General features: G+C 43.6%; 2 protein-coding genes across 9 annotated transcripts; both read left to right on the forward strand.

Moving 5' to 3' along the window:
- Positions 1-3,802: 3,802 nt before the first annotated feature.
- On the forward strand, positions 3,803-18,659 carry pgam1 (Phosphoglycerate mutase 1). Its single transcript, NM_001139777.1, is given in 4 exon segments — positions 3,803-3,992; positions 5,384-5,658; positions 15,781-15,961; positions 16,361-18,659. Coding segments are annotated over 4 exon segments (765 nt in total). The 5' UTR covers positions 3,803-3,853; the 3' UTR covers positions 16,531-18,659.
- Positions 18,660-22,096: 3,437 nt separating this feature from the next.
- Positions 22,097-40,234, forward strand: LOC106612941 (SMC5-SMC6 complex localization factor protein 2). 8 transcript variants are annotated; one of them, XM_045722613.1, is made up of 16 exons: positions 22,097-22,619; positions 23,886-23,923; positions 26,289-26,842; positions 27,987-28,044; positions 28,542-28,704; positions 30,666-32,256; positions 32,623-32,702; positions 32,957-33,079; positions 33,244-33,411; positions 33,539-33,641; positions 33,851-34,080; positions 34,163-34,427; positions 35,843-36,166; positions 36,486-36,650; positions 36,806-36,874; positions 38,500-40,234. In XM_045722613.1, exons 1-16 carry the CDS (start codon positions 22,567-22,569, stop codon positions 39,115-39,117), a joined length of 4,602 nt encoding a protein of 1,533 aa, XP_045578569.1. In that variant the 5' UTR covers positions 22,097-22,566; the 3' UTR covers positions 39,118-40,234. The 8 variants fall into 8 exon arrangements, with proteins under 8 accessions (XP_045578569.1, XP_014070117.1, XP_045578576.1 ...); XM_014214642.2 differs by having other exon boundaries at positions 22,172-22,246; XM_045722620.1 differs by having other exon boundaries at positions 22,286-22,337.
- The last annotated feature ends 21,422 nt before the right edge of the window (positions 40,235-61,656 follow it).

The following is a 61,656-nucleotide window of genomic DNA, read 5'->3' on the forward strand; positions in this document are numbered from 1 at the left end:
ACATGCTCAGGTTATTTATGTTAGTGCGGGGTGAACTGTACACAGTGGCCTTCCTGCTAGGGCACAACACCTCAGTGCTAACAGTATAACTCTGGTTCATAGGCATATGATTACTGCATGCAATAGCTGTAGGATCCACAGAGGCATTCAGGGCTGTAAGAGGGATATAAATTAGGTTACTTACATTGTGTCTTCCAACACCCCTGGGATAATGTACATTTGCTGAAGCATTATGACAACTCAGTACACTCTGGGGAGGGTCACAGACTGATGTAAATGGATAAGTGTTGGAGGAACTCCTGGATGAGAAAGGGCTTGTGTGCCTTAATGACGGCCGAGGAAACGAGGATTGACCCAGTAAATGGGAATGAATCTGCTCTGGCTCTTTCTCTGATCTCAAGTTCATTGGCAGGCAGATGTAATTGGGAGGTTTAGGAGGAATCTACAGGGGTTAGTGATCCCTACCCAATCATGTGTTCTGTAGGAATGAGGGTGGAAGATACAGCAGATTGCGTCGTCTGTGGATCTGTTGGGGTGGTATGCAAATTGGAGTGGGTCTAGGGTGTCTGGGATGGTGGAGTTGATGTGTGCCATTACCAACCTTTCAAAGCACTTCATGATTACAGATCAAATCAAATTTTATTGGTCACATACACATATTTAGCAGATGTTATTGCGGGTGTAGCGAAATGCTTGTGTTCTTAGTTCCAACAGTGCAGTAGTATCTAACAATTCATAACAATACACACAAATCTAAAAGTAAAAAAATTGAATTAAGAAATATATAAATATTAGATTGACCAATGTTAGAGTGTTAGAGTGACTAAAATACAGTAGAATAGAATACAGTATATACATATGAGATGAGTAAAGTAGTATGTGAGTGCTACAGGGCGGAATTAATTGTGACATGAAGCCTTAGCGTTCTTGTGAACAGGAATGATGGTAGTCATTTTAAGACGTGGGGATTATAGGCTGGGACAAGGAGAGGCTGGAAATTAAATTGAATATGCCTGCCAGTTGACCTGTGCATGCTCTGAGAATCCGTCCTGGAATATCGTCCGGTCCTACGGCCTTGCGAATGTTGACTTGATTAAAGACCTTACTCATGTCGGCCTCGGAGAGCGCGATCACCCAGTCCTCTGGGTGGGTGGTGGCCCTCACGCACGTTGTTATTGCCAAAGCGTACATAAAATGCATTGAGTTCATCTGGAAGAGAGGCATCGTGGGGCAGATCACGGCTGGGTATTCCTTTATAATCTGTGATGGACTATAGCCCGTGCCACAAGCGGCGGCGTCAAAGCCCACCTTTTTCCTATATTGTCCTTTTGCTCATTTGATGACTCTGCGGAGGTCGTAACAGGACATCTTGTGCTTTTTCCTTTCCTCAGCCGTAGCCTCAGGGTTGTCTGTGATAGCCCTGCATGTGGTAGCACTGTCCTTTATTTTAGCACCAACGTCTGTGTTAATCCAGGGCTTTTGATTGGGAAGCAACTAACCTTTACTGTGGGGACAACATTGCAGATGCATTTCCTTATGAAGCCAATGATGGAGGATGTTAGCTCGTCGATGTTATCAGCGGAGTCTCTGAACACTTTTTAACCAGTGTTAGCAAAGCAGATCTGTTGCATAATCTCTGATTCTGATTATCATTTCTCAATGGAGTTAGAAACCCGTACAGTGCATTCAAAAAGTATTTAGACCCCTTGACTTTTTTCACATTTTGTTACGTTACAGCCTTATTTTAAAATGGATTACATTGTTTTTCCCCCTCATTAATCTACACACAATACCCCATAATGACAAAGCAAAAACCGAGTTTTTGAAATTTTTGCATAAAAGATCCCCAAAATGTTCCATATACACAAAAAGCTTATTTCTCGCAAATTTGTGAACAAATTTGTTTACATCCCTGTTAGTGAACATTTCTCCTTTGCCAAGATAAAACATCCACCTGACAGGTGTGGCATATCAAGAAGCTGATTAAACAGCATGATCATTACACAGGTGCACCTTGGGCTGGGGCAATAAAAGGCCACTCTAAAATGTGCAGTTTTGTCACACAACCAAATGCTACAGATGTCTCAAGTTTTGATGGAGTGTGCAATTGTCATTCTGATTGCAGGAATGTCTACCAGAGCTGTTTCCAGATAATTTAATGTTCCTTTCTTTACCATAAGGTCCCTCCAACGTTGTTTTAGAATTTGGCAGTACGTCCAACTGGCCTCACAACCGCAGACCACATGTAACCACGCCAGGACCTCCACATCCGGCTTCTTCATCTGCTGGATCATTTGAGACCAGCTACCCGTACAGCTGATGAAACTGTTGGTTTGCACAACCCAAGAATTTCTGCACAAACTGTCAGAAACCGTCTCAGGGAAACTAATCTTGGTGCTAGTAGTCCTCGCCAGGGTCTTGACCTGACTCCAGTTCGGCATCATAACCGACTTCAGTGGGCAATTGCTCACCTTCAATGGCCAGGCCACTGGCATGCTGGAGAAGTGGGCTCTTCATGGATGAATTCCGGTTTCAACTGTACAGGGCAGATGGCAGACAGCGTGTATGGCGATGTGTGAGTGCGCGGTTTGCTGATGTAAACGTTGTGAACAGTGTGCCCCAAGGTGGAGGTGGGGTTATGGTATGGGCAGGCATAAGCAACAGACAATGAACACAATTGCATTTTATCAATGGCAATTTGAATGCACAGAGATACCGTGACGAGATCCTGAGGCCCATTGTTGTCCCATTCATCCACCACCATCATCTTATGTTTCAGCATGATAATGCATGGCCCCATCTTGCAAGGACCTGTACACAATTCCTGGAAGCTGAAAATGTACCAGTTCTTCCATGGCTTACATACTCACCAGACATGTCACCCATTAAGCATGTTTGGGATGCTCTGGATTGACGTCTACGACCACATGTTCCAGTTCCCGCCAATATCCAGCAACTTCACACAGCCTTTGAAAATGAGTGGGACAAACATTCTACAGGCCACAATCAACAGCCTGATCAAATCTATGCGAAGGAGATATGTGTCGCGCTGCATGAGGCAAATGGTGGTCACACCAGTTACGGACTGGTTTTCTGATCCACATCCCTACCTTTTTCCTTTTTTTAAAGGTATCTGTGATCAACAGATGCATATCGGTATTACCAGTCATGTGAAATCCATAGATTCAGGCCTAATTTGTTTATTTCAATTGACTGTTTTCCTTGTATGAACTCAGTAAAGTCTTAGAAATTCCTGCATGTTGCGTTTATAATTTTGTTCAGTGTAAAACGGAATTATAAATGAAAAAAATTGATCGACCTATTTGACATCAAAGATGGTTGAGAATGCAGTGATGATTACTAAAACTGTCGCGATGACTCTGAATGATCCACCCAACTGATCAAAGGAATGTGATAAATCAGGTGAGATTGGGGCGCTGGTAGTTAAGTATTCTATCATAACATTTACAATCCTTCATCATTTTCAGTCCAAATTCAGTGGTTGCTTTTGATGCCACTGAAATGTGGTAGTAGTCACATTGTAGGTATCAAACTACAAAACATTATAATACAGCTATAAAATACCTGTTCACTGTGAAGGTCATGGGCCCATGTGCCCGCCTACCTTTATTTCATTGGTCGAGAAATATTCAGGAAGTAGGCCTACAGCAGCGGGATCCCATTGGATTGGTGTGAAACACAGAGTGAGAAAATAACCAATCGCATCACTCATTTTCTCTAGCTTCAAAAGTAGCTGGCTGGGTCCAGCCATTCTGTTGCTTCTTTTCAACTTGAGCAGCGGCGTTTCCTCCTTATATACGGAGCTTGTTCCAATTAAGATACTTCTATCACTATGGCCGCCTACAAGCTGGTGTTGATCCGCCACGGAGAGAGCAACTGGAACCAGGAGAACAGATTTTGTGGCTGGTTCGACGCCGATCTGAGCGAGACTGGAGAACGGGAGGCGAGGAGAGGAGGACAGGCCCTGAAAGGTGGATTCTAGTTCTATTTTATTTGACCAGCTAGTTACTTGCATTGTAGGATACTATAGCAGACACAACACATCAAATGTCCTCACTAATGCAACTGACTGATTGTACATTTCCATTCTCTGTTTATCGAAAGACCTGTGCCTGCACATTTGGCATTTTTTGCCGCTTGTAGGGATCTCAACTATTATTGATGATTTACAATAAAACATGTAGATGTGAAACCACTTGTTACACGATAATTCCATCGATTTGACATAGAATGGTGGTGTCTCCCCGTTGTCAATCACGCCCTTATTTCCACTTTGTTCATGCCCCGTTCTAATGAGTTCGATTAAGTGCACCGGGCTATGGTTTATTACGTGAACGGTCAAAAGCGGTGAGGAAGGAGCGTCTTTCTCAAATCGAACAGTAATCTTCGGCTCTCGTTCATGTTGTCAACAAGGCAGCATGATTCACTGGGAAGGTAGATAAGCTTTTGTATCAAATGCAATCACTTCTGCATGTGAAAACACAGAATCCTACTCATTTCTCAACGTGTTGGTGGCCAAAACGGGGTCACCTGGCTCACGCCCGGGACGCAGCCGGTTCCAAATCGAATGCAATCAACGCTAACCCGGTTCGCTCGGGACATTAATAGAATGCCCTCTGGTTGCCTATTAGTTCAGCCCCCTTTCACTGTGGACAAATGAGCAACGGAGATCCCGACTCCACCACTTTTGACGTCACAGCTTTTCCGAAGGATGAGAACCTGCAGTTCTAGACGTGCTGCTTCGTTATAGTAATTAAGTAATAAAATCAAGCCTTATTGTATTGGTTAGGCAAATATCTGGTGTTTCTGACTAAATAGTCATATTTGGCCCAAAACGAAGACTTTTAGTAACCCGTGCAATGTCAGATTTTTTTTCTTCTCACCTTTATTTAACCAGGTAAGCTAGTTGAGAACAAGTTCTCATTTACAACTTCGACCTAGCCAAGATAAAGCAAAGCATTGCGATACAAACAGCACAGCGTTACACATGGAATAAACAAGCGTACGTCAATAACACAATAGGGGGAAAGTCTATATGCAGTGTGTGCAAACGGCGTGAGGAGATACGGCAATAAATAGGCCATAGAAGCGAAGTAATTACAATTTAGCAAATTAACACTGGAGTGATGGATGAGTAGATGATGACGTTGCTTGCTTGAATTATGTAAAAATAGTCTACAGTAGTGTCCAGGTGTTGTACTCTCCATCGAATCCACTCCTGGTCCTGTCGACCTAGCATAAGCTTTTGTCCCAACCCAGAACTTGACCATTTGTTGATTTTCCTAGTCTTACTCTGTTGGTCCATCCACCCACCCACAAATCATCATGAGTCAAACCTGATCACAACCTTTCTCTTCCTCAGATGCTGGCTATGAGTTTGACGTATGCTACACCTCAGTTCTGAAGAGGGCCATCCGCACTCTTTGGCTGTGTCTGGACAGCATTGACCAGATGTGGCTTCCCGTCCACCGGACCTGGCGCCTCAACGAACGCCACTACGGTGGCCTGACGGGGTTAAACAAGTCAGAGACTGCTGCCAAGCATGGAGAGGCTCAGGTGAAGATCTGGAGGCGGAGCTTCGATATCCCTCCTCCCACCATGGACCCAGACCATGACTTCTACACTATCATCAGCGAGGTGAGGGACACGCATTCACACACACTCACTATTATTAATACGATTTTGCCTGATATATGACATCAGACAACAACAGAATATAAGTCTTTCTTTAGGCTAGCTCACTCGCATTGGGAAGAGCCTATAGTGGAAGTCTTGACAGATTTAAATGTTGACGATTGAGTTTTTCCCTGTGCTAGTATGTTTCTGAGGGCTACAGTAAAGCATGTCTCAAAGTATCAACATGTGTTTTCCCCAGTTCATTGATGCACCGGCCCCTTAACAGGAGACATGATCAGAGTATGGGCTGTCTGATTACATAGATGCCAAGGCCTCCGTCATGGCAACCCAGTGTTCTGTCAGAGGGGTAGTACCAGAGACTATTATGGATTGTGTGTTCTGCTGAGGAGAGCGCTTTAGGTGCTTTTTGGCAAACTCCAAGCGCGCTGTCGTGCTTTTACTGGCGCAGACAGAGATGGCCGCCTCGCTTCGCGTTCTTAGGAAACTATGTAGTACTTCTTTTTTTTGTTGTGTGTTATTTCTTACACTGTTACCCCAGGAAATCTTAAGTCTTATTACATACAGCCGGGAGGAACTATTGGAAATAAGCGCAACGTCAACTTACCAACATTACGACCAGGGATACGACTTTCCCGAAGCGGATCCTCTGTTTGGTCCACCACCCAGGACAATGGATCGGATCCCAGCAGGCGACCCAAAACAACGGCGCCGCAGAAGGTGCAGACTAGAGGTCGACCGATTATGATTTTTAACGCCGATACAGATTTATTGGAGGACCAAAAAAAGCTGATAGCAATTAATTGTCTGTTTGTAAAAGTGTTTGATTTATTTGTAATAATGACAATTACAACAATACTGAATAACTAATTAACTTAATATAATACATCAATAAAATCTATTTAGTTCAAATGAATAATGAAACATGTTCAATTTGGCTTAGATAATGCAAAAACAAAGTGTTGGAGAAGAAAGTAAAAGTGCAATATGTGCCATGTAAGAAAGCTAACGTTTAAGTGCCTTGCTCAGAACATGAGCTGGTGGTTCCTTTTAACATGAGTTTTCAATATTCCCAGGTAAGAAGTTTTGGGTTGTAGTTATTATAGGAGTATTTCTCTCTGTACGATTTGTATTTCATATACCTTTGACTATTGGATGTTCTTATAGGCACTTTAGTATTGCCAGTGAAACAGTATACCTTCCGTCCCCCTCCTCGCTCGAGCCAGGAACACATCGACAACAGCCACCCTCGAAGCAGCGTTACCCATGCAGAGCAAGGGGAACAACTACTCCAAGTCTCAGAGCGAGTGACGTTTGAAACGCTATTAGCGCGCACCCCGCTAACTAGCTAGCCATTTCACATTGGTTACACCAACCTAATCTTGGAGTTGATGGGCTTGAAGTCATAAACAGCGCAATGCTTGAAGCATTGTGAAGACCTGCTGGCAAAACGCACGAAAGTGCTGTTTGAATTAATGCTTACGAGCCTGCTGGTGCCTACCACCGCTCAGACTGCTCTATCAAATCATAGACTTAATTATAATATAATAAACACACAGAAATACAAGCCTTAGGTCATTAATATGGTCGAATTCGGAAACTATCATCTCAAACAAAACGTTCCGTATTTTATCTAATGGGTGGCATCCCTACGTCTAAATATTCCTGTTACATTGCACAACCTTCAATGTTATGTCATAATTACGTAAAATTCTGGCAAATTAGTTCGCAACGAGCCCGGCGGCCCAAACCCTGACTCTGCATGCAATGAACGCAAGAGAAGTGACACAATTTCAACTGGTTAATATTGCCTGCTAACCTGGATTTCTTTTAGCTAAATATGCAGGTTTAAAAATATATACTTGTGTATTGATTTTAAGAAAGACATTGATGTTTATGGTTAGGTACACGTTGGAGCAATGACGGTCCTTTTTCGCGAATGGGCACCACATCGATTATATGCAACGCAGGACAGGCTAGATAATCTAGTAATATCATCAACCATGTGTAGTTAACTAGTGATTATGATTGTTTTAAAAGATAAGTTTAATGCTAGCTTGCAACTTACCTTGACTTCTTACTACATTCGTGTAACTGGCAGGCTCCTCGTGGAGTGCAATGTAAAGCAGGTGGTTAGAGCGTTGGACTAGTTAACCGTAAGGTTGCAAGACTGAATCCCCGAGCTGACAAAGTAAAAATCTGTCGTTCTGCCCCTGAACAAGGCAGTTAACCCACCATTCCTAGGCCGTCATTGAAAATAAGAATGTGTTCTTAACTGACTCGCCTAGTTAAGTAAAGGTATAAAAAAAAATAGGCAAATCGGTGTCCAGAAATACCGATTGTTATGAACTTGAAATCGGCCCTAATTAATCGGCCATTCCGATTAATCAGTCGACCTCTAGTGCAGACGGAGCGGTCTTCTGGCCAGGCTCCGTAGATCGGCAGTTCGCCACCGGTACCGAGTATACTACTTGCCAATGTCCAGTCTCTTGACAACAAGGTAGACGAAATCCGAGCAAGGGTTGCCTTCCAGAGAGACAGAGATTGTAACATTCTTTGTTTCACGGAAATATGGCTCACTCGCGATACGTTATCCGAGTCGGTACAGCCACCTGGTCTCTTCACGCATTGCGCCGACAAAAACAAACATCTCTCTAGTAAGAAGGGCGGGGGTGTATGCCTTATGATTAACGAGTCATGGTGTGATCATAACAACATACAGGAACTCAAGTCTTTCTGTTCACCTGTCCTAGAATTCCTTACAATTAAATGCTGATGGCATTATCTACCAAGAGAATTCTCTTCGATTATAATCAGTCGTGTATATTCACCCACAACCCCCCCCCCCCCCCAAGCAGACACCCCGATGGCCCTGAAAGAACTTCATTGGACTCTATGTAAACTGGAAACCACATCCTGAGGCTGCATTTATTGTAGCTGGGGATTTTAACAAGGCTAATCTGAACAAGGCTCCCTAAATTTTATCAGCATATCGAATGCACGACCCGGGCCGGCAAAATCCTGGATCATTGTTACTCTTCCTTCCGTGATGCATACAAAGCCCTCCCTCGCCTTCCTTTCGGCAAATCTGACCACGACTCCATTTTGTTGCTCCCAGCCTACAGACAGACAGACAGACAGACAAACTAAAACAGGAAATGCCAGTGCTCAGGTCTGTTCAACGCTGATCCGACCAATCTGATTCCACGCTTCAAGATTGCTTCGATCACGTGGACTGCGATATGTTCCGGATAGCGTCGACAACAACATTGATGTATACGCTGATTCGGTGAGCGAGTTTATTTGCAAGTGCATCGGTGATGTACCCAGGGCAAGGTGACCGGAAACATGACTGAATACAAACAGTGTAGCTATTCCCTCCGCAAGGCAATCAAACAAGCTAAGCGTCAGTATAGAGACAAAGTAGAGTCGCAATTCAACGTTTCAGACACGAGAGGTATGTGGCAGGGTCTACAGTCAATCAGACTACAAAATGAAAACCAGCCCCGTCGGGGACCCCGATGTCTTGCTCCCAGACAAACTAAACAACTTCTTTGCTCACTTTGAGGACAATACATTGCCACTTACACGGGCCGCTACCAAAACCTGTGGGCTCTCCTTCACCGCAGCCAACGTGAGTAAAACATTTAAACGTGTTAACCCATGCAAGGCTGCCGGCCCAGACGGCATCCCTAGCCGTGTTCTCCAAGCATGCGCAGACCAGCCGGCTGGTGTGTTTACGGACATATTCAGTCAATCCCTATCCCATCCCTGTTCCCACATGATTCAAGAGGGCCACCGTTGTTCCTGTTCCCAAGAAAGCTAAGGTAACTGAGCTAAACGACTATCACCCCGTAGCACTCACTTCCGTCATCATGAAGTGCTTTGAGAGACTAGTCACCTCCACCCTACCTGACACCCTAGACGCTCTGCAATTTGCTTACAGCCTCAACAGACGACACAATCGTAATCACACTGCACACTGCCCTAACCCAACTGGACAAGAGGAATACCTATGTAAGAATGCAGTTCGTTGACTACAGCTCGACATTTAACACCCAATACCCTCCAAACTCGTCATTAAGACCCTGGGACTCGACCCCGCCCTGTGCAACTGGGTCCTGGACTTTCTGACGGGCCGCTCCTAGGTGGTGAGGGTAGGAAATATCTCCAGCCCGCAGATCCTCAACACTGGGGCTCCACAAGGGCGCGTTCTCAGCCCTCTCCTGTACTCCCTGTTCACCCAAGACTGCGAGGCCATGCACGCCTCCAACTCAATCATCAAGTTTGCAGACGACACTACAGTGGTAGGCTTGATTACCAACAAAGACGAGACGGCCTACAGGGAGGAGGTGAGGGCCCTCGGAGTGTGGTGTCAGGAAAATGACCTCGCACTCAACAAAACAAAGGAGATGATTGTGGACTTCAGGAAACAGCAGAGGGAGCACCCCCCATATCCACATCGACGGGACAGTAGTGGAGAAGTTCCTCAGCGTACACATCACGGACAAACTCAAACGGTCCACCCACACAGACAGCGTGGTGAAGGCGCAACAGCGCCTCTTCAACCTCAGGAGGCTGAAGAAATTTGGCTTATCAAAAACTCAACTTTTACAGATGCACAATCGAGAGCATCCTGTCGGGCTATATCACCGCCTGGTATTGCAACTGCTCTGCCCACAACCGTAAGGCTCTCCAGAGGGTAGTGAGGTCCGCACAACGAATCACCGGGGGCAAACTACCTGCCCTCCAGGACACCTACACCACCCGATGTCACAGGAAGGCCAAAAAGATCATCAAGGATAACAACCACCCGAGCCACTGCCTGTTCACCGCGCTGCTATCATCCAGAAGGCGAGGTCAGTACAGGTGCATCAAATCTGGGACCGAGAGACTGAAAAACAGCTTCTATCTCAAGGCCATCAGACTGTTAAGCAGCCATCACTGTCATTGAGTGGCTGCTGTCAACATAATGACTCAAATCTCTAGTCACTTTAATAATTAAAAATTGGATGTAATAAATGTATCACTAGTCACTTTAAACAATGCCACTTTATATAATGTTTACATACCCTACATTACTCATCTCATATGTATATTCTGTACTCTATAACATCTACTGCATCTTGCCTATGCCGTTCAGCCATCGCTCATCCATATATTTATATGTACATATTCTTATTCATTCCTTTGTTGTGAAATTGTTAGATTACTTGTTAGATATTACTGCATGGTCAGAACTAGAAGTACAAGCATTTCGCTACACTCACATTAACATCTGCTAACCATGTGTATGTGACCATTTGAAATGAGGAGTGGCTTCCGTCTGGTCACTCTACCATAAAGGCCTGATTAGTGGAGTGTTGCAGAGATGTTTGTCGTTCTGGAAGATTCTCCCATCTCCACAGTGGAGCTCTGTCAGAGTGACCATCGGGTTCTTGGTCACCTCCCTGACCAAGGCCCTTCTCCCCCGATTGCTCAGTTTGTCAGGGCGGTTAGCTTTAGAAAGAGTCTCGGTGGTTCCAACCTTCTTACATTTCAGAATAATTGAGGACTTTGTTCTTCGGGACCTTCAATGCCGTAGACATTTTTTGGTACTCTTCACAAGATCTGTGCCTCGACACAATCCTGTCTCAGAGCTCTACAGACAATTCCTTCGACCTCATGGCTTGGCTTTTTTTTTTGTACTGACATCCACTGTCAACTGTGGGACCTCATATAAACTGGCGTGTGCCTTTCCAAATCATGTCCAATCAATTGAATTTACCACAGGTGGACTCCAATCTAGTTGTAGAAACATCTCAAGGATGATCAATTGAAACAGGATGCACCTGAGCGCAATTTCGAGTTTCATAGCAAAGGGTCTGAATATTTATGTAAATAAGTTATTTCTGTTATTCTTTTGAAGTTTCTAAACACCTGTTCATGTTATTGTGTGTAGATTGAGGGAAAAATGTATTGTATCCATAGTAGAATATTGCTGTAACAATAAATGTGGATAAAGTCAAGGGTACTGAATACTTTCCAAGTGCACTGTACGTACATGCATCTTTTAAAGGCCCAATGCACCCGCTTTTATCTCAATATCAAATTTCTGGGTAACAATTAAGTACCTTACTGTGATTGTTTTCATCAATGGTTAACAATAAATAATTACTTCTTAGCAAGAGCAATTTCTCAAGTCAGAATTTTGGTCTGAGTGGGGAGGGGAAAACTAGCTGTTATTGTCAGAGGTTTAGAACTCTATCTTATTGGTCTATTAATTAATTTACCACATGGTGATGTCACCAGACAGGCCAAAACTCCATCCCACCAAAACAAGCTGAAATTTCAGGGGGTCTTTTCAAACAGCTCTTACACTAGAAGGGCATTATCACAATATTCAGTTTCACAGTATTATTCCAACGTCAGTGTGGAAATATACACTCAGTGGCCAGTTTATTAGGTATCTTTTCCTCCAAAACCGCCTGAATTCTTCAGGGCATGGACAAGTTGGTAAATTGGTGTCAAGGAAAACATTCCCCACACCCCCGCCACCAGCCTGTACCGTTGACACCAGGCAGGATGGGGCCATTGACTCATGCTTCTTACGCCAAATCCTGACTCTACCATCAGCATGACTCAACAGGAACCAGGATTTGTCAGACCAGGGAACATTTTTCCACTCCTCAATTATCCAGTGTTGGTGATCGCATACCCACTGGAGCCGCTTCTTGTTTTTAGCTGATCGGAGTGGAACCCGGTGTGGTTGTCTGCTGCAATAGCCCATCCGTGACAAGGATGACGAGTTAGGCGGTCCAAGATGCCGTTTTGAACACCACTGTTGTACAGCGCCATTATTTGCTTGTTTGTGGCCGCCTGTTAGCTTGCACGATTCTTGCCATTCTCCTTCGACCTCTCAACAGCTCGTTGATTTCACCCACAGGACTGCTGCTGACTTTGGTGCGACAATCAAAAAAAAACATTCTCGGTATCCCTAGACACTGTTGTGCGTGGAAAAACCCAGGAGGCCGGCCTTTTCTGAGATACTGGAACCGGCACGACTAGCACCGACAATGATACCACGCTCAAGGTCATTCGTTCTGCCCATTCTAACATTAAATCGAACAGTAACTGACTGCTTCAATGCCTTCATATAGCAAGCGATGGCCACGTGACTCACTGTATATAGGAGCAAACCATTTTTGTGAACTGGGCAATAAACTGGCCACGGCGTGTATATAAAACACATGAAAATCATGTTTGACTGAGCTGGGCCTTTAAAAATATATATTTGTATTCATGGTGCTCTTGTATATCAAGGTCTTTTGGCGTTTCAACTCTGAGTTAATGTATTGCAGAGGAGTGTGATATAGGAGGGTAAAGTTCAAAGTTCAGCTGAGATCAGAATCGATTGGTGACAGCGTCATTTGCACTGTCGGGTCGTGTTTAAAAATCACCAAGTAGGACTAGCAGAGATATACAGCACAGAGGCATGGGCCTACTGGTCTTTACAGGCTAAACGTATGGAAATATGCAATGACTTTGTCTGAGTTATTCAATGTAGAACCAAAAGCACTGGACAGTTGAAGGTGTCTTCCTTCCCAAATTGTTACATTTGTTTCATTCTTTATTTTTATTGTACGCTTATTTTACCAGGTAAGTAGTATGAGAACGCATTCTCATTTACAGCAATGACCTGGGGAATAGTTACAGGGAAGAGGGGGGACGAATGCCAATTTGGAAGCTGGGGATGATACTACTAGCCACCTAGCAATTTTATAACTAGCTACCAAGTAGCCATTTCAGGCTGCAGTATGAAACAAGTTAGTTACACAAGCTAGCTACTCTATCTTAGCTGGCATGCCTGCTGGCAAGGTTGTCCAGCTCAGTTGGTAGAGCATGGCACTTGCAATGCGAAGGTTGTGGGTTTGATTTCCCACAGGGGACCAGTATGAAACTGTATGCACTCACTACTGTAAGTCACTCTGGATAAAAGCGTCTGCTAAATTACTAAAATGTAAAGTGTTGGTAGACTTCAGAAAATTAAGAAATTACTGAAAGAATGAGAGCTTTATTCACTACATTTAATCTTTTAACCAGATTTGAACAGAAGCATATTTTAGTAAACAAACACCATTTCAGTAGAATTTTAAAAAACACAATTATTTCACCTTTATTTAACCAGGTAGGCAAGTTGAGAACAAGTTCTCATTTACAATTGCGACCTGGCCAAGATAAAGCAAAGCAGCTTGACACACAACAGAGTTAGATGGAGTAAAACAAACATTCAGTAGAAAAATAAGTCTATAAACAATGTGAGCAAATGAGGTGAGATAAGGGAGGTAAAGGCAAAAAAAGTCCACGGTGGCGAAGTAAATACAATATAGCAATTAAAACACTGGAATGGTAGATTTGCAGTGGAAGAAAGTGCAAAGTAAAAATAGAAATAATGGGGTGCAAAGGAGCTAAATAAATACAGTAACGGAGAGGTAGTTGTTTGGGCTGAATTGATAGATGGGCTATGTGTAGTAATCTGTGAGCTGCTCTGACAGCTGGTGCTTAAAGCTAGTGAGGGAGATGTGTTTCCAGTTTCAGAAATGTTTGTAGTTCGTTCCAGTCATTGGCAGCAGAGAACTGGAAGGAGAGGCGGCTGAAGGAGGAATTGGCTTTGGGGGTGACCAGAGAGATGTACCTGCTGGAGCGCGTGCTACAGGTGGATGCTGCTATGGTGACCAGCGAGCTGAGATAAAGTCCCCCCTTATCTAGCAGGGTCTTGTAGATGACCTGGAGCCAGTGGGTTTGGCGACGAGTATGAAGCGAGGGCCAGCCAACGAGAGCGTACAGGTCGCAGTGGTGGGTAGTATATGGGGCTTTGGTGACAAAACGGATGGCACTGTGATAGACTGCATCCAGTTTATTGAGTAGGGTATTGGAGGCTATTTTGTAAATGACATCGCTGAAGTCGAGGATCGGTAGGATGGTCAGTTTTACGAGGGTATGTTTGGCAGCATGAGTGAAGGATGCTTTGTTGCGAAATATGAAGCCAATTCTAGATTTAACTTTGGATTGGAGATGTTTGATGTGAGTCTGGAAGGAGAGTTTAGTCTAACCAGACACCTAGGTATTTGTAGTTGTCCACATATTCTAAGTCAGAACCGTCCAGAGTAGTGATGCTGGACGGGCGGGCAGGTGCAGGCAGCGATCGGTTGAAGAGCATGTATTTAGTTTTACTTGTATTTAAGAGCAGTTGGAGACCACAGAAGGAGAGTTGTATGGCATTGAAGCTCGTCTGGAGGGTTGTTAAGTGTCCAAAGAAGGGACAGAAGAATACAGAATGGTGTCGTCTGCGTAGAGGTGGATCAGAGACTCACCAGCAGCAAGAGCGACATCATTGATGTATACAGAGAAAAGAGTCGGCCCAAGAGTAGAACCCTGTGGCACCCCCATAAAGACTGCCAGAGGTCCGGACAACAGGCCCTCCAATTTGACACATTGAACTCTATCAGAGAAGTAGTTGGTGAACCAGGCGAGGCAATCATTTGAGAAACCAAGGCTATTGAGTCTGCCGATGAGGATGTGGTGATTGACAGTCGAAAGCCTTGGCCAGGTCAATGAATACGGCTGCACAGTATTGTTTCTTATCGATGGCGGTTAAGATATTGTTTAGGACCTTGAGCGTGGCTGAGGTGCACCCATGACCAGCTCTGAAACCAGCTTGCATAGCGGAGAAGGTGCGGTGGGATTCGAAATGGTCGGTAATCTGTTTGTTGACTTGGCTTTTGAAGACCTTAGAAAGGCAGGGTAGGATAGATATGTCTGTAGCAGTTTGGGTCAAGAGTGTCGTTTCCCCCCCCCCCCCCCCCGAGATTTGTACCCCCTAAGATTTAGGGTGCAATTCTGATATGTTTTACTAATTGGTCTTTTGACCCATCAGTTCTTTTGCCAATAATTGGGCAAAATTATCAGAATTGTGCTGCCTGTGTTAACACAGCCTATAGTGACAACTGCTGATTGTAAAAAAAAGGCTTTATAAATGCAATTGATTGACTGAAAGCAATATGGTGGTATGAGGGTTTAGGCCCAGGTTGCTGTTAGGCATTTTTCTGTTTGTTGACATACTAAATATCTCCATCTTTTATTTAGGACCGTCGTTATGGCGACCTGTCGGAAGAGCAGCTTCCATCCTGTGAGAGCCTGAAGGACACCATCGCCCGGGCACTGCCCTACTGGAACGACGAGATTGTGCCCCAGATCAAACAGGGCAAGAGGGTTCTTATCGCTGCCCATGGCAATAGCCTCAGGGGCATTGTCAAGCATCTTGAGGGTAAGTAGTAAGAACTGCCTAGAACCGTGATCTCTAGAAAGCCACAGGATGTGCAGGCTTTTGTTACAGCCTTTCACTAATACACCTGTTTTGAAATCAACTGTTCATGAACAGAATTAGTCGGATCAGGTGTGCTTGTGCTGGGCTGAAACAAAAGCCTGCACACCGTTTTTCTCCAGGACTGGAATTGGAGTTTATTCTGCTTGGTTTCTAGGAAGTACTGGTCTGTGGTAGTATTGTTTTACTTCCTACACATTCTAATCTGCACATATGAAATGTATGTGTCCATCTGTGTGCTAATTGTTTTTGTATACACTTTGTTTGTTATGATTGTTTAATTTACATTATTTATTTTGTCGTCACTGATTAACCATAACCCCTATGTGCTGCCCCCTGCAGGTATGTCTGAGGAAGCCATCATGGAGCTGAACCTGCCCACAGGCATCCCCATCCTGTATGAGCTGGACAAGAACCTGAAGCCTGTTAAGCCCATGCAGTTCCTGGGGGACGAGGAAACCGTCAGGAAGGCTATGGAGGCCGTGGCAGCCCAGGGCAAAGCCAAGAAATAAAAAGAGAAAGGGGGCACTTTGCATCATGGAGTAGGAAGTTGTGCTTATTTACAGATCTAGGGTCAGATTTTATATTAGCCTCCCATCAATTTCTAACCTTCGGAGGAGGCATGTAAAACTGACCTTAGATCAGTGTTTATGGGAAGCTTCATTCTACTCCATGTGGCATAGAGTAGGGGTAAAGGGATATGGGTTGGAGGAGGTTAGTAATACTACAGCTCTCAAAGGAGCTCACACACACACTGTACTTGCAGTCCAAGAAACATAGGCACTAAGAATGTGTGTTCATATTCAACTCTACTGTGCATAGAGAGTCTAACAAATGTGGATTATAAAGTAACTAATAAATTAGTATAGATTAAAATTGATCAAGCCACTTCTATGGGGACAACTGACTACACTATCAAATCATTCCACTGGCTTATTATTGTGTCTGTTTCCCTGTTTAACAATGGATCATTGAGATTACGAGTGTGATGATGAAGCCTAGTTTATTTGAAAATATTTAGTCCTGCGTTAGCATACTTCCTAGTCTCGCTAGAAAATAGTATATATTTAGATGTTATAGAAGAATATTTGCGCTTGAAAACGTAAACCGCTATTTACACTAAACACGTAAGGTTATACTGGTTTTTATTTTCCACTGTGCTCTGTCTCTGGTCGTACAATTCTCTGTAGAACCACTGAATCAGTAGTTGGAAGACTGTTTCCATCTCCTTCGAGAGCCATGGCAGAGACTAAATAGCTTTTTTTCCCCTCTGCCCCCTAGCCTTGGATGCTACTTCTGTGTGTCGTTTACATGTCTAGTACTACTGTGTGTGACATGTCTTTCCATCCATTTCCTGGTGAGTATTGTGGCACATGGCTACTGTTTTGTCAGTGGGATCAAATGTTTGGTACCTGCAATGTCAGTCTTTCTGCTTCAGCCAGCATCAGTGTCATTCAGGGCTAAGCATTCATATTTCACAGATAGAAATAGGTTGCACATGACAGACCAACTCTCTTCTATGTCCAAGCAAGCTGATTCTAAACATCACATTTTTATCTGCAACTTTGAGCATTCCACAACCTATGAATAGGCTTCATGGTGGAACATGCATTTTACTATAAGTTTACTTTTGCTACCCTGTATGCTGCTAGACCCCTCTAAATGGGGAAACTGCAGTGTAGGTACCTGCTCCTATAGGATATGCCGCTTATATCCTTCCCCATCCATTCCCAAGGCTTTCTCTTTTGAAATGGTTGGCAATCTTATGACTGAAAATACGATCATTTGGAATAAATGTTATTAGGGTTCATTGCGATGCACTTTTTAGATGTACAGCACTAAAACCTGTGCTGAACCAATAAATGTGTGGGAAGAAACATGATTTGGTCAGTTTGTACCATTATTTTTTTATAAATGTTATCAAAATCGAATGATTGTTTTTAGTATGAATTTCAATGCAGGGGTTTATTCATTACTCTGATCCTGTTGCAAAACGTTTTTTCAACAAAAACAATTTTTATTGGACAAATTCCTTTGTGTCCCTGCTCGTTTTCGCTCTGTTTGGTTCTTAAACACTCAACGGTTTCAATTGCAAGAGTTAATGAATGCATCCCACGGTCGTGTTCAGCATGACCATGTTTTTTTTTTTGTAACGTTCAGATAACGGCGTTATGTAGAAGAAAACAAACGCCTCCGATATGTAGAACAAGGAGTCATGTATAGGCTCTATTCGACAACGTTTGGCTACTGAACATGCACATTTAAGTGATAATGCCAGAGAAGCTGGTGTTTGGAGGATATGTGGTACGGGTGTTGTCGAGGGCCGGCAAACCGTGCCAATATATCCTCCAAACACCGGTTTCGAGGGCATTATCACTTTTATACGGGTTACCAACATATTCAAATAATGATTTATATATTTTCATGAACTTTATTTTGATTTATTCATACTACACATGAACAAAAATAGTGGTGTAAAAATACTTTAAAGTACTATTTAAGGAGTTTTGGGGGGTATTTTTATCTCATCGTTTTTTTTTAAACTGCACTGTTGGTTAGGGGCGCGTAAGTAAGCATTTCACTAAGGTCTACACTACACCTGTTGTATTCGGCGCATGTGACTAATAAAATGTTATCTGTACTTTACAATTTATATTTTTGACTACTTTTACTTTGCTACATTCCTAAAGAAAATATTGTACTTTTTACTCAATACATTTTTCTTGACACCCAAAAGTACTTCTTACATTTTGAATGCTTAGCAGGACAGGAAAATAGTCAAATTCACGCACTTATCAACCGAACATCCCTGGTCATCCCTACTGCCTCTGGTGGACTCACTAAACACACATGCTTTGTTTGTAAATTGTGTCTTGAGTGTTAGTGTGCCCCTGGCTTTCTGTAAATTAAAAAAAACAATTGTGCCATCTGGTTTGCTTTAATATAAGGAATTTGAAGTGATTTTTACTTTTGATACTTTTATTTTAAACCAAATACTTTAGACTTTTACTCAAGCAGAATTTTACTGGGTGACATTTGAGTCATTTTCTATTAAGATATCTTTACTTTTACTCAAGTATGACATTTGGGTACTTTTTCCACCACTGCAGAAATATAAACGCAACGTGCTGGTGCCATGTTTCATGAGCTGAATTAAAAAATCCCAGACATTTTCTATCCACCAAAAAGCTTATTTCTCTCACATTTTGTGCACAAATTTGTTTACATCCCTGTTAGTGAGCATTTTACCCTTTGTCAAATAATCCATCCACATGATAGGTGTGGCATATCAAGAAAACTGATTAAACAACATCATTATTTCACAGGTGCACCTTGTACTGGGGACAATAAAAGGCCACTCTAAAATGTGCAGGTTTTTCATGCAACACCATGCTACAGATTTCTTCAATTTTGAGGGAGCTTACAATTAGCATGCTGAATGCAGTTATGTCCACCAGAGAAGTTTCCAGATAATTACATGTTAATTTCTCTACCATAAACTGCCTCCAATGTCATTTTAGAGAATTTGACAGTACGTCCAACCGGCATCACAACCACAGACCACGTGTAACCACGCCATCCCAGGACCTAGAACCGTGATCTCTGGAGAGCCACAGGGTGTGCAGGCTTTTGTTACAGCCTTTCACTAATACACCTGTTTTGAAATCATCAACTGTTCATGAACAGAATTAGTTGGATCAGGTGTGCTAGTGCTGGGCTGAAACAAAAGCCTGCATGCAGTTTCTGGCTTCTTCACCTGTGGGATCATCAGAGGGAGGGTGGGGTACTGAATTGTTTATGTCTGTAATACAGCCCCTTTGTCAGGGGAAAACTCATATTGTTTGGTTGGGCCTGGCTCCCAGTCATGTGAAATCCATAGAATAGGGCCTACGGTATTTATTTCAATTGACTGATTTCCTTATATGAACTGTAACACAAACTCTTGAAATTGTTGCGTTTATATTTTTGTTCAGTATATTGCATCCTTCCACAAGATATAATCCCGACAGAAATCTAGGGTTGCTACCCAAGCCAGCTGGTCGTTCGTTCTATCGGTTAGAGACGCGACCAAGTCGTCAAGTCTTTTTGCTCTGTATCAATGGACAATACCCAGTTGTTCGCTCTAAATGTTCCATTGCCATACTGGCTGGCAACGTTCTTATCCCTTGCTTGCTAGCTAGCCAACTACGGCGAATTTACAGTCATGTCAAACAGTGCAGCCAGAATAACAACAGTAGCTGCATTTGTTTAAACTGTTTCCTAGTGACATTTATTTGGAAACATCCATAACAATGCGCGATTTCACCTGACATATAACATGTGCTCTCTCACTAGGACACTGTTGGTTAGAGGAGCTGGCCAACAACACAGCTAACACAATCACTTCAAACTGAAGCTGGAAAGACTGCAAACAAGCTGCACTTCGTTTCGTTTTATTTGTTTTCTATTGATATTTCATTGTATATATCCATAAAAAGTATGTTGATTCATGATTTCGACTGCCAGACACATTCATTACTATGCAACAGCTGGAGAATTTGAATATTGAAACAATGTTGCAAATGTCAAGAGACAGACAGCAAGTTTTATACAAATCTCCGCGGTTGAAAACGAAATGTTAGACTAAAAGAAATGTGAGAACGTCTATATGCTTTTTACATTACATTTACATTTAAGTCATTTAGCAGACGCTCTTATCCAGAGCGACTTACAAAATGGTGCATTCACCTCATGATATCCAGTGGAACAACCACTTTACAATAGTGCATCTACATCTTTTAAGGGGGGGGGTTAGAAGGATTACTTTATCCTATCCTAGGTATTCCTTAAAGAGGTGGGGTTTCAGGTGTCTCCGGAAGGTGGTGATTGACTCCGCTGTCCTGGCGTCGTGAGGGAGCTTGTTCCACCATTGGGGTGCCAGAGCAGCGAACAGTTTTGACTGGGCTGAGCGGGAACTGTGCTTCCTCAGAGGTAGGGGGGCCAGCAGGCCAGTGGTGGATGAACGCAGTGCCCTTGTTTGGGTGTAGTGCCTGATCAGAGCCTGAAGGTATGGAGGTGCCGTTCCCTTCACAGCTCCGTAGGCAATCACCATGGTCTTGTAGCGGATGCGAGCTTCAACTGGAAGCCAGTGGAGAGAGCGGAGGAGCGGGGTGACGTGAGAACTTGGGAAGGTTGAACACCAGACGGGCTGCGGCGTTCTGGATGAGTTGTAGGGGTTTAATGGCACAGGCAGGGAGCCCAGCCAACAGCGAGTTGCAGTAATCCAGACGGGAGATGACAAGTGCCTGGATTAGGACCTGCGCCGCTTCCTGTGTGAGGCAGGGTCGTACTCTGCGAATGTTGTAGAGCATGAACCTACAGGATCGGGTCACCGCCTTGATGTTAGTGGAGAACGACAGGGTGTTGTCCAGGATCACGCCAAGGTTCTTAGCACTCTGGGAGGAGGACACAAGGGAGTTGTCAACCGTGATGGCGAGATCATGGAACGGGCAGTCCTTCCCCGGGAGGAAGAGCAGCTCCGTCTTGCCGAGGTTCAGCTTGAGCTGGTGATCCGTCATCCACACTGATATGTCTGACAGACATGCAGAGATGCATGTCTGTCAGAGTTTTGGAGAGAAAAGAAAGAAGGGATACTGGTCTGTAGTTGTTGACATCGGAGGGATCGAGTGTAGGTTTTTTCAGAAGGGGTGCAACTCTCGCTCTCTTGAAGACGGAAGGGACGTAGCCAGCGGTCAAGGATGAGTTGATGAGCGAGGTGAGGAAGGGGAGAAGGTCTCCGGAAATGGTCTGGAGAAGAGAGGAGGGGATAGGGTCAAGTGGGCAGGTTGTTGGGCGGCCGGCCGTCACAAGACGCGAGATTTCATCTGGAGAGAGAGGGGAGAAAGAGGTCAAAGCACAGGGTAGGGCAGTGTGAGCAGGACCAGCGGTGTCGTTTGACTTAGCAAACGAGGATCGGATATCGTCAACCTTCTTTTCAAAATGGTTGACGAAGTCATCCGCAGAGAGGGAGGGGTGGGGGGGGGGGGTAGGAGGATTCAGGAGGGAGGAGAAGGTAGCAAAGAGCTTCCTAGGGTTAGAGGCAGATGCTTGGAATTTAGAGTGGTAGAAAGTGGCTTTAGCAGCAGAGACAGAAGAGGAGAATGTAGAGAGGAGTGAGTGAAAGGATGCCAGGTCCGCAGGGAGGCGAGTTTTCCTCCATTTCCGCTCGGCTGCCCGGAGCCTTGTTCTGTGAGCTCGTAGTTTTTACATTGGAGATCAAGTTTATAAATTGCCTGGATGGGATGATGAGACAGTGGATTGCGCAGTCAGATGGAACAGTGTAAATAGGCATTTTAATGTAATAGATTTAGCCGGTGGTAATTTGTGGAATAGAAACTGGTTTAAATGCGGTTTTAACCAATCAGCATTCATGTTTAGACCCACCCGTTGTGTAAATGAACAAAAATGGCGGGTATCATAATTTTACTGCAGGCGGGAGAGTGAAAGCAAGGAAGATATCATTATTGATAGTCTGATACGGAAACAAATACATAGCGAAGTCAATTTAAATGTTAACTTGTTCTGTCATAATGAGAAAAATGCAATCTGAAGGAAATGGGAGGTAAGAAACTAACTGCGTTCCAGAAGATAATGCTAGCTAACGCTACCTAAGATTGTTTATAACTAACAAAAGATATACCACTACCTGTTCTTTCCAATGGCAGTACATTAACGATAGTGGGCAGAACAAGCAAGGAGGTGGGCAGAGCCAAGCACGAGCTAGCGAGATCTTATTGGGGCTTTCTAGCTGGTATTTGCACATTTCCGTTAGGGAACGCCTACTCTGATGTGCGCGTCTACTAAACATAGCCCATTGTGTTCGTAACAGGTAGTTTTGGCTATAGAAAAACTGTATTGAGATCAAATGTTTTATCGCTGATAAAATGTGTGGCTCAGTTGGTAGAGCATGGTGTTTGCAACGCCAGGGTTGTGGGTTCGATTCCCACGGGGGACCTGTACGGATAAAAAAATGTATGCATTCACTACTGTAAGTCGCTCTGGATAAGAGCGTCTGCTAAATGACTAAAATGTAAAAATGTGTAGAAGGACGGCCAAAATTAATTTCTCCCACTTTCGGCCACTGGGCTTCCTCAGTGGAAACGTCAACCGGATGCTTCAGATTTATACATCCGGTGAAACATCTGGCTCATTGTTATATCTGTGACGGTATTGTGCAACAAACTAGCCACCAAGCTAACCATTGTGAGGTTGTCAAATCTTTTTGGCTTGTTAGTGATAACTAGTAACTATTAGCTATGTAAGTTAGTCATATCACATACAAATGTGTAACCTAGCTAGCTAGATGTTCCTGGCGGAAGTTTAATTAACATTGGGAGCTATCTAACGTCACCTAGCTAGTGGAGTGCTAGCTAGCTACAGTAGATAGCTCTTTTTTACAAGTCGACAGAATATTTGGTTGCTAGAGTAGCAAGCTAACAACCCAAATGTGTTGCGTTGTAGACGATTTAAAACATGCTAAGCTAAGACTAAGTTAACGAGTGAGACAAATTACTTTGTAGACTTAATAAATGTGTTATTGTCAATTAGGCCTAACTGGTTTCGAGTACACATAACCAGTCTATATGATTGACTGGTGTAACCCATCTACTTTAGTGTAGGCCGTCATTGTAAATAAGACTTTGTTCTTAACTGACTTGCCTAGTTAAATAAAAAATGAAATACTTTGCCAAGGTCAGGTTGCTCTTTCCATTGTATGAATGATTTGTTGTATGCCATTTTCAATGTTTAATTTACTAAAATACAGCATAATGTTGAACCTGACTTTTTGGGGAATAACTTCTTGACTGACTTTTGTCTGTTGTTACAGATCAATTGCAGACTACTTGTCTCCAAAAGGCAGTACTGGTGAGTTTCAGATCTTGACAACTGATGAAACAACACTGAACTTATGACTCAGTGAGCCTATCTATATACAAACACACGTGATTTCACTACACGCAGATAACTGTGGTGCCTGCTGCTTCGTGTGACTGCCTCAGGCATTGTCACATGCTAATGTAACGGAGTGAGATTGTACTTACAGTTGAAGTCGGAAGTTTACATAAACTTAGGTTGGAATCATTAAAACTTGTTTTTCAACCACTCCAAGAATGTCTTGTTAACAAACTATAGTTTTGGCAAGTCAGTTAGGACATCTACTTTGTGCTTGACACAAGTAATTTTTCTAACAATTGTTTACAGACAGATTATTTCACTTATCATTCACTGTATCACAATTCCAGTGTGTCAGAAGTTTACATACACTAAGTTGACTGTGCCTTTTAAACAGCTTGGAAAATTCCAGAAAATGTCATGGCTTTAGAAGTTTCTGATATGCTAATTGACATCATTTGAGTCAATTGGAGATGTACTTGTGGCTGTATTTCAAGGCCTACCTTCAAATTCAGTGCCTCTTTGCTTGACATCATGGGAAAATCAAAAGAAATCAGCCAAGACCTCAGAAAAAAAAATGTAGACCTCCACAAGTCTGGTTCATGCTTGGGAGCAATTTCCAAACGCCTGAAGGTGCCACGTTCATCTGTACAAACAATAGTACGCAAGTATAAACACCATGGGACCACGCAGCTGTCATACCGCTCAGGAAGGAGACGCGTTCTGTCTTGTAGAGATGAACGTACTTTGGTGCAAAAAGTGCAAATCAATCCCAGAACAACAGCAAAGGACCTTGTGAAGATGCTGGAGGAAACGGGTACAAAAGTATCTATATCCACAGTAAAACAAGTCCTATATCGACATAACCTGAAAGGCTGCTCAGCAAGGAAGAAGCCACTGCTCCAAAACCGCCATTAAAAAAGCCAGACTACAGTTTGCAACTGTTAATGGGGACAAAGATCGTACTTTTTGGAGAAATGTCCTCTGGTCTGATGAAACAAAAATAGAACTGTTTGGCCATAATGACCATTGTTATGTTTGGAGGAAAAAGGGGGAGGCTTGCAAGCCGAAGAACACCATCCCAACCGTGAAGCACGGGGGTGGCAGCATAATGTTGTGGGAGTGCTTTGCTGCAGGAGGGACTGGTGCACTTCACAAAATAGATGGCATCATGAGGCAGGAAAATGATGTGGATATATTGAAGCAACATCTCAAGACATCAGTCAGGAAGTTAAAGCTTGGTCGCAAATGGCTCTTCCAAAAGTGACAATGACCCCAAGCATACTTCCAAAGTTGTGGAAAAATGGCTTAAGGACAACAAATTCAAGGTATTGGAGTAGGCATCACAAAGCCCTGACCTCAATCCTATAGAAAATTTGTGGGCAGAACTGAAAAGCGTGTGCGAGCAAGGAGGCCTACAAACCTGACTGTTACACCAGCTCTGTCAGGAGGAATGGGCCAAAATTCACCCAACTTATTGTGGGAAGCTTGTGGAAGGCTACCCAAAACGTTTGACCCAAGTTAAACAATTTAAAGGCAATTCTACCAAATACTAATTGAGTGTATGTAAACTTCTGACCCACTGGGAATGTGATGAAAGAAATAAAAGCTGAAATAAATCATTCTTTACTATTATTCTGACATTTCACATTCTTAAAATAAAGTGGTGATCCTAATTGATCTAAAACAGGGAATGTTTACTAGGAGTAAATGTCAGGAATTGTGAAAAACGGAGTTTAAATGTATTTGGCTAAGGCGTTTGTAAACTTCCGACTTCAACTGTATACAGAATGATGAGTAGCCTTAGGCAATATTTCACCATTGCGGGTGAGAAACAGAATTTCTGGGTTTTTATTGTGTTGTGGCTTGGAGCAATAACAGGCTACAGCATAATGCTTCATTGTTGTTATTTGGTGTTATGCTAACACTAACCCTTGAACTGTGTCAAACCCCTGGCTGCTACTGTGTGGTGTGTCTGTTTCTTTGTCTCTCTGGCTGTGGATTTTGTTTAACAGCTTGGCACAATAACCATAACGACCTATATAGCTTACATGATTATTTTGGGCTCAAACTCAAAACTATTACTTGCTCACTTGCCCTGTATTCTGAAAATATTTGAGTTATTATTAACCAATTTATGGTATCTTGTTGCCCTTCGTATAGTGGTGGGCCAAGAAATGCTTTCGGGCTGTTAACCTGCATTAATGCAGTGTGCGTTTTTTCTTTTGAGCAAACTTGTGGTGCAATGGGAGGGGATGGTTCATCCATATGATGCTGGGTTCCATCTCTACTGGTTTATTTGCTCACACTTGTATCATTCTTCCTCCTGTGTTTGCAGTCAAAGACGTCATCCCTCTGGGGTTGCCTGGTCCCAAACCCTCCCCGGCCGCCTCCTACCTCCAGGTGACCCCCATGAAACCCTCTCAGCCCCGCGGATGCCTGTCCAACCCGAACACGCACCCCCTGCCAAATCGAGTGCTACCCTTGACCAGCGCAGGACTGGACCCAGTGAGGGCCAAGCCCTCTCCTGGACCTCACCCTCCACAACCGCCAGGGGTGCACCACCAAGCTTCCGGGGGTGGAGGTGGGGATGAAGCCAAGGATGTCAAGGCCAACTTAACAAACCCCCTCACCAAGAAGATACAGCCTTCCCTCAAACCCCAGCCCTCCCACAGCCCTGTGACCCTTAACCCCTCTAGGAGTATGACCGTTGACCCTAGGGTTGGTACGGGAACAGGCAACAGTGATGTTGGGAGCTCTAGTGCTCCGTTTACTGCTGGCTTGCCCCTCCAGTCTACCCCCCAGTACACAGCAGGTGACGACAGGAAGGACACAATGAGGAACGGTTGCCCACTGTCACACACCATGTGTAGCCCTGTCAATCCACAGCAGGTAGATGGATAAATATCTGTATTGATCCCGAAACTTGGTGTCAGCAGCAGATACAAACACACAGACTTTAATCTTAACTCTCACCTCACACAGTTCAATAATTACAATTCAATAATCAGGTTTCCATCCAACCTTTTTTATGTGGAATAAAAAAACATTCACAACAGACCTGATGGAAACAGCACATTTGTTGGTAAACTTTCCAAATGTTGATAAAACAAAATACGCTATACAAGGTGGGATCTTTTTGTGAAATGGAGGTGGAAACCCCTTTATGCACTAATATTGATGTAATAACCATCATATTGAAGTAAACTTGGAGTCACGCAATGACATGTTGTCTGGTTCTCCCACTACAACTTGGGAAAGCATGCAGTTTATTAGGCTACAGATAAAATAAGTTATAAACTTCACAGGGTGGTGAAAGTGCACAGTGATGAGCTTGATGCTCCTTGCCAATAAATATTATGTCTTATTCTGGTGACATGATGATTGATGCTTGGCTGCTGTTTGACAAATACAAATAATCTCATGTAGGTAACCTACCCGCACTGTATCTGTAAGCTGTTGGCTAGGGGTTCCCAAAATGTTTCACTCAGGTCCCCCTTCCAGCATTGGGGAACATCCAGCACCCCACGTCTATTTCTATGGGCACAAGCACTGTTCATGACACACACTGTGCCCCCACCACACAGTCTGGGAACCACTGGGCTAGAGAGCACCGATCAAGACCAGACTGGGCACCTTTGCTGTATAACTCAAAATTTGTTATGACAAATGCGATGGAAACCCATTTAACTTGTATATTTTATTTAACGGCAAAAGTTATTTTATGTGCACTACGTCATCACGCACAGCCTTTTTATCGGCAACAAGTCAATGGAAACATCTCTGTTGGAAAAATTTGCATATTGTTTTTAATGCAGATTTGAGAATATTTGCATGAAATCTGTCACCATTTGGATGGAAACCCAGCTACTGATGTTGATATTGGCTCAGTTGGTAGAGCATGGTGCTTGCAACGCCAGGGTTGTGGGTTCGATACCCACAGGGGACCAGTACAAAAATGTATGCACTCACTCCTGTAAGTTGCTCTGTATAATATAAATGACTAATATGTTTGGTTCTGTTTGTTTTTCCGCAGAGTGGTGGTTCCCTGGACCACAGAGGAACCACTGAAACTAGCAAACTGTTCACTTCAGGTACAAATTATACCTAACTTATATAAAATAACGAGCACATCCTAGACCTCTTAGTTTAGATTGCTGAATACATTCCTGAACCTGTGTAAATGTAGTCTGTAAACAAATCAATAGGGTAACCATCTCCAAATGATGTTTCAATGCTGTTTTTATACAGTAACAATGCTGATGCAGACAAGTATAGTAGTTTCTGATGCCCCCTCTGTCATTTAACTAATGACTTGTTGAGAGTAGTAAACCATGTAAATTCTGGACAACTTCGCATGAAGTGCTGCAGTTTGCTGATGGAAAAATAGAGTTGTAATCTAGTGGGTCTCTGTTTTATTGTAATGTGTGTTAAAGGACTTTTTTTCCCCTCGTTTTATGAAAAATGTAATTTTATTGAAGGGCCTTGCTAGAACCCACTTCTACTCATTCTATAGTATTTTACTTTTTGAACTATTCGAATCATTGTGAATGTAGTTGTTGATGATGATGCTGCTGCTTTCTCCCACCAGTAGGCACCAAATCCCTGCCGCAGAAGAGAGGTAGAAACACAGACTTGGAGGAGAGAACGAGAGGGGAGGAAATGGCCAATAAGAAACTGCGTCCGGAGGACTATAGGCCAGACTCAGGCCCAGCCCCTATCTGTACCAGTCACCCACCCTATGGAACAGCCAGGTGAGAAGGGTAGACATTCAACACAACGTTGACCCTCTTTCTAAAATTATCTGCTGAAATTGTTGCAACCCCTATTACTAGCCTGTTCAACCTCTTTCGTATCGTCTGAGATCCCCAAAGATTGGAAAGCTGCCGCACTCATCCCCCTCTTCCAAGGGTGAGACACTCTAGACCCAAACTATTATAGACCTATTTCCATCCTGCCCTGCCTTTCTAAACAGATCCCCAACCATTTTGAATCCCACCGTACCTTCTCCACTATGCAATTTGGTTTCCGAGCTGGTCATGGGTGAACCTCAGACACACTCAAGGTACTAAACGATATCATAACCGCCATCGATAAAAGACAGTACTGTGCAGCCGTCTTCATCGACCTGGCCAAGGCTTTCGACTCTAGTCAATCACCGCATTCTTATCGGCAGACTCAATAGCCTTGGCTTCTCAAATGACTGCCTCGCCTGGTTCACCAACTACTTCTCAGATAGAATTCAGTGTGTCAAATCGGAGGACCTGTTGTCCGGACCTCTTGCAGTCTCTATGGGGGTGCCACAGGGTTCAATTCTCGGGCCGACTCCTTTTCTCTGTATATATCAATAATGTCGCTCTTGCTGCTGGTGATTCTCTGATCCACCTCTACGCAGACGACACCATTCTGTATACATCTGGCACTTCATTGGACACTGTGCTAACAAACCTCCAAACAAGCTTCAACGCCATACAACAATCCTTCCGTTGCCTCCAACTGCTTTTAAATGCTACTAAAACTAAGTGCATGGTCTTCAACCGATTGCTGACTGCACCCTCCCGCCTGACTAGCATCACTACTCTGGACGGTTCTGACCTAGACTATGTGGACAACTACAAATACCTAGGTGTCTGGTTAGACTGTAAACTCTCCTTCCAGACTCACATTAAGCGTCTTCAATCCAAAATTAAATCTAGAATCGGCTTCCTATTTTGCAACAAAGCCTCCTTCACACATGACGCCAAACATACCCTCGTAAAACTGACTATCCTACCGATCCTTGACTTCGGCGATGTCATTTACAAAATAGCCCCCAACACTCTACTCAACAAACTGGATGTAGTCTATCACAGTGCCATCCATTTTATCACCAAAACCCCATATACTACCCACCATTGTGACCTGTATGCTCTCATTGGCTGGCCCTCACTACATATCCGTCACCAAACCCACTGGCTCCAGGTCATCTATAAGTCTTTGCTCGGTAAATCCCCGCCTTATCTCAGCTCACTGGTCACCATAGCAACACCCACCCGTAGCATGCGCTCCAGCAGGTATATTGCACTGGTCATCCCCAAAGCAAACACTTCCTTTTGCCCCTTCTCCTTCCAGTTCTCTGCTGCCAATGACTGGAACGAATTGCAAAAATCTCTGAAGCTGGAGTCTCTCTAACTTTAAGCATCAGCTGTCAGAGCAGCTTACCGATCTCTGTACCTGTGCACAGCCAATCTGTAAATAGCACACCCGTCTACCTCATCCCCATATTATTACTTACCCTCTTGCTCTTTTGCACCCCAGTATCTCTACTTGCACATCATCATCTGCACATCTATCACTCCAGTATTAATGCTAAATTGTAGTTATTTTCACCTCTGGCCTATTTAAATAAAGGTGAAATAAAATAAAAAACTTGATTTGTCCCCTTTGGGCAATTACTATTAGGGTTAACTTTGCATGAAGTGTACTTGCTGAAAATTACTACAGAAAGACAGACAATGGAATAAGCCAACCTTATATTTTGGGTTATGATAAGTTAGATAATTGTACTAACTAGGCACATAAGGCATTTCTATGTTATTTTTTACAAGAATCAATGAATATATCATCAATTGAAATAACGATTGAAAAGCTGTAAATCTGGCTGATTGTGATATTTTGTCTATTTAGTCTGGTTTGTGATGGCTAAATGCTCTGTTGTAAATACCCCCCCCCCCAGCCCATCCTACCTGAAGAAGGTCTTCATGAAAAACAGTCTGAACTCAGGTCCTATTCTGAGTTTGAAGGAGCGTCTCACCCCTAAGAAGACGGAGGGAGGGATGGCGAGAGGGATGGACATTGTCCCTACCTCTCCACTCCCCACACCCAAGCCTGCGAGGCAGCTCTTTAACAACCGAGGACAACCACCATGCAGGAACAGTGTGAGGGAGAATAGCAATCCTCAGTGTAGATACAGTGGAATGAATCACCAATCTGGCAACCCTCAATCTGTTTATAGTGGTAGTATCCAATCCGGTCACCCAGCGAACTTGCCTGTCAAAAGTGCTAGTAGAGGAGAATGCAGCAGAGGGAAAGAGGGCAGAGCAAGAGCGCCAGAGAGTAGAGGAAGAGAACCGACAGGTCGCACCGACAGAAGAACCCCCAAACCTGTCTCGAGGTCTCACAGCTCATACTCCAACTGCTCTAGTTCTCTGCGCCATCTCGGATTGGCACAGAACCGAAACGTCACTCGCCCCCGGGGAACGTCGGCCTTGTTGGATGACCTGCACGACCTTTTCACTCCTGACCCCATAACCTCTAGCCTGTCTAAAGCAGCGATGACCTTTTCCCCCAGTCCCCAGAGAGGAGTCGGGTCGCCCTCTGTACACAAGGTTCTTGTGTCTGGTGTGTCGGCTACAGGCTGTGGTGCTTCTAAAAGACTGCGGCCCACCTCTGTAACAAGCCCCAGAGAAATCCCCCAAATCTCCCCCTCGGAGCGAATCTCTGGCCCCAATATCTTTCCCTGTAAGGTAGCGGCAGTGGACCCCTCTAAACTACTCCTGGGCCCTAACATCTACTCTCCCTCTTTTTTAAGGCTGGAGTCGTGCGGGACTGACTTGACTAAATTACAGACCGCCTCGTACAGGACCATCACCAGCACTTCCTCAGGGAAGCCCTCATCCCCTAAGGATGAGTCTGTTACGATGGAGGATGTCGCGTCCAAACTGAAAACGAGTCCTACTTTTCCCGCTGTGAGACTGTTTGCGGATAAGTCTGTTAAGACAGAGGCAGGAACCAGATCTCCTGGTATTCCTTCAGCAGGGTTGGAGTCACCTATGGATGAGCATGCCAACCTCAAGAATGAGTCTTCCGGCCTGAAAACTATCCCCCTCTCAGCCTCCGCAAAGACCTTGTGTAAGGACGAGTCGTTTAACATGGAGACTGCAGTCTTCAAAGCCAGCACCAGCTCTCCCTTCCTTCCTTCTCCCACCTCACGACTGGACCGAAAAGGAGAGGGTGAAAAGAGGAAGGAAGGAGACCAGAAGAGTTTATCATTCCTTGAGGAAGGAGAAAAAAGAAGCAAGATAGATAATCCCCAGAAAAGTCTAACATTTCTGGAGGAGGACCCTCTGGATGTGGAGCTGGGCCTAGGCCTCGACCTGGGGCTAGAGTTGGAGCTATCCCAGGCCAGCAGCAGCAGCAGCAGTGAGGACGAGCTGCCATCCCTGCAGCAGATCCTGGACCGTACCGCCCGGCCCCCAGACACCCCAGAGAAAGGAACCTTCACTGCACCCAGCACCCCTGTTGGGCCCCGACACCACAGCCAGCTGGTAAAATGCTACTTTCTTAGGGCTGTTTTCCAAATGGTGTCCCTATGGACCCTGCTCAAAAGTAATGCTCTATATGGGGAATGGGGTGCCATTTGGGACTCAAGATTATTGTTTAAATGTGTATTTACTCATTGTAATTTTCCAGTTTTGAAGTAGGCTTAAATGTGCAGAATAGCAACAGTGTAGCAGCTACTTTCTAGCATGTCATTTGGTTGTGTTTAGTTAACTTACAGTAGAAGGTTAGAAAAGGAGCAGAAAAATAGTGGACAACGAATCCCAAGTCGTCACTAACAATGCTACAGTGTGTTACCCTAGAATGAACTCTGTCTTAGTGAGTTGATGACGTTTGTGTGTTCTCTCTGGCAGCCTGTGACGTCTAAAGCCAAACCCACGAGTTACAGGAACAACCTGGACGAGATGCTGAAGGAAAAAGAGAGCATTCAAAGGTATTGCTTTATCATACCTGACTATTATAAGTGCTATTTTCTCCATGTGGGTCGAGGAGATGGCAAAATCACTGCATTGCTTTAAAATGACAACGTGCCGTTGTGACATGACATTGTTATGTCCTTGTTGTCTCCACCCCCCCTTGTTTAAGGAGATGTAGAGGTCTCTGCATTGCTTCAACAAGACTTCTATGTCATATCGTATGAGTACTATGTCATAACAATGTGTGCAATGTCATGGTTATTCCCCCAAGGTCTAAGGAGATGGAGACCAAGCTGCGTCTGTCCTGTGAGGAGAACCTGCTGAGACTAGCGGAGGAGGAGGAGGAGGATGAGAGCACAGAGAACATGGAGACAGCCATCTCCCACCAGCAGAGGTAACAGCACAAACACTTAACACACACACACACACACTTAAATGCAGAGTAGGAGAGCACCGAGAACATAGAAGAGGCCATCTCACACAAACGAAAGTAACAACAGTTGGGAGACCACTGGGGAAGGGTGAAATGACCACAATTCCACACTCTTCTCCGCCCAGGGAGTTCCTGCAGCGTTTCTCGGTGGTGTCCAGTGCCATCCGGGACCTGCACCCCGGCGAAGCGATGTTCAGCCTGGACAACTTTGGCCGTCTTTTCAATCAACACACACTGCAGCTGAGACACTGTAACGTCTCCCCTCGAGACACCGCACAGAAAACACTACTCTGGTAAGACATTTTGTGTATGTGTATGAGAGAGTGAACAGGCTGAGAGGCAGTTCAATGTTTAGTTCTAACCTTTCTTGCTCCCATCACCCTCATTTTCTCTCTCTCCCTCCCCCTTGGTATCTCGAAGGTCCACTCCAGACCAGTTCAGGTCCCATGTCAGTTCCGAGCTGATCCAGAGAGCCTACCGCTCCTCCCCCTGCCCACCCCAGGTGGCCCGTTGGCTCTTCCAGGTACTATTCCACACTTCCTTTTACAAATAGATTTGTTTGAATAATTACTTGAATTAAATGTTGATCAATGGATGGATCTGTCTTTCTCCTTTTGTCTGTCTCTCTGTCTCTTGTGGTATGCAATGTGTTTTTAGGGGAGGGGGGTTAATCAAATGAGGATGGCTTATTAAAGAAAGAGACTTTTGACTATCTTTCCTTCCCTCCTGTAGATGGTGTCAGTCCACTCAGACAAGCTGACCTGTCATCAGGTACTAAAGGCCCTCAAAGATATTGCCTGCTCCGCTGCTGAACACATGATGCTGAATAAGAATGAGCGCTTTGAGGTGTGGGTGCCCAGTGTTGGAGACGTGACCCTGGTCTTCATGAACATGGGGGTTCCCTTCGTCACCCTGTTCCCCCTGGAGAACCTACAACCCTCCTTCACCGAGGGAGACCTGCTGTAAGCGTGTGTCAATAAAAACTTTGTTCATAAAAATGTGATGATAGACTGATAATAACTACCTGTGTGTTTGTCTGTGTAGAGAGGGCTTACAGATCAGCACAGAGAGCCTGTCCAGTAAGAAGGAGATCAGCACTTTCCCTGAACACAACTTTGATAGCGTCATCAAGTACCTGTCTCAGTGTACGTCGTTGTGCCCGCGGGCCTACAGTGACGGAGAATTGTTGTTACTCCTGACGGTGGTGAGCAGAGTGGGCTTGGACACGCAGCTCACCCTCCAGCCCACTGAGCACCTCCGCTCCCTACTGCGCAACCTGATCAGCAGCATCAGGGACTGGGACATCATGGTCAGTCAACCTTTAATTTCTTTCTCCTGCGTGGTCCAGTAGAAATCAGTCATGTACAACCCCGATGGTTGTGGGTTCAGTCCCTGCCTCAGCCTTTCTAACTTCATCTCCGACTTGGCTGTGTCCGCCGTCTAATTAAACGTAACAATACTTAAAGGGCAATTCCACCACTTTTCAAACTTTAATTCATTATTTCCAGCGCCATACATGTGAAAAAAATCAATCGGTATCGCTGAAGTTCAGCGAAACAGCGCGATCGAAATATAAAGGTCATTTCCGATTTGAGCTGACATATGCATCGTTTACCGTGGCTGCCGTCTCCGCTAACGTGAGGAACATTACCTTTACATTTCTATCGAGCTGTAGTGCAGCTCTTCAGCGCTACGGATTGAATTGAGCCCAAAGTTAAAAAGTTCAATATGATGTGGTCAAAAGTAAAAACATTTTTAAAAACTTGTGGTTACACAGGGAGCAGGGAAATGCCCTCTCTCTGGCTAGAAAACATTGCAGGTTTTGAAAATCACTGGCCATGTCTGAATACTCGTACTTGCGTTATAAATAGTAGGCATTTTGGGAATGCAAAGATTGAATGTTTTTATCGTATGTCAAATTTAGAAGTTTGAGTGCTTTAAATTCCAGGATGTCATACTCATTTCGGCTTTTCATCTAATAGAATTTGGAGCACAATATGGAGGAATATAATTATTTTCAGACCCACGTGTGATTGGGGCGGCAGGTAGTCTAGTGGTTAGAGCTTTGGGCCAATAACTGAAAGGTTGCTAAGTCGAATCCCTGAGCTGACAAGGTCAAATTCTGTTGTTCTGGCAATTAACCCACTGTTCCTAGATCGTCATTGTAAATAAGAATTTGTTCTTAACTGACTTGCTTAGTTAAATAAAGGTAAAATAAAAAATTGACAACAGCTGATAATAAAGTAAACGAATAGCGGGAATCGATGCAATTGCACATTTGACGAAAACTCAGAATGAATGAGCCTCGTATGTTGATATGTGTTGCTTACTGCTTTCAATTTAACTCCACAGTACGATGTAAGTAGTAGCCTATGTTATATGATAAGTACACAGCATGTAGTTTCAGTAAGTAGTAGGCAAGACCGATTTCGGACGCTGACATTTTTTTTTATCCTACTCTATGATCATATCTTCGAGGACTTATTTAGGACCATATCTTTTTTAGCTGCTGAATGTAGACATGCGCCATTTTCACAAATGTAGACACTGGCGATTTAATACATGAGGTTGAAAAGGGAATTCCCCTCCTAAACCAAGACAATGTCACCATTTTATTCTTCTTTCTCTAGGTTGACCTTTCTTTCCTTTGCTAGGTAAACTCATGTCACTTTTGTGTTTTTTTCTGCAGTCTGATGTTGATCTATCTCCTGTTTCATCCTGTAGCTGCCCAGGATCTGCATGTCGCTGATTGACCTGAGTGATAACCACCACAACCTGCGCTGGTTGGTCCAGCTACTGCCAGACAACATTCGCGGCAAGCAACTCAGGAGACACCTCAGTTTGTCGGCCATCTCCAAGCTGCTGAACATCAGATGCACTTACAGGCCCTCCAACACAGAGTTCCAGCTGTCAGACCTGCGTCGGTACCTCCCCCGCATGCGCCCATCCTCACTCCTCAGGGGCCTGGCCACCTCCTTCAGAAGGAGTCAAAACCCACACAGAGAGAGGGAAGAGGAGGAAGAGGACTGTGCCTCTCTGGACCAGCAGGTCAGCAAAGGGTTATTTACCAGGGTATTTAAGGGTCATTTTGCAACGGAAAATGTTTATGCAACAAAACAAGTTTCTTATTGGACAAGTGCAGTAGCTTGTCCCTCCCAGCTTAGGTTTGTTTGCTTCCGTCTGGTTCCTAATTCGTACACCCCTGTTGTTCATGTAAATCAGGAGTATTAGGGTTGTGTTCATTAGGTCAGACAATGAACAGTGATTTCAACTGAAATATTTTTTTATTGGCACAATAATCCAAGTAGTCCCTCCTGGTTCAGTCAGTTTACTTCTGTTTGGTGCCTAATGAACATGTTATTTTCAGGCTTACTACCTCTGCTACAGCCTCCTGGCCCTGGCTAATGAAGCCACCAACTTTGAGTTCTTCCCTCCGGAGCAGAAGAACCAGTTGTTGTTGCTATGTGCTGAGCTGGAGAAACACATCAAGTGTGACATCAGGGAGAGTGAGAAGATGCTGTACAGAAGCAAGGTATGTGGTCACTCCTTCCATATAGACATTTCAATGGATCTGTAACCCACATAAATGCATTAATGATATGATCTCTCTGGTTAAACTGCTCTTAACCCCCCCCCTTGGCTCACTTCCTCTCTCCGCCCTCTCTTTCTCCCTCCCCCTCTCTCCAGGTGAAGGACTTTGTAGCCAGGATCTACACCAAGTGGCAAGTGCTGGTCCAGAGAACCAGGCCTCTCCAGGTAGACCATGGCATAACTATAGTACATAAAGACATAGCTAGAGGTGTTCTAAACTCAGCAAAAAAAGAAACGTCCCCTTTTCAGGACCCTGTCCTTCAAAGAAAATTTGTAAAAATCAAAATAACTTCACAGATCTTCATTGTAAAGGGTTTAAACACTGTTTCCCATGCTTGTTCAGTGAACCATAAACAATTAATGAACATGCACCTGTGGAATGGTCGTTAAGACACTAACAATTTACAGACGGTTGGCAATTAATGTCACAGTTATGAAAACTTAGGACACTAAAGAGGCCTTTTTACTGACTCTGAAAAACACCAAAAGAAAGATGCCCAGGGTCTCTGCTCATCTGTGTGAACGTGTCTTAGGCATGCTGCAAGGAGGCATGAGGACTGCAGATGTGGCCAGGGCAATAAACTGCAATGTCCGTACTGTGAGATGCCTTAGACAGCGCTACAGGGTGGACAGCTGATCGTCCTCGCAGTGGCAGACCACGTGTAACAACACCTGCACAGGATCGGTACATCTGAACATCACACCTGCGGGACAGGTATAGGATGGAAACAACAACTGCCAGAGTTACACCAGGAACGCACAATCCCTCCATCAGTGCTCAGACTGTCCGCAATAGGCTGAGAGAGGCTGGACTGAGGGCTTGTAGGCCTATTGTAAGGCAATTCCTCACCAGACATCACTGGCAACAACGTCGCCTATGGGCACAAACCCACCGTCGCTGGACCAGACAGGACTGGCAAAAAGTGCTCGTCACTGATGAGTCGCGGTTTTGTCTCACCAGGGGTGATGGTCGGATTCGCATTTATTGCCGAAGAAATGAGCGTTACACGAGGCCTGTACTCTGGAGCGGGATCGATTTGGAGGTGGAGGGTCCGTCATGGTCTGGGGCGGTGTTTCACAGCATCATCGGACTGAGCTTGTTGTCATTGCAGGCAATCTCAACGCTGTGCGTTACAGGGAAGACATCCTCCTCCCTCATGTGGTACCCTTCCTGCAGGCTCATCCTGACATGACCCTCCAGCATGACAATGCCACCAGCCATACTGCTCGTTGTGGGCTAGGGCCATTCCCCCCAGAAATGTCCGGGAACTTGCAGGTGCCTTGGTGGAAGAGTGGGGTAACATCTCACAGCAAGAACTGGCAAATCTGGTGCAGTCCATGAGGAGGATATGCGCTGCAGTACTTAATGCAGCTGGTGGCCACACCAGATACTGACTGTTACTTTTCATTTGCCCCCCCCCCTTTGTTCAGGGACACATTATTCCATTTCTGTTAGTCACATGTCTTTGGAACTTGTTCAGTTTGTCGCAGTTGTTGTATCTTATGTTCGCACAAATATTTACACATGTTAAGTTTGCTGAAAATAAACGCAGTTGACAGTGAGAGGACGTTTATTTTTTTTGCTGAGGTTATATAGTACTGGGAAGTACTGCCAGGGTAAACTATGGTGTCGCAGAGCTGTGTTTGGTTTAATTCTGTGTATTTATCATTGCAGAGAGAAACTGTTGTAATAATGTATGTTTGTTCCCTCCAGGGTAAGCTGTAGTAATTCATGTTTGATATCAATGTGATGTGTTTTTATAGTAATGTAATATGTCTGTTCCCTCCAGGGTAAACTGTATGACTACTGGCAGCCTCTGCCTGAGGACGCAGTGAGCAGCAGCCAGGAGAGCAAACACTCCCAAAGGGAGAGAGAAGAGGAGAGAGAGGATGAGGAGACAGTCATGGAGTTGGAGGGAGAAGTGGTGGAAGGAGAAGACGAGAAGAGGATTGCAGAAAATGCTTTGGCCATGGAGGATGAAAGACGAGAGACACCAGAGAAATACTTGGCCATGGAGGATGAAGAGGGGAAAGTGGTGAAAGGAGAGGAGGATGAGGAGGAGAGGATTGCAGAAAAGGCTTTGGCCATGGAGGATGAAAGAGGAGAGACGCCAGAAAAATACTTTGCCATGGAGGAGGAGAAGGAGATTCTAGGAGGGGAGGAGAAGTTGCTAAAGATGGATGAGTTGGAAGAGGAGCGGATGGAACTTACGTTAGAGGAGTCAGGTGAGGAACAAAAGATGGAGGACATGGAGGAAAAACGGACAGAAGTCAAGGCGGAGGAGAGGGTCACAGAAAAAAGGGAAGCAGCAGTGGAGGAGGGAAGGAAAGGACAGACTGAAGGAGAGATTGAGGAGAGAGGCAATTTAGAGAAAGATTCAGAGATGGAGGAGAAGGGTGAAGAATGAAGGGAGACTGAGAGAAGCCGAGAGAAACCAGAGAAGAAGACTGCAACGGAAGACAACCCGGCTGCATCCATATCGAATTGTACCGGTCTAGACCAACTGTCATCTAGACTGTAGACTTAAGCTGAATCCAAAATGGCACCCTATTCCCTTTTGACCAGAGAATAGGGTGCCATTAACCCAACTGTCTGTGTGTTTTTTTCCTCAGGTAAATCACTTCAAGTGAAGAAACGTTACATTAGTAGTTTTTTTTTTCATGCACTTTGTTGCACAATGCAAAAGACAAATCCTATCTACAGAAACTGAGGCAGTTCTATTAATTCATTTTACTATTTGCACTTGTTTTCTATTTTTGTTTGCACTCAATTGAAGTTATTTCTGTTTTTATAACCGTTCGCGACCCCTCTGGTTGTATTTGTCAGCCAACGTTAAACAGTTTGCATATATGACAATTGTTTTTGACGTTTTTGGTCATTTTGGTGTTCAGCAGCATTAGGCAGGTTTTTTCCCCGACTGTTCGACCAGATTTTTCTTGTGGCATGCTGAAGTTTGCTAGCTGAGGTCTATGCCCCTTCATCTGTGATTGGTCAACAGTAGGGAGTCTTCAATGAAGTGTGTTGTGCTATCAATGACAGACTACTAGTTCATGGACATTTTTTCACTTGAGATATACTGTACCAATCGTCTTCGATGAAAAGTTGCGCAACTAAGACCTCTGGAAAATCAATTACACATTTGAGTTATCTTAGATTTATTCTGACTAATTTGAGGAGTGTACTGGCTATGGTGTCTTAAGAGGGACAAAGAGTAATATTCTCGTTTTTCAAGTGAATGTATTCTAATGGAATATGCGAGCGCAGACGTTCACTTCGCCTAGCCGCGTTCTGCTTGGAGCAAACCGAACCTATGTATGAGAACGCCTTAACTGGGCGCTGTTCCAATGAGTTAGCCAGCTAACTGCCCAAAATGTATAAGAAAATTAATTTTTGCTAAATGTAGACTTAAAATGGATACAGTATATTTGACTTGACAACTTGTACTGAAGACAAAATTATAAATGCAATGTGTAAAGTGTTGGTCCCATGTTTCATGAGCTGAAATAAAAGATCCCAGAAATGTTCCTTACGTACAAAAAGCGTATTTTTCAAATGTTGTGCACAAATGTTTACATCCCTGTTAGTGAGCATTTCTCCTTTGCCAAGATAATCCATCCACCTGACAGGTGTGGCACATCAAGAAGCTGAGTAAACAGCATGATCATTACACAGGTGTACTTTGTGCTGGGGACACTAAAAGGCTACTCTTAAAACATGCAGTTGTGTCACACTACACAATGCTACAGATGTCTCAAGTTTTGAGGGAGTGTGCAATTGGCATGCTGACTGCAGTTATGTCCACCAGAGCTGTTTTCAGAAAATGTTATGTTAATTTCAATTGACTGATTTCAAATTGTTGCATGTTGCGTTTTATATTTTTATTCAGTATATGATAATGGCAGTCCGCAAACAAACGTTAAAGGTGCATGCTGCCACCTACTTTGCTGGAGTGTGTGGTCGTTCACAACATTGGCTCTAAATTTCATAATCGTCCTACCAAACTCAGTACTTCTGAGAAAATAAAAAAGATGCATACTAACGTCTAATCCATCCATAGCCCCATCCCCAAAATCCCGTCCAACCTCAATGACCCTACACTTCAATCTTTCCCTCTCTTCAACATACAACAATATACACGTTATTTTGGAATTAATACGTGTCACATCAATTTGCAAACAATGTAAAAAATAATATATATCAGAGTTAATAAAGCCACATACAAACATGGCCTCTTTTTGTTTTCTTGAGTAAGGCAGCTCCAAAATGCAGGTGTTTCAGCCTAGCGCAGTGCTTTCTGTGGTGGTGGGGCAAGCCAGCAGAAAATACGGAGCGTTGCGCCGTGATTGGCTCAGTGTTCTGTCACTCATGGGGACTTTACGTCACTGCCAAGTGTAAGAGGAGACCTTGAAAATTCTCGCCCTTCGGGTGTTATATTAGAAGTGCCCATCCAAGAAGGCTCAACGTCATTGGCCACAGAAAAAATTACTTTAAATCATATATGTACAGTAGCTTTGATTGGACTGATCATGTCAACATACTTTCACAATCTTAGCTAGCAGTCATCATGAATCAAGTCGACAATCTATTGGCAAATCCTTTTTAATCCTTGTCATATGAAGAGAAGTTATAGATAAAACGTATCGGTGCTCATCGGCCAATGGACATAAACATTACACAAGTTGGAAATTGCAAATTCAACAAGTGGTTTGGAAGGAATCAGTGACAGTGGCTGTGTGGTCCCAAATCTGGGATTAAGGGGCTCTTTTCCAAGTTTAAAATGATAAACATTTAACATTAGCCATGCTGTCAATGACGCATGATTTGTGCCACGCTCAAAACAACTCGGAACTGCGAAAACTTGACTTCACTTCAGTGAGTTCAAGACAACTGGGAATAAACAAGCTCCAACTGGGAAAATACGTTTTAAATGGTCATCCAACTTGGAATTGTAAATCCGGCCTCCAGTTGTTTTGAAAGCATCATAAATCCAGAGAATGTCAGACTTATAACATTTTCCCACCAAGGACTGACGCGTCACCTTCCTGTTCAAGTGAGCAAGCATCATGTCCCCCTTTTTCCTCCAAACATAACGATGGTCATTATGTTCAAACAGTTTAATTTTTGTTTAATCAGACCAGAGGACATTTCTCCAAAAAGTACGATCTTTGTCCCCATGTGCAGTTGCAAACCGTAGTCTGGCTTTTTTATGGTGGTTTTGGAGCAGTGGTAAGCGGCCTTTCAGGTTATGTCGATATAGGACTCGTTTTACTGTGGATATAGATACTTTTGTACCTGTTTCCTCCAGCATCTTCACGAGGTCCTTTGCTGTTTTTCTGGGATTGATTTGCACTTTTTGCACCAAAGTACGTTCATCTCTAGGAGACAGAACGCGTCTCCTTCCTGAGCGGTATGACGGCTGCGTGGTCCCATGGTGTTTGTACTTGTATACTATTGTTTGTACAGATGAACGTGGTACCTTCAGGCATTTGGAAATTGCTCCCAAGGATGAACCAGACTTGTGGAGGTCTATAATTTTGGCTGATTTCCTTTTGATCTTCCCATGATGTCAAGCAAAGAGGCACTGAGTTTGAAGGTAGGCCTTGAAATACATCCACAGGTACACCTCCAATTGATGTCAATTAGCATATAAGAAGCTTCTAAAGCCATGACATCATTTTCTGGAATTTTCCAAGCTGTTTAAAGGCACAGTCAACTTCGTGTATGTAAACCTCTGACGAACTGGAATTGTGATACAGTGAATTATAAGTGAAATAATCTGTCTGTAAACAATTGTTGGAAAAATTACTTGTGTCATGCACGTAGCAGATGTCCTAACCGACTTGCCAAAACTATAGTTTGTTAACAAGAAATTTGTGGAGTGGTTGAAAAACTAGTTTTAATGACTCCAACCTAGGTGTATGTAAACTTCCGACTTCAACTGTATGTTGTGTAGTAAGATGTTATTAGCCCATGTGCCTCACCATAATAATTTGGTCTATTTACCCCTCTTCATTTTGCCTACCATTCTGAATGTTCTACTGTAGCCTATAACCTGTTTTAGAGAAATGAATATTGTAAGAGCTTTCATTTTCTGCTTATTTGCCCCCTTTATTTATCCTACGGTTCTGACTTGGGGTACAGGGAGAACATTGTAAGAATGGCCCATGTTCTGAATCCTGTCGCTGTACATTTCAAAAGTGCTAAACAAATAGTTATATTGACTAACGTTACTTCTGTCCTAGCACGCTCATTAATGTCTTAATTGAAATTACGGATTGCCTCTTATCCGCTTGTCCCCTTATACCATAGTTTGTACATCTCAATTGTCAGTAGAAACCACATTTGTTTAAGCAAGTCAGCCATATCAGCTATGTATTTTTCAAAGGCAGTAAATGAGACTGAATGAACAGTTTTGCTGCCAGACAAGGCTCCGCTGACAGCCAGGTGTAGCAGTGGTAAGGTGTTGGGACTGCTGTTGGGACAGCTTTATGTAGGCCATAACAGTTTGTGGGTACCGTTTGTCACCGTTAAAGTGCAATTAATGTATTGTTTAGTGTTGTGTAGTGGCTTTTCTGGCATTTTTTTTATTTTTTGCCCCACCAAGATGTACATGCTAAAATTGCCACTGGTAAGAATACATTAAGAAGTGGAGATGCTGTTCTCACGAGAAAGGATAAAGGTATTGGATCAATTTTGGACTGTGTACATGTACTCTTGCATGTGTGTGAACTAAAATATTGTTCTTTGATGGCTAAATAACAAGTCATTCATTCTCTCTTCCTCCCCACCCTCATTGGTTGAACTGTTGCTATGTAGTGGAAATAGTTTTCATATCTTCACACCTATATGTAAAGAATAAGGAACTTGACCATGCCAGCTAGAGATGTGTGAAGAATACAGTAAAAAGTGCTGCCATCTAGAGATCGACCGATAATCGGTCGGGATGGTATTTTGGGGTGATATTAGCACTTTCCTATCGGCTATCGGTCCTTGACTGTCTCTCCTGTACTTTGTGCTGCAACATCTTCAAGAGTTCTATCATCCTGTTATGAAGCCATAACTTCTGGTGTGTGCGTGTCTTAGGTTTAAAAAAACATATTTTTTTATCCTTGCTTGCCATTTCATACTTTTCCACATGGTGGTGCAGTTGTTACATAAAACCGACACTGTGTCCTCAACCGAAATACAGACAGACCCCAATACAGAGGCATCTCGAGGGCTGCGTTTAGACAGGCAGCCCAATTCGGATATTTTTTTGTCAGTAATTGGTCTTTTGACCAATCAGCTCTGAAAAAGATCTGATTTGAAAAGATCTGATGTGATTGTTCAAAATACCAATTAGTGGGGGGAAAAATGATCAGAATTGGGCTGCCTGTCTAAACGCAGTCATAGACTCATAAGCAAATGGAACACTACTGCAGGTGGAATGAATGAAGGCCAAATTCACATTATTTACTGAACTTTATCACGGTGTGGTTTTGATTTTAGCATTGTATAACACTGACTCAAATTCCTATAAATAATTTTGAATTAAATTTGGAATCAGCCAGTGACTAGACACACAATTAGACTGAGCAATATCAACTTTTAATACTAGTTAAATACAGATGATTTCACAATGTTGAAAATAGGTATAAAATAAATACTGTGTATGGCTTTAGTGAAAGGCATGTTGATGCAGCAATGTTGAGGTGACATTTTTGTGGTAACTGAAGCCCTGACTCCCTTCTAACCATTGCTATTATAATAGCATATTTAAAGCACATTCAACAACATTGGACAAATCCTGGGGCACAAAGTTATATCCACAGAAACCTCCAGTCAGGCACGCATACATTTTACATATGGGTGGTCCCAGGAATCAAACATAGAATCCTGCATTGCAAGCACCATGCTCTACCAATTGAGCCATACAGAACCACATATCATGACAGAGCCCAGACAGATAGTTTCAATAACAGCACTAAGGAAATCTTAAGTGAAGGGCCCAACTTGAGAGTCTCCTTAACAGAAGATGGTTTCTTAGTGCTGCTATTGGCATTGTCAGATTGGGCTCCATCAGCATCTTAAGTGGTCCAGTGCCTGTGTTTAATACAATAAGAGGCAATAGATCAGCTAGCAATGCAGCAGCCAGGGGAATACAGAGAGCCCACACGGAAGGGATCTGTTCTGTAACCCAAGGAAGAGTGTTCACTGAACGTGCAAAAACAACCAAACACAGCAGGACATAACCTGTTTATCGTCTAATTTTCAGTCGGTATAATGTGAACTTTCTGTCTTGTTTTGCTTATGCTGTGTAAAATAACTCCTGTCATCCCACAGGAGAGGGAATGAAGTAGTGTGTTATTAGTGATCGAGGATTTCTCTCCTTGTGCGTTTGTGTGTGTTCTGATGGTACTGTGTTATTAGTGATCTAAGGTTTCCTGCTAGCACTCCTGTAAAACATCTCTCCCAGGACATGTTAGAGTGTGTTAGAGAGACATTAGGGTCAAACAAGAAGGATGACCATTCTCCTCCTTTTGCTTGGCTTTCATTTAAGGAGTGCCTCTGGACAACACACAATCAACCCTAACCCGATCAGGACCAGGGCCTTTGCTCTTATAAGCAGAAATTAACACTTCATTCACCTTGGTCGGCAGAAATTCAACACGGCAATGCCTTGAAGATCCTCCCAGGGAGTAGAGGAGATAATAGTGTTAAAACAGCTCCAAACTGAAACACGATTAGCTTGTTGTCTGGACAATTCAGCTAGTTGATGGCAGAGAGACGTCTGGTGGATGAGATGATGTGTGGCCTGTAGCCATTGATCTAAGCGATCTCTGAGAGAGAAGCATTCCTAACTGTTGGGTCATCAGGATTCTTATAAGCAGGCTTTAGTCAATTCACAAGGTGTCATGACACTGAGTGAACATGGGGGGTGGGGGCGACCTTCACTCTCATTCACACCAGAGTATGTGAGTGGAGCGGAGTGAGGAGTGGAGCGTGCTCAATTTGAGTGCAGAGCGAGTTTCCCAAAGGCAAAAAATCTGATCTCTTAAAAGTTTTGTTCATCTTTGTTCTATTATCTATACAATAGTCCCTGTGCCCAAGGAAGCGAAGGTAGCACTCACGTCTGTAGCCACGAAGTGCTTTGAAAGGCTGGTCATGGCTCACATCAACACCATCATCCCGGAAACCCTAGACCCACTCCAATTCGCATACTGCCCTTAGAGATCCAAAGATGATGCAATCTCAATCAGACTCCACACGGCCTTTTCCCACCTGGACAAAAGGAACATCTATGTGAGAATGCTGTTCATTGACTACAGCTCAGCGTTCAACACCATAGTGCCCACGAAGCTCATCACTAAGCTAAGGACCCTGGGACTAAACACCTCCCTCTGCAACTGGATCCTGGACTTCCTGATGGGCCCCCCCAGGTGGTAAGGGTAGGCAACAACGCATCTGCCACACTGATCCTCAACATCAGGGCCCCATGGGTGTGTGCTTAGTCCCCTCCTGTACTCCCTGTTCACCCACAACTGAGTGGCCAAACACGACTCCAACACCATCATTAAGTTTGCTGACGACACAACAGTGGTAGGGCTGATCACCGACAATGATGAGACAGCCTATAAGGAGGAGGTCAGAGACCGGGAAGTGTGGTGCCAGGACAACAACCTCTCCCTCAACGTCAGCAAGACAATGGAGCTGATCGTGGACTGCCGGAAAAGGCGGGCCGAACAGGCCCCCATTAACATCGCCGGGGCTGTAGTGGAGCGGGTCAACAGTTTCAAGTTCTTTGGTGTCCAAATCACCAATGAAGTATCATGGTCATAACACACCAAGACAATCGTGAAGAGGGCACGACACCTTTTTCCCCTCAGGATTTGGCATGGGTCCCCAGATCCTAAAAAAGTTCTACAGCTGCATCATCGAGAGCATCCTGACAGGTTGTATCACCGCCTGATATGGCAACTGCTCGGCATCTGACCGTAAGGCGGTATAGAGGTTAGTGCGTATGGCCCAGTACATCATTGGCACAAAGCTTCCTACCATCCTGGACCTATATACTAGGCTGTGTCAAAGGAAGGCCCAAACAATTGTCAAAGACTCCAGTCACCGAAGTCATAGACTGTTCTCTCTGCTACCGCATGGCAAGCTGTACCGGAGCGCCAAGTCTAGGACCAAAAGGCTCCTTAACAACTTCTACCCCCAAGCCATAAGACTGCTGAACAATTAATCAAATGGCCACCCGGACTATTTACATTGACGCCCCCCCCCTTGTTTTTACACTGCTGCTACTCGCTGTTTATTATCTATGCATAGTCACCTATGCATACCTACATGTACAAAATAACTTGACTAACCTGTACCCCCGCACATTGACTCAGTACCGGTACCTCTTGTATATTGCCTCGTTATTTTTGTCTTACTTTTTATTTTACTATTTTGGCTTCAGTTTATTTAGTAAATATTTTCTTACCTCTTTCTTGAACTGCATTGTTGGTTAAGGGCTTGTAAGAAAGTATCTCACGGTAAGATCTACACCTGTTGTATTTGGAGCATTTGACAAATACAATTTGATTTGATAATTGATTTTTGCCCAATATGCCTGACATATTACGTCTTTCAAAGAGTTTTCCCATTTTGAAAGGTTTTTAGGCAAAATAACCCTGTCTATGGAAAAAATCAATGATCGCTTATTGTATAATCTTCCGACATCCTCAGACATGGATGGACATCGAATACTGACTTGTATCAAGGGTGACCTGGCTGAAATAATACATTTTCTTTCCTTCGCCTGACCTATTTAGCGTGTATATGCTGTTTTAATACTACATGTAGGTTATTTGAAATGATGAGTGCTTGTTAGTCACCTTTTTCATATTGTTTATTAAAATACTTTTTTAATTCAAATCATATGGTTTGGTTTCAATACTTCAAAACCAAATGGTAGGTCCAGGTAGTCAAAAAATAGATGGGTGTTGGCTAAATTGAGATTTTAATTAATGGAGCTCATTTGGAGCGGCAGTTTTTTTTTCCTGAGAGTGAAGAGTGTTTTTTAGTGGAGCGGTTGGAAAGGACATGGTGCCGGGAGCAGCAAGCACCACTCGGTGAGTGATGAGCGGGATTTCAGACTGCTCAGCTCCACTCACATACTCTGCTTCACATAGACCTTGCCTCCATATTTTTTTTATTTTAGTGACCAACCCTTTTCTAATCTCGATGTGGCATGTGGCCCACTAGATAACCAATTGAAAAGAAATGAAAGTAATACTCATCACTATGCAATTAAGAGGGTCTTCACACTGACTAGACTTTTCACAAAAATACCCTCGGCTACACATTATTACTGCAAAGTAAACTTGCGAACTTCTCAAGTCTCGACCACTACCTCTGGAGATAGCGCATGCCACCAGCCCGACAGTTACCCCCCTCTAAGCAGGGCAGTGTATTATCTTGTTGAGCCAACACTGTTACAGTAAAAACAATTATTAGCGGAGCAATTTCACAGCTAAAATGTCTTCTTTTTTGTACTAGTTTTATAGAAATTTTACCAGAAATTTGAGTGTCAGTCTTGTTGTGAAGGGTCATGGCAGCCCGCCAAGCTGGTTAAGAGCATTGGGCCAGTAAACAAAAGGTTGCTGGTTTGAATCCCCAAGCTGGCAAGGTAGAAAAATCTGCCGTTCTGCCCTTGAGCAAGGCAGTTAACCCCCAACAACAACTGCTCCCTGGGTGCCGATGACGTGGACGTTGATTAAGGCAGCCCCCCGCACCTCTCTGATGCAAAGGGGTTGGGTTAAATGCGCAAGACACATTTTCATTGAATTAATTCCGTTGTGCAATTGACTAGGCATCCCTTTTCCCTTCACACCTGTTCCCACTCCCTTAATCACCTCTCTTGCCTTTTTCACACCTCTGTTTCCCCATATAAGCAGCATGCTTCTCTCTGAGCACTAGTTCACTACTTTGTCATGTCTGCACCTTTATGTTGATGTGTTCCTAATGTTTTCCCTTTTGTATCTCCCTTCCAGACCACCACATCTTTCATATCACACCTAGAGGCCTTACAAGCCCAACTCCAAACCTCCATATTCAACTCCATCCAAACCCTCGCCCCATGTGCCTCTGTATTGTATAATACAGTGCCTTGCAAAAGTATTCATCCCAATTGGAATTTTTCCTATTTTGTTGCACTACAACCTGTAATTTAAATTGATTTTTATTTGGATTTTATGTAATGGATATACATAAAATAGTCCAAATTGGCGAAGTGAAACAAAAAAAAATTACTTATTTAAAAAAAAATCTAAAAAAAAACAAACTGAAAAGTGGTGCGAGCATATGTATTCACCCCTTTTGCTAAGAAGCCCCTAAATAAGATCTGGTGCAACCAATTACCTTCAGAAGACACATAATTAGTTAAATAAAGTCCACCTGTGTGCAATCAAGTGTCACATGATCTGTCAAATGATCTCAGTATATATACACCTGTTCTGAAAGGCCCCAGTCTGCAACACCACTAAGCAAGGGGCACCATGAAGACCAAGGAGATCTCCAAACAGGTCAGGGACAAAGTTGTGGAGAAGTACAGATTGGGATTGGGTTATAAAAACATCTGAAACTTTGAACATCCCACAGATCACCATTAAATCCATTATTAAAAAGTGGAACGAATATAGCATCACAACAAACCTGCCAAGAGAGGGCTGCCCACCAAAACTCACAGACCAGGCAAGGAGGGCATTCATCAGAGAGGCAACAAAGAGACCAAAGATAACCCTGAAGGAGCTGCAAAGGTCCACAGCAGAGATTGGCGTATATGTCCATAGGACCACTTTAAGCCGTACACTCCACAGAGCTGGGCTTTAGGGAAGAGTGGCCAGAAAAAAGCCATTGCTTAAAGAAAAAACAAGAAAAGACGTGGGAGACTCCTCAAGCATATGGAAGAAGGTACTCTGGTCAGATGAGACTAAAATTGAGCTTTTTGGCCATCAAGGAAAACAATATATGTCTGGTGCAAACCCAACACCTTCCAACACCCCAAGAACACAATCCCCACAGTGAAGCATGGTGGGGGCAGCATCATGCTGTGGGGATGTTTTTCATCGGCAGGGACTGGGAAACTGGTCAGAATTGAAGGAATGATGGATGGCGCTAAATACAGGGAAATTCTTGAGGGAAACCTGTTTCAGTCTTCCAGAGATTTGTGACTGGGACGGAGGTTCGCCTTCCAGCAGGACAATGACCCTAAGCATACTGCTAAAGCAACACTTGAGTGGTTAAAGGGAAACATTTAAATGTCTTGGAATGGCCTAGTCAAAGCCCAGACCTCAATCCAATTGAGAATCTGTGGTATGACTTTGATTGCTGTATACCAGCGAAACCCATCCAACTTGAAGGAGCTGGAGCAGTTTTGCCTTGAAGAATGGGCAAAAATTCCAGTGGCTAGATGTGCCAAGCTTATAGAGACATACCCCAATATACTTGCAGCTGTAATTGCTGCAAAAGGTGGCTCTACAAAGTATTGACTTTGGGAGGGTGAATAGTTATGCACGCTCAAGTTCAGTTTTTTTGTTTTATTTCTTGTTTGTTTCACAAGAAAACATATATTCAAATTAGTAGGCATTTTGTGTAAATTAAATGATACCAACCCCCCCAAAATCTATTTTAATTCCAGGTTGTAAGGCAACAAAATAGGAAAAATGCCAAGGGGATTTAATGCCACTGGCATTAAACAGTAGTGCCACTGGCATTTGAACATGGCTAAAAGATTACATTAGCTCTGTTGGAATCACTTTTATAGATCATTTTGACACCTTTTGGTAACAGAAGATGCTCTACAGGAATGACAGAGTCCATCCAAATCATCTTGGCTAATGGACTCTGCCCACACATTTGAAGTCTGCGTTGAGTCAATGACTTATCAATGACCCAAGCCCAGCTCAGTTAATCCTTACCATTGTGTGGCTGAGTTGTCATAATGCTGCAGAAAATGTACATTATCCTTGGAGCGTTGGCAGACACAATGTAAGTAACCTTGTTTATGTTCCTCTAACTGCCCTGAATACCTCTGTTGATCCTACAGATATTCTATGCAGTAATCATGTGCCTATGAACCAGAGTTATAATGTTAGCACTGAGGTGGTGTGCACTAGTAGGAAGTTCACTGTGTGCAGCTCACCCTGCACTATCAGCTCAAAAATAAATAACATGAGCATGTCTACTTCTGATAAGCTTCCATGTAATCCAATAAAAACAATCAAGCATTCCAGAAAAGTGCAAAGAATAGCCCACATTTAACATATGTAGCCTATGAAACAAGGTTCATGAAATGAATAACTTGGTAGTAACAGATGACATTCATATTCTGACTATCTCTGAAACTCACTTAGATAATACCTTTGATGATACAGTGGTATCAATACATGGTTATAACCAGAAAAGACAGACATGTCAATGGGGCGGTGTTGCGGTCTATATTCAGAACCACATTCCAGTATTGCTTAGAAAGGATGTCATGTTAAATACTGTCATGTTAAATACTCTTGAAGTAATATGGCTACAGGTTAATCTGCCTCAACTAAAGCCTATTCTTGTGGGAAGCTGCTATAATCCACCAAGTGCTAACAGTCAGTATTTTGATAATATGTGTGAAATGCTTGATAATGTATGAGATATCAACAGAGAGGAATATTTTCTGGGTTATTTAAATATTCAAACTCTAACCAGTGCCTGCAACCTGGTTCAGGTTATCAGTCAACCTACAGTACCAAGGTAGTTATAAACAGCACAGGAATGAAGGCAGTTACTTCCACGGCAGTTACAGTCAATGAACGAATCACTGATCAAAGTCTTGATGTGATTGGCCTGACTGAAACATGGCTTAAGCTGATGAATTCACTGTGTTAAATGAGGCATCACCTCCTGGTTACACTAGTGACCATATTCCCCGCGCATCCCACAAAGGGGGAGGTGTTGCTAACATTCACGATAGCAAATTTCAATTTACAAACAAAAAATGACGTTTTTGCTTTTTGAGCTTCTAGTCATGAAATCTATGCAGCCTAGTCAATCACTTTTTATAGCTACTGTTTACAGGCCTCCTGGGCCATATACAGCGTTTCTAACTGAGTTCCCTGAATTCCTATCAGACCTTGTAGTCATGGCAGATAATATTCAAATTTTTGGTGACTTTAATATTCACATGGAAAAGTCCACAGACCCACTCCAAAAGGTTTTCAGAGCCATCATCAACTCAGTGGGTTTTGTCCAACATGTCTCCGGACCTACTCACTACCACAGTCATACTCTGGACCTAGTTTTGTCCTGTGGAATAAATGTTGTGGATCTTAATGTTTTTCCTCATAATCCTGGACTATCGGCCCACCATTTTATTACGTTTGCAATCGCAACAAATAATCTGCTCAGACCCCAACCAAGGATCATCAAAAGACGTGCTATAAATTCTCAGACAACCCAAACATTCCTTGATGCCCTTCCAGACTCCCTCCACCTACCCAAGGACATCAGAGTACAACAATCAGTCAACCACCTAACTAAGGAACTCAATTTCACCTTGCGCAATACCCTAGATTCAGTCGCACACCTAAAAACATTTGTCATAAGAAACTAGCTCCCTTGTATAGAGAAAATACCCGTGCTCTGAAGCAAGCTTCCAGAAAATTGGAATGGAAATGGCGCTACACCAAACTGGAAGTCTTCCGACTAGCTTGGAAAGACAGTACTGTGTAGTATCGAAGAGCCCTCACTGCTGCTCGATCATCCTTTTTTTCCAACTTAATTGAGGAAAATAAGAACAATCCTACATTTATTTTTGATACTGTCACAAAGCTAACTAAAAAGCAGCATTCCAAAAGAGACGATGGCTTTCACTTCAGGAGTGATAAATTCATTAACTTCTTTGAGGAAAAGATCATGATCATTAGAAAGCAAATTACGGACTCCTCTTTAAATCTGCGCATTTCTCCAAAGCTGAGTTGTCCTGAGTCTGCACAACTCTGCCAGGACCTAGGATCAAGGGAGACACTCAAGTGTTTTAGTACTATATCTCTTGACAGAATGATGAAAATAATCATGGCCTCTAAACCTTCAAGCTGCATACTGGACCCGATTCCAATTAAACTACTGAAAGAGCTGCTTCCTGTGCTTGGCCCTCCTATGTTGAACATACTAAACGGCTCTCTATCCACCAGATGTGTAACAAACTCACTAAACGTGGCAGTAATAAAGCCTCTCTTGAAAAAGCCAAACCTTAACCCGGAAAATATACAAAACTATGGGCCTATATCAAATCTCCCATTCCGCTCATTCCACTCCCATTCTGCTTAATCATCCTATTTCTTTCCAACTTAATTGAGGAAAATAAGAACAATCCAAAATGTATTTTTGATACTGTTGCAAAGCTAACCAAAAAGCAGCATTCCCCAAGAATCGGCCGAAGTTGATGCCACTCCTTGTTCGGGTGGTGTTCGGCGGTCGACGTCATCGGTCTTCTAGCCATTTCGATCCATTTTCCATTTGGTTTGTCTCGTTTTCCCACACACCTGGTTTTCATTTTCCAATTACTGTTAATGTATTTAACCGTCTGTTTCCCCATGTCTTTGTGTGTGATTCTTATTTGTTCAGGACGGTATATTCCGGCTGGTTTGTACCGGGTGCTTTTTATCACCCATGCTTTGTGGCAACCGTTCTTTTTGCACTTCGTAAATTGTTTACTTTGTGCTGTCGAGTAAAGTGTGTTGTTTCACTCATCTTGACTTTATACACCAGCTAAACACACCAACCTGACAGAGTCTGCACAACTCTGCCAGGACCTAGGATCAAGGGAGACACTCAAGTTTGTTATAATACTATATCTCTTGACAAATTGATGAAAATAATCATGGCCTCTAAACCTTTAATCTGCATACTGGACCTTATTCCAACTAAACTACTGAAAGAGCTGCTTCCTGTGCTTGGCCCTCCTATGTTGAACATAATAAATGGCTCTCTATATATCGAATTTCCCATTCCTCTCAATTTTTTGGGGAAAAAGCTGTTGTGCAGCAACTCACTGCCTTCCTGAAGATGAACAATGTATACGAAACGCTTCAGTCTGGTTTTAGACCCCATCGTAGCACTGAGACTGCCCTTGTGAAGGTGGTAAATTACCTTTTAATGGCATCAGACCGAGGATCTGCATCTGTCCTCATGCTCCTAGACCTTCGTGCTGCTTTTGATACCATCGATCACCACATTCTTTTGGAGAGATTGGAAACCCAAAAGTTATGGCCTCGTTTAGATCTTATCTGTCGGAAAGATATCAGTTTGTCTTTGTGGAGGGTTTGTCCTCTGACAAATCAACTGTAAATTTCATTCTTCCTCAAGGCTCCGTTTTATGACCACTTTTGTTTTGTCTATATATTTTACCTCTTGGTGATGTCATTCGGAAACATAATGTTAACTTTCACTGCTATTTGGATGACACACAGCTGTACATTTCGATGAAACATGGTGAAGCCCCAAAATTGCCCTACCTGGAAACCTTTGTTTCAGGCATAAGGAAGTGGATGGCGGCAAATGTTCTACTTTTAAACTCGGACAAAACAGAGATGCTAGTTCTAGGTCCCAAGAAACAAAGAGATCTTCTGTTGAATCTGAGAATTCATCTTGATGGTTGTACAGTCCTCTCAAATAAAACTGTGAAGGACCTTAGCGTTACTCTGGACCCTGCTCTCTCTTTTGACGAACATATCAAGACTGTTTCAAGGACAGATTTTTTCCATCTATGTAACATTGCAAAAATCAGAAACTTTCTGTCCAAAAATGATGCAAAAAAATGTATCATTGCTTTTGTCACTTCTAGGTTAGACTACTGCAACGCTCTACTTTCTGGCTACCTGGATAAAGCAAAAAATGAACTTCAGTTAGTGCTAAACGGCTGCTAGAATCTTGACTAGAACCAAAAAATGTAATCATATTACTCCAGTGCTAGCCTCTACACTGGCTTCCTGTTAAGGCAAGGGCTGATTTCAAGGTTTTACTGCTAACCTACACAGCATTACATGGCCTTGCTCCTACCTATCTTTACGATTTGGTCTTGCTGTACATACCTACACGTACGCTACAGTCACAAGACGCAGGCCTCCTTACTGTCTCTAGAATTTCTAAGCAAACAGCAGGAGGCAGGGCTTTCTCCTATAGAGCTAAATTTTTTACAGAATGGTCTGCCTATCCATGTGAGAGACGCAGACTCTGTCTCAACCTTTTAAGTCTTTATTGAAGACTCATCTCTTCAGTAGGTCCTATGATTGAGTGTAGTCTGGCCCAGGAGTGTGAAGGTGAACGGAAAGGCACTGGAGCAATGAACCACCCTTGCTGTCTCTGCCTGGCCGGTTCCCCTCTCTCCACTGGGATTCTCTGCCTCAAACCCTATTACAGGGGCTGAGTCACTGGCTTACTGGTGCTCTTCCATGCCATCCCTAGGAGGGGTGCGTCACTTGAGTGGGTTGAGTGACTGACGTGATCTTCTTGTCCAGGTTGGCGCCCCCCTTTGGGTTGTGCCGTGGGGGAGATCTTCGTGGGCTATACTCAGCCTTGTCTCAGGATGGTAAGTTGGTGGTTGGAGATATCCCTCTAGTGGTGTGGGGGCTGTGCTTTGGCAAAGTGGGTGGGGTTATATCCTGCCTGTTTGGCCCTGTCCGGGGGTATTGTTGAACGGGGGCCACAGTGTCTTCCGACTCCTCCTGTCTCAGCCTCCAGTATTTATGCTGCAATAGTTAATGTGTCGGGGGCTAGGGTCAGTCTGTTTATATCTGGAGTATTTCTCCTGTCTTATCAAGTGTCCTGTGTGAATTTAAGTATACTCTCTCTCTCTCTCGCGCTCTCTCGCACTCACTCGCACTCTCTCGCGCTCTCTCTCACTCTCTCTCTCGGAGGACCTAAGCCCTAGGACCATGCCTCAGGACTACCTGGCCTGATGACTCCTTGCTGTCCCCAGTTCACCTGGTCGTGCTGCCGTGTGTAATGAGGAGGCCTCAGGGCACACACTTAATGTGTTATGAAATCTGTTGTGAATGTTTTGTAATGTTTTAAAAATTGTACAGCTGCCATCATTTTGCTGGACCCCAGGAAGAGTAGCTGCTACCTTGGCAGCATCTAATGGGGATCCATAATAAATACAAATAGGGAAGGACATTCAACAAGCATGGCACTTACACAAATTACTGATGATTGGCTGAGAGAAATTGATGAGAAAACGTTTGTTGGAGCTGTTTTGTTAAACTTCAGTGCGGCTTTTGACCGAGCTGCAGTTTCAGAATGGGTGGCAAGGAATAAATTAGTCGTAAATATTTCAAACACTAAAAGCATTGTATTTGGGACAAATCATTCACTAAACCCTAAACCTCAACTAAATCTTGTATTGAATAATGTGGAAATTGAGCAAGTTGATGTGACTAAACTGCTTGGAGTAACCCTGGACTGTAAATTGTCACGGTCAAAACATGTAGCTAAGATGGGGAGAAGTCTGTCCATAATAAAGCACTGCTCTGCCTTCTTAACAACACTATCAACAAAGCAGGTCCTACAGGCCCTAGTTTTCTCACACCTGGACTACTGTTCAGTTGTGTGGTCAGGTGCCACAAAGAGGGACTTAGGAAAATTACAATTGTCTCAGAACAGGGCAGCACGGCTGGCCCTTAAATGTACACAGAGAGCTAACATGAATAATATGCATGTCAATCTCTCATGCCTCAAGGTAGAGGAGAGATTGACTTCATCACTACTTGTTTTTGTATGAAGTGTTGACATGCTGAATGCACAGAGCTGTGTTTAAACTGCAATCACACAGCTCGGACACACATGCATACCCCACAAGACACCACCAGAGGTCTCTTCACATCCCCAAGTCCAGAACAGACTATGGGAGGCACACAGTACTACATAGAGCCCTGACTACATGGAACTCTATTCCACATCAGGTAACTGATGCAAGCAGTAGAATCAGATAAAAAAACCAGATAAAAATACACCTTATGAAACAGCGGGGACTGTAAAGGGACACACGCATAGGTACAGACACAGGCATACGCATACACGCTAGCACACGCCCTCTACACACGTACTGTACATTGTAATATTGTTGTATGGTGGTATCATACATATTGTATTGTAGATATGTAGTGGTGTAATAATGTTATGATGTACTGTTTTATCTTTTGTTTTATGTGTGATGTAAGTGCATTAATGTGTTTGGACCCCAGGAAGAGTATCTGCTGCTTTGGCAGCAGCTAATGGGGATCCCTAATAAATACCAATACATAATCCTCATTGCATTCTGACCAATGTGCCATGATGGCAGCAAAGTCCTGAACCTAACATAGCTATTGTCCTTTCAAGCCTATTACATTCTGAAATTGCCAGCGTAAATTTAAATCTCAACTATAGTTTTTTTTGCTTGACTGCACTGACATCAGCGAATTATCAACGTTTTCAGTCTCAATTAGCTGTTTACCTCATAATGACTTCTATGATATTGATCAAATTAATCCTGGTTTGTTCTAATAACTTTAATTTGCTAGTGTAGGCCTAAATGCTCCTTTCTGGCAATGGTTCAGCTAAACGCCAGCATATTGTGAGGATGCAGGACTTGTGTTTATCTAGCTAATGTTACCTAGCAGTGTAGCCTATTTTATATTATGTACAGTATGATAATGTTACATTAAATTCATACAGTGGCTTGCGAAAATATTCCTCCCTTTTGCATTTTTCCTATTTTGTTGCCTTACAACCTGGAATGAAAATGGATTTTGGGGGGGTTGTATCATTTGATTTACACAACATGCCTACCACTTTGAAGATGCAAAATATTTTTTCCTTGTGAAACAAACAAGAAATAACACAAAAAAAACAGAACTTGAGCGTGCATAACTATTCACCCCCCCAAAATCAATACATTGTAGAGCCACCTTTTGCAGCAATTACAGCTGCAAGTCTATTTTTTTTATTTCACTTCACCAATTTGGACAAAATAGGAAAAACTCCAAGGGGGATGAATAGTTTTGCAAGGCACTGTATTTGTAACAGAGGGGTAAACGTTCATTGATATGCTAATGTTACTTGATCATGAAGCATGCTAGCTGGCTGGAGTTAGATGTGGATTGTAAGCTAATTTAATATGTACGGACGAGAAAATAAACCCTTTAATTATCTGCGCATGCTTGTGAGTTGTTGCATTATTCAAGAGTAATATGGTTTGGTTGCATTCAATAGTGTAATAAGTTTTAGAAAAAAAGTTGTTAAATAGTTTGTGCTTACAGGCTAGTGTGGCTACTGTGATATTTACTGTCAATTTGAGCTGCGGACCAAGACTGTTGCGTTGCCAGCCACAACAAGGTTGTAATTTGAATTGAAATGTAGAAATGTCTGGCCTTATTCCCAATACGAGATATGAAGGAATATGAGGAGTGGGGTGACGAAAGCGATTTCTACTTTTCAATTCACATTACATCTTTGCCTTACCTTACCAGTGCCTTCAGAAAGTATTCACACCCCTTGACTTTTTCCACATTTTGTTGTTTGTCACTGGCCTATAATGTCAAAGTGGAAGGATGTTTTTAGAATTTTTTTACAAATCAGGTTAAAATGTAAATCTGAAATGTCTTGAGTCAAGTATTCAACCCCTTTGTTATGGCAAGCCTAAATAAGTTAAGGAGTAAACATTTGCTTAGCAAGTCAGAGATGACTACCTCATCTCTGTACCCCACACATACAATTATCTGTAAGGTCCCTCGGTTGAGCAGTGAATTTAAAATGCAAATTCAACTACAAAGACCAGGGGGGTTTTCCAATGCCTTGCAAAGAAGGGCACCTATTGGTAGATGGAAAAAAACAGACATTGAATATCCCTTTGAGCATGGTGAAGTTATTAATTACACTTTGGATGGTGTATCAATACACCCAGTCACTACAAAGATAGAGGCATCTGTTACGAAGTCTAGTTGATAGGTAATCGACTAGCTGGGCTGTTCCACGGACCCTGTATGTAGGGACTTGTACAATGCTTGAACATGGCTATTGAACTTGACATTTGTGTCTGTCAACATTCAGTCAACATCCTCTTCTCAGGCTCTACATGTGAACGCCTGGGACTGATGCAGTGCACTGTATCAAATTACCTGCAAATCGTGGAGCATGTCCAGCATGGACCCCTGTCCAAAGAACAACTACTCAGCAGATATGACGATGTATTCAACGGGTCTGCTGAATCCGTACCTGGGGAGGTACACTTTGAATTGGATGAGAGCGTCACTGCAGTCCAGTGTGCTCCTCGCAATGTGCCCATTGCAATGAAGGCCCAGCTGTGAAGGCCCAGCGGGACAAGTTTGAGGCTGATGGCCACATGACATCTGTGACTGAACCGACTGACTGGATCAAAAATATGGTCATAGTGAAAAAGCCAGAGAAGATTAGGGTCTGCATCGACCCAAAGAATCTGAACCAAGCACTGAAATGCTCCCACTACATCATGCCGACACTGGAGGATGTCCTCTACAAGCTTCCCAAGGACAGGATTTTCCCATTGATGGACACCCGAGATGCATTCCTGCAATGCAAGCTGGACAAAGAAAGCAGCTTCATGACTACCTTCTGGACACCCTGGGGTCGGAAACGCTGGCTCAAACTCCCGTTTGGTGTGTCTGTGGCGCCGGAGGTATACCAACGCCAGCAGCATGAGTTACTCGCTGGACTCAAGGGCATTGAACCTATAGCTGATGATGTCCTGATCGTAGGCTGTGGTGACACAGACAAAGAAGCAGAACGTGACCACGATGTGAAGCTCCTAGCACTGATGGAGCACTGCTGATCAGTTCAATATGAAAGACGCCCACTTCCATGACCACATTCTCTCGGCCAAAGGCCTGAAGCCGGACCCAGATCAGAGCGATCCTCGACATGCCAAATCCGTCTGATGCAAAAGGAGTGCAGGGTCTCATCAGCTTTGCAAACTATCTTGCAAAGTTCAATCCACACCTATCAGCAGTCTATGAGCCTCTGTGCTGGCTTCTGGACAAAGACACACCATGGCACTGGCTACCCAAACACGAGGCAGCGGTGCAGGAGATGAAATCTCTGGCTTCATTCATGCCAGTGTTGCACTACTACAACGTTACGAATCCTGTCACAATCCAGAGTGACTCCAGCCAAAGTGGACTTGGATGCTGCCTTATGCAGGAAGGCCAGCCCGTTGCATTTGCCTCGAGAGCGCTCACCCCCACCAAACAAACTTATGCACAAATTTAGAAAGAGTGCCTCAACATCGTCTTCTCCTACCAGCACTTCCATCACTACTTGTATGGTCGAGAGCTGGTCACCGCTGAAACTGACCACAAACCACTCATTGCCATATTCAGTAAACCTCTCCTCAATGTGCCCAATAGGCTTCAAAGCGTGCTCCTGAATCTACAAAACTACAGCCTGAAGGTTGTTTACAAGCCAGGACCAGAGATGCACATCAGCAACACACTAAGCAGGGAAACAGCACAATGTACAGGCAGAAGCACTGCCTATCAGCGGCATGCCATCTGTTCGCTACAGCAGGAACCACAAGATGTTCAACAGATCAATCAGGTGGACTACTTAAAAGTCACAGATCACCGCCTAGCTTAGATCAGGCAACACACTGACAAGGACGAACACCTACAGTCACTGAAGTTCATGGTTCTCACAGGTTGGCCGTACCTAAAAGAAGAAACACCTTTCACAGTGAGAGAATACTGGACCTTTCAAGATGAGATAAGTAAACAAAACGGCATCTTGTTCAGACGTCAGAAGGTCATGATTCCCAAATCCCTACATCCAGAGATGCTTACCCGCATACATTCCAGTCACGTTGGATGTGACGCATGCTACTGCCAGGCACACAAAACATTATACTGACCAAACATGCAAGCAGAAATTAAAGACTTTGTCAGCAGCTGTACCACATGCAACGAGTACGCTCATGAACAGCAAAAGGAAACCATGATGTCGCACAAACTTCCCACAAGGGCCTGGCAAATCGTCAGCATGGATTTATTCAGCCACAGACAAAAGGACTAACTTCTCATCGTTGAACACTACTCTGAGTTTTGGGAAATTGAACTGCTCCCTGACTTGTCTGCAGAGACGGTCATAAAGCGCTGCAAGGCACAGTTTGCAAGGCAAGGCCAGCCTGACAAGGTCATCACGGACAATGGTCCACAATTCACTGCACAGTTCAAGTGTTTCACCTCAGAATGGAAGTTTGACCACATGACCTCCTCTCCAAGGCACCCAAATGCAAATGGCAAGGCAGAGTCAGTTGTCAAGATTGCAAAAAAACTGTAACAGCAACAACCCCTGGAAAGCCATCTTACAGTGGAGGAACACACCCACCAAAAACAGCAGCCCAGCGCAACGCTTTTTGTCCAGACGTCTAAAGACCACCATCCCTGTAGCTAACAAGTTACTTGAGCCCTGTGTCATGGTTGGCGTCACTGAAAAATATTGTACAGTCCAGGTGTGCATAGCTCTTAGAGACTTACCCAGAAAAGCTCACAGCTGATTGATAAACAAAAGGTTAATCATGGTCATGAAAATGACTTAGGTAATAAGTATTTTATAGCAGGAGCCTTATTCTAACAAACTAACCTGGGGAGTGTTCAGAGCTTATCCAGAACAGTGACTATAGAAGTACCCTGTTAAGCCTAGAAAGGACATTGTTCCCTAGGCCAGCTCCCCATGAAAAGAGCATTATGCATTTTCTATTATACAGTTAACAAAATATCTGCAACACGAAGCCTGTTTTTAACCGCCTGAAGAATCTGCTGATGTTGCTGCTGCGATGAACCTGATAACATAGATGCACATCCTTCTCTAGGGGATATCCATAATATACTAAAAGGGCCAAGGGCCAAAGTAGGCCTATTGTCTCCCTGAT

This window comes from Salmo salar, chromosome ssa01, assembly GCF_905237065.1.
Source record: "Salmo salar chromosome ssa01, Ssal_v3.1, whole genome shotgun sequence".
In the NCBI taxonomy this organism is placed as follows: Eukaryota; Metazoa; Chordata; class Actinopteri; order Salmoniformes; family Salmonidae; genus Salmo; species Salmo salar.

Excerpts from the sequence above, each read along its gene's own strand:
- LOC106612941 (XM_045722613.1), top strand. The coding sequence starts at position 22,567 with ATGTTAACTTGTTCTGTCATAATGAGAAAAATGCAATCTGAAGGAAAT. Across the intron at positions 23,924-26,288 it reads GTCTCCAAAAGGCAGTACTG|TCAAAGACGTCATCCCTCTG; the intron begins GTGAGTTTCAGA and ends CTGTGTTTGCAG. Across the intron at positions 26,843-27,986 it reads GCCCTGTCAATCCACAGCAG|AGTGGTGGTTCCCTGGACCA; the intron begins GTAGATGGATAA and ends GTTTTTCCGCAG.